Here is a 72,089-nt window from a genome sequence, read left to right as displayed (position 1 = left end):
CAGCCTTCTTTTTCAGGAATACCTTGGTGCAAGCCAAGGGAAAGGATGAAGAATTTACAATTGCATTTGTTAACCTGCCCATGACTTTTCACTTTATTTTTTCATGGGCATATGATACATATCCTCAGGCACCTTACAGTCTGATGAGTACATGGAGGTAGTGAAGGAGCCTTACTAGGTAGCAATATGAATCATGTTTAGTAGAGACAGCACCGGCCTCATACTTGCCTATAAATACTTGTTTCCTCCTCAAGCGTGTGGGTGTGGGGATGGGGAGAGTGGGGTGCTTTTCAAAGCTTTCTCTCTGGGCATTTTGTACTGAAAGAAGAAAAACTAATGTTCTAAAGGTCAAACTCCTGGGAGTCCAATGAGATATAGCTAAGTGTGTGTTTAGTTCCCTGTATCTGCATTTTCTATCTCTCCAATGGCAATCTCCCTTTCTTTTATTTTCCTTTGTCTCTTATTTTAGAACTGTGTCTGAAATGATATATCAAAGAGTCCCTTATCTTAAAAGAGGGAGCTTACAAGCTAAGAAGAAACCTGTGTTTTTTAGAACTAATAAAACAGCTGTGGGGTTGCTCTAGTTTCTTGGCCGAAAAGGAACTAGAATGGATTGTCAAAAAGGTTATCAATTTCAATCTTAGTGGTAGAAAAATGTTTGCTAAATTCTTTTCCCTGGAGGTTGGAAGGTGTTTAGATCTTCCCCATTTGATAATCTTGATTAAAGAGGAGTGTTTCTTTCAACACTGGGAGTCGTTTAAGCTTTAAATGATAAAGCCTATTAAATGTTATGTGTTTATATATTTTTATTAGCTAACCAAGGTTAAACGATATAATTTCCTCTAGGAAATTGTGTTTAACCTGATGTAGTTCATCTTCATTCTTGAGTTCCAGTTATTAGGAATACTAGAAACAATTTACAGTGCCACTCATGGCTGCAGAACTAGCAAACAGACATTGCTGAGGAAGCACGTTTTTCATTTTAATATTAATACCAGTGCTTCTTACCCAGATATAAAGATGTTCAGCTCTACGATCTTCATATACAGCCACTTTTATCAGATACACTTGTCAAATTCCCCCAAGTGTCTGGAACACTTGTAGCAAGGTTGACATATTATTTAGTTATCTCCTCCAGCCTTGCCCTCACATACAGGCAGCTTGGATTAGGTAGCTGATAATAATCTTGTTTATTTTAACAACCAATCCTTTTAAGACCTCTCATTCTCTTATTTGTTGGCAATATTTCACAACGCCAAATCCCATGAGCCATTCAGGCCTTGGAAAGTTTCACTGTTAACAGTTCTGTAACTGAAAGCTATTCTTTCTCTGTGAAAGAGTGAGGCACTCTGGATTACTAACAATGGGATGAGGCATATCTGATTTTTAGTAGATTGACATTCTTGGCTGCAAGAATTTAGCAGTCTTCAGAGAGTTTGGGGGACAGGGAGCATTGTGCTGGTTACTACTTGTATGTTGACTTAAGTATTCAAATTTTAATAGCGCACTTAAACTATTACAAACAAACAATCCTTCTTCCCCTCTGCCCTAATAACGTAATGGTCAGTGTAGAGAGTACTTCCACCATCAGGTGATGCTGTTTTTTTTGTTTTGATATTTCTTTGATCTGATGGGGATGGCAGTGGTAGGAAGGTTTAGTCCTCCGTGTGTGTGCTGGAGTTGTTACTTGCAGAGTTTATCACATTAATCCTTTCCAAATATTACTGCTTTCTGTATGGAATTGCTGTAGGCAAATGGGATTATCAGAAGTGTTCAATGTAAGTAGAATTAGGCTACTGCAAAGCACTTTTTTGAAAATTCCATATAGTTGTCAAAGTGGTGTGGCACTATACAGGTGTAAGGGGACTGTTGCCCCCTTACTAACATTCAGTGGGGGTGTTTTAGTTGCTAGCTCCCAGTACTAAAAAGGGGGAAGGGTCGATGGGGAATCAGGACCCTGAGACTGACAGCCCCCAAGAACAATGGGGAGAGGCCAATGCTCCAGGTCAGCCTGAATGACAGGACGAGCAGGCTAATCAGGGGGCCAGGGATGTCCCGTCCTCCGTGTGAGCTGGATTTGCCTGGGTCAGACAGAGTGGTGCCGAGCTAAGGAGAAAGCAGGGGCCCAAGCTAAGCCAGGGAGCAGAGCTGTGCCAGATGCAGAGGGACCAGAAAAGCAGCCCAGAGAGAGCAGACCCTGTCCTGGGAGCAGAGCGGCAGCCCCAAAGCCAGAGGCACAGCCCAGAGAGAGCAGACTTGCCCTGGGAGCAGAGCTGCAGCAACCAGAGCCAGAGGGGCCAGAAAAGCAGCCCAGGAAGCAGGTCAGTGCTGGGAGCAGAGTCACAGAAGCAGCCTGCAGAGCAGACCTGTCCTGGGAGCAGAGCTGCAGCAACCAGAGCCAGAGCAGCCAGAGAAGCAGCCCAGGGAGCTGGAGGCAGAGCAGCAGCCGTGCAGAGACAGAGTGGTGCAGCTGGGGCTGGAGCAGTCCGGAGCCGGGTGCGGTGAGCAGCGGGGGAGACCGAGGGGGACCCTGGGCAGTGGGCCCAGCACAGGGAGACGCCTCAGTCAAGAGGCTCTGCAGGCCAGGCTTGGATCATAACCCCGACAGGGCGGGGGCGACACTGGGAATAAGGGTCCTACCACTTAGAGCCTGAGAGCGTGTGGCCACCGCCAGAGCAAGTGTCCAACCCACAGCATCCCGACAGCACAGCCACGGCGTGAGAAGAAGGCCTGGGACGTAACAAGGAACAGACTGTGAACTGCCCTGACATTCCAGAGACACTGTTTGTGATGTTCCCTGCCACAGAGCGGGGTGATGTTTCCTTTAACCTTTCCCATTATTCCTTATTCTTTTTAAAATTAATTGCTGATTAAATAACTTGCATTTGCTTTAACTTGTATGTAAGGGTCAGTGGGTCAGAGAAGTGCCCAGTGCAGAGAGAGTACCCCGGAGTGGGAACACCCTAGCCCCTGTCCTAGGTGACCACAGCAGGGTTGGGGGTCGAGCTCCCCAGGAATCCTGGTCCCAGCCTTGTTGGACGAGGACTCTGGCAGACAGGAGAGTGGAAGGGGAGTCCTCAAGGGCAGGGAGGCCACTGGGTAAAGGAAGTGGGAGTGAGGAGTCAGATCCTTTCATTAGCCCACTTCACCGGGGTAATACAGAAGCCAGGAAAGTTCCCCACAATAGCAGGACTATTCCGCCGCTCACACAGGCATGAGTGGATGGGAGGTAGACAACCTCTCTGCTAAGATGTGACCCACCCTATGAGAATGTTTGTAATATGTGACCTAAGGTACTCAACGTTCACCCTTTGATTTAGAAATCCATTCTGAAATTTAGAAGTTTTATTGTAAAACGTTACTGTAAAAGATTTTAAAACAGACTAGCAATAACAAAATAAAGTGTATGGTCAAACCCGATTGACTAGACCAACCATATTTCTCATGCTTGTAAAATGACAAAAAGATAACTGTATCCCTTGGGCTTTGTGGAAAAATAAAGGCAAACTTCTTTAAAGATAACATCATCAACCAAAAAAATTAGTTAACCTAGTTTCAGTAGTCTCAAAAGGCAAGAGACCTGCATGCAGAAGGTTATATATGAAAGTCTTAATACTGTAAAACGTCCAAAAGTCTAAACCAGTGGTTTTCAATCTGTGGTCCGTGGATTGCTGGGGGTTCACAGACTATGTCTAAGATTTCCAAAGGGGTCCACATCTCTATTTGAAATTTTTCAGAGGTCCACAGATGAAAAAAGGTTGAAAACTACTGCTCTAAGCTACCTAAGATACATTTTGGAAAACCTGATTTTTACCATTAACAATAATTGTGATATTGAATTGTGCTCAAGGCAAAGTAACTCTGAATTGAAAAAGAAAAATCATATATTAATCATTAATAATGGATTATTCATTATATTGAAATATGTCTTGGTAAAAGAGGCCTTATTGAAAAGCAAAGGAAATGAAGGACTAGATTTACAAAACCTCCAGAGAAGGAGGTGGTCCCCTTATGCCCAATAACCCAGTGATTAGGACACTCACCTGCAATTTAGGAGACTCATGTATGAATCCCTGCTCTGGAGCGAGGCCTTGAACCCTGCCCATCCAGGCAAAATCCCTAACCACCAGGGCTGTTGGGTATAAGGGTAGCATTGCCACTTCTTCCTCTATTGGTTTTGTGAATAGTGCCTAAGCCCCTAGTCAGAATATTTTTTTGGTCCAAAACTATTTGGCAAATTCACATCAAATACACAAATAGCTTTGGATGACCTGAAACTTCATTTTTCAGCAGATAAGCTATTTGTCCATAATTTTTGCCTGGCTCTACACTCTCCCTTCTTTTCTCATTCTGCAACAGGGTTTTACAACTCTTCCATTAATTTTCCCATCTTCTGATAACACAGGAAGCAATTAAATGGGATCAGAACTCAGCTTGAGAACAGCTTCCCCATGTAAACAAATTTCCTTTATTAAACTTGGTTAAAAAAAACAACAACCTGGAAAAATGTTTAGCAGTACCCCAGGGGAGATGCCTTTTGTTGGATTTGTGTTTGCAAAATAAAACTGCATGTTCTCCAATTTTATATTTGAGAAAAATAGATCTAATCATTCCCCTTTTTGTCGCTTGGATAATTTACTCTTGGGGAAATTCTGCGAACTGCAGCGCATCAGAAAAATGCCCCTTCCCACAGATTCCCTTTGCTTCCTTGCAGAAAATGGTTTCTGTGGGGGAAGCAAAGAGAAGTTTCACCAGTACTCGCTCACCCCTCCCCGGCAGCTTGGCAGCTCAGACGCATCTGTTCAGGCATCCGGGGAAGAGTAAATCACTGGAGGAAGGGGGGGTTTGGGGATGCCCTGGCCCCCAATGACATTAGTCCCAGCTGTGGGAGAGGGGGGGAGAAGAAAGATGGAGACAGTCCCCCCACCCCCTTCCCCTTCGCTAAATGGAGCAGCTGGGGCTGGGTCAGATCAAGCCCCCAAAACTTCCCCTCGCTACAGGAAGTTCTGAATGGGGGGGGATTGTTTTGGTAATTTATTTCAAAATACTTGTCAGCAAATAATTGAAAATGGTGTGATTATGTTGTGTTATTTTGATAAATAATATATGCAGAATTTTGCAGAATTTTAAAATATTGTGCACAGAATATTTATTTTTTGGCACAGAATTCCCTCAGGAGTAATAATTGTAATCAGGGGAGATATTATTATCGTACTAGTATTAGTTTAAAGAGGATCTCCAAACCTCAGACTGTATTGTTATGTATTTCATTCAAACTTGAAAATTATGCAGGTATCCTTGAAAGATGTTGCTAGAAAATATTATTCTAAAACCTCTATAAAAGCATCAGTATTCTACAGTTACTGCCTAAAATGCTGAAATATCCATTTGCACTTACAATTATAGTAACTGCACATGCAACTACAATAACTGGGTGCATAAATATGGAGAATTGCCTGATCCTGCCAATCTCATCCCATTGAAAATGTGACTCTCTACACACCTAGCGGCCAAGTAGAAAGAGAAAATAAGAGAAAAAAAATAGATATCTAACTTAAGGTACAATAAGAATGGTCACAAGTATTTTCCCCAACCTAGGGACAAATTCAAATCTTGATACAGAAGTTGAGCCCACTAGGCTATCTTACAAGATCTGATCCAGATCCCACTGAAGTTATTAGGATGTTTCCAACTGACTTCAATAGGATGTAGCTTGACCCTTTACACACAATACAACTTCATTGATTCAATGAGGCTATATAGAACGGAACCAGAATTTGACCCATTTATTTTAATAAGAGAGATGGGTCTCTATCAAAGGATAGAATTTGATCCAGTGGAACAGATTTTACTCAGCTATACAGGCATTAATTCAGAGTAATTCCACTGAAACCACTAGAAATACTCCATATTTACTGAGCAAAAATTGTCCCAACAACATGTTTACTTTCAAGTGTGGATATGCAATGAGCCGTTCTATTCGTGTAGAGATAGATAGTTCTTCAACAGCCCTCAAGATATTGTAGAGTGAAGGTTAAAATTAGTCTTCATTTTAAAAAGGAAAATGATACTGTCCAGGTGGAATTTTTTTTCAGCTCCAATCCAATTCCCAAGAGTCATGTCTTTTCATCACTCACAACCCATAGAAATGCCCATGGAAGCGAAGATGGCTATCTTGTCTGAATACTATAAAAGTTCCTAGGGGAAAAACAGCATACAATCTTGATACCTTTTTAAAAGAGCTGTTCATAGGAGATTTGACAAGACAATTCTTGCTTTTTTCTCCCGTTCACACACAATTCTCATTCGTTTTACTTTTTGACAAAGGAGATAAAAGGGGAGGCCAGTATCTTTATTAAATAATATGAAAGTTCAGTACAAATATTATTTAATCAATTTAAAAAGGTAATGGCTCATGCATAATAGTACAAGAGCCATCCTGTCACACAGACTGAAGAAACATAGCCGATAATTGTGCTTTAGGGAAGTAGAGGCACTGAGGAAAGCTGAGTCCCTTAAAATTATGTAGTCTGTCAGAATCAAGCAAAATCTTTCGACTTGGTCAATTCTTTAGCCCAATTTGAAGTGCTCAGATTTTATGGAATCACTGATACTTTCATCTGATGGTTAACAGCTTCATATGTTTCTTCTGATTTCCTTCTTGTTAATGGCTGGATGGGGAGCACTTTCCTTATGAATTAAGGACAGAGGCAAGAATGTCCTTTAAGACTCTTGATTTATTTATTTTCCTTAGGCCTCCTACTAACTCAGATTGTAAATCAGTAATCTGATTTATAGGATTGCCACAGATTCAGAGGGAAGGAGAAGATAATAAGGTATTATTACATTTTCTTCATTGCAAACTGATATTCTGTCTTTCCATTTTTTTTTGTTTGTGCTGTAGGAAGAAAGCTCTCTGATATTACAGTTTTAAGTCAATCAAAACTCTATTCAGCTGCAACTGAACCTTTAAAAGTCTTCCTAGCCAGCATATTGTTTTATCTATGTATTTATTGTGAGAAGTCACTGGATTTTGAGATACACATACGCAAAGTAAAGTTTCATGGGTAGATCGAGAATGAGTTGGTTTAGTTCTGAATTTATCATCCTTGGGAAACAAAAATGTAATATTTATTTTATTTCTGTCACTAAGCTCCATAATGCCCATTGCTGGAGCATGATGTTAAAATTGTTAACAATGGGGAAAGAGAGGGAGTGCAGTATATTAACACATAGAAGCACAAAAAAGTCTGAAGTAGAAAAAGCCCAAGCAATAAAGAAATATGCAGAAAGAAGCAACAAAAATATATGTGCATTGTAGTTCTTCTAATGGAAAAAATCTAGTCACTAATCTTAATTACATTTCTCAAAAAGACTGTTAGGGAAAAACAAAGTGCATAAAATAAGGCAGAGTATCAGGTTCCTCAGAGGAATAAAGGTGGGCTATCCATGCTTCGTCCAAATTTTCTCCTCAGTATCATATGTTTTTAATGATTTACTACTAATTTGTGCGTGTGGTTTCAAAAAGCTTATAGGCCATGCATATTAAAGGATAATACTAGAGAAGAGTTAAAATACTGATGGTTACTTTACAAAGTGTGAGAGCAGTGGTGTGATTCATGTCAGTGTCCTAGCCAGCAGGAGTCTGAAGAACTGGGTTCTATTTCTGACTCTGCTGCTAACCAGCTGTATGACCTTGAGACAAATTATTCTACTGTGCCTGTGTGTCCCCTCCCATTCTGGGCATGTCTACAAGGTGAGTGAGTGAGTGAGCCTCCCAGCCCAGGTAGAGAAACCTAAGCTAGAACTCTAAAATTAGCAGTGTGAACATTGTGGCTCATGCATTCAAGCCCACCCCATGTCCCAGACTTCAGAGCCTGAGCACAATATCCACACTGCTATTTTTAGTGCACTAGCTCAAACCCTGCTAGGTCAACTCCATCTACCCAGGCTGGCAGGCTCACTCCCAGTTACAGTGTAGACATACCCTCTTTGTCTACTTAGACTGTACATTTGACCAGGCAGACCTGTCTCTTCTGATGTGTTTGCATGGTGCTTAGAATATGAGTTGGATCCTCCAGATACTATAATAATGAAAGTTCATAATAATTTAAGAACTTAAACTACAAATTATTTGTATTGCTATAAAATGCTTCCATTTATATTAGGGCTGTCGAGTGATTAAAAAAATTAATTGCGATTAATTGCACTGTTAAACAATAATAGAATTAGAATACCATTTATTTAAATATTTTGGATGTTTTCCACATTTTCAAATATATTGATTTCAATTATAAGACAGAATACAAAGTGTACAGTGCTCACATCTAACGTCTGAAGAACAGTGTGGGGGGGAATAAACATGGGGAAATAGTTTTACTTTGTGTAATGACCCATCCACTCCCAGTCTCTATTCAAGCCTAAGTTAATTGTATCCAGTTTGCAAATTAATTCCAATTCAGCAGTCTCTTGTTGGAGTCTGTTTTTGAAGAATTGTCACTTTTAGGTCTCTAATCGAGTGACCAGAGAGATTGAAGTGTTCTCTGACTGGTTTTTGAATGTTATAATTCTTCACGTCTGATTTATATCCATTTATTCTTTTACGTAGAGACTGTCCAGTTTGACCAATGTACATGGCAGAGGGGCATTGCTGGCACATGATGGCATAGATCACATTGGTGGATGTGCAGGTGAACGAGCCTCTGATAGTGTGGCTGATGTGACTAGGCCCTGTGATGGTGTCCCCTGAATAGATACGTGGACACAGTTGCAAACTTGATATAGATACGTGGACACAGTTGCAAACTTGATACAGTTATCCCCCCCTACACACACACACACACACACACACACACTCCCCCCCTACACACACACACACACACACACTGTTCCTCAGACGTTCTTGTCAACTGCTGGAAATGGCCCACCTTGATTATCACTACAAAAGGTTTTCTCCCCCCCGCCCCGCTCTCCTGCTGGTATTAGCTCATCTTAAGTGATCACACCTTACAGTGTGTATGGTAACACCCATTGTTTCATGTTCCCTGTTTATATAAATCTCCTAGCTGTATTTTCCACTGAATGCATCCGATCAAGTGAGCTGTAGCTCACGAAAGCTTATGCTCAAATAAATTTGTTAGTCTCTAAGGTGCCACAAGTACTCCTTTCCTGTTTAGTTTTGATTTGTTTGGAGTGTTTTTTCTTGTACTTTGAGGGGGGGGAACCACACACCATTCTAAATAATGTTTTCAGTGGAAGTAATTAGCATGTCTTCACAACCTTAACTATATCTTAAAGGAGTTTTCTGACTGGGAATAATAAATAATTCATCAGTTCCTACTAACTGAGTAATTATAGGAACATAAATCAGGACAAGGCTATTGTCTGCCAGATAATATGGGAGAGGAATGTTTTTTGTTTGTTTGTTTTATGGATATCATCTGTTATTTTTGACCTTGCTGACTCATGGAGAATTGTGTCCTCATGTCCAGAGAGGGACCACTGGCAATAGACAAGGGATGTTATAACACATGTTCTATAATTGATAAAGTAATGAGCGCTTGATAGATGTTTAAGTCAATAAGAACCATTTATTGTCACAGATGGTTTTGGTAATAATGAATTAGTCACAAATGTCTTTAGCTTATTAATTAGGTGAACTGAGATATCTAGGATAGAACTCAGATCAGTCATGGAAAAAAATTTCTTTGTCTCAAGCCCTATAAAAGGAAAACATTTTGGGGAGTTAAATCAGCAGTGAATTAAGCTGCTGTCACTTTTCCAGTCTCCAGATTGGTATGAATGGTCTTTTAGTATTGTGCGGTATTAATCTTTGAGTAATAAGCTTTGATTAAATTCCACTTGAGTCTGTTCTCTGACATCTCATCTGTTATTATTGTTGTTAAATTTGAACACATATCAGATACCACAACTTCAATCCCAGTGACCTGCCCAGATTGAAACTTGAACCTCAAAGAGCATTACAAAAGTCTGCCTCCTTATTTTCTACAGACATTGAGATATTGCAAACTGTTTCCACTAACTTAGAAGGAGAAATATTTTCTAGCTATGCACATAAGGGTCTGATACAAATTCCACTGACATCACCAATAGCTTTTTCATTGACTTTATTTGGCTTTAGTTCATGTCCTAAATATTGGTCAAAGCAGCTACTAAACATGAGACTGAAGACTCCTCAACTTTGAGTTCAGATAGATAGATCCAACTTGTTTACTTTTCAGTATGCCCACTGCTCCCCTCACGTTCAGTACTGTCATTAACATTCCTCCCCACTTCATAGGGCTGCTGATGACTAGTATACGAGATGAGACCACCCTTGATGCACCCAGCCATCTTATCAAATAATCCTTAATTTACAACCTTGGGTATGAAAGTAGGAGGCCAGAAAGTCAGCTGGTAGAAATTGGCATAGCACCATTGATTTCAAGGTGAACGGTGTAACTGAACTGTGGACCCAGGAGCCCAGAAGGGCTGAGATGATGTGGAAGCCATGTGTCTTCAATAATATGTTGGTTACTCTGCAGGATTCTCTGCATGCTGTGCACCAAGGTCAATGACACCTTGCCATTCACTTGCTCATATTGATGACTACTGAAAAGTAAACTTTCAGTAATACAACCACAAAGAATGAACCTATGCCTGTGAAACTGGTATGTAATAATAGGATCCCTAAAAAAAATTAATAAATAAGACTGTTCCCAAAAAGAAAAGGAGTACTTGTGGCACCTTAGAGACTAACCATAGCCCATTGCAGAAAGACTTCTACTATAAATAAACAGATTCATTCACCAGCTTTCTCCTGGAAAAATTAGGATGTAACAGTGTGACCTCTCAGAATAGAATATGTTCCCACTAACCCAATGAAAATGTCTCTTGCCGACCCTTCAGCTTACCTAGGGATGGGAACTGGACAAATGCCATGTGCCTTCTGTCGTGTCACTTCCCTTATTGGGTCATTTCAAATGAACCCAAGTCAAACAACTTCCACCATGAATAGTAATTTCAAAAAGTTATCCAGAAAGAGCAGACAGACTGTGGACAAAATATAATTAGTCACTGTTTGTTCACCAGTGAAGCTCAAATTCCAGAGTCTGTTTCAGAGTCACTTTTGTGTCTCAAGTCAAACATTTCCCTCTTGTCTCAGGGCACCTCAAGTAACCGTGAAATTCGCATCAGAAACTAAGTCAAGCCCAACCACCAAAAGACGATGGCTCCAGCAAGTAAAAGGCCTACAGTAAAAGCCTGAGATTAGACCACAATATTCCCAAAAAATGTAGCAGACTTGCAACAGTGTCAGTTGAAGGAACTATCAGCAGGTCATATCAATCAGATTATGGACTAGGTGAGAGTTCCTCTAAAGGTTTCCTTAAGGTATCTATATTGCAGAAAATATAACTCTTGGCCTCAGTCTTTGTTCTTCTGTATGCCCACATTAAATCCTTGGATGGAAGATGGTCGGGGGTAACTTTCAGACATCTTATCTCAAAATTTTCCCCCTGGTTTCTTTAATTTCTGGACCATCATTAATGAGCAAATATAATATAATATATATTGCTCATCTCTATGGGGGATGAGTACCATGAAATGCTTATAAATTCATCAGATTCAAATTGTGGTTGCAGCACATACCTGTATTGTGGATGTCACTAAAACAAGAGAGACAATAATCATATTTTAAAATATGATTAAGAACACATAATAATCCCTTGCCACAAGCCACTACTGTGTCATAGCACAGGTGATTTATCACATTTGTAAAGCATGTATGTGGATAGGTATCTCACTTTAGAAATATGCATAAAAAAATTTAGAAAATGATGTAACCTCTATGTGACACATGGCCAAAAAGGATTAAGCATACTGCAGGCAAATTCAGCCTCTAGGGACATATTATTAGATACTTTTTGTGTGTTTATATATATATTGTTAGAGGTTAACAATGTAACCAAAGGGTTCCTGTCTATGCGGTCAGGTTTCAGAGTGGTAGCCATGTTAGTCTGTATCAGCAAAAAGAACGAGGAGTGCTTGTGGCACCTTAGAGACTAAAATTTATTTCAGCATAACCTTTCATGGGCTAAAGCCCACTTCATCAGATGCATGCAGTGGAAAATACAGTAGATAGACAAACAGACACACAATGAAAAAATGGTGGTTGCCATACCAACTCTAACGAGAGTAATCGATTAAGGTGGGCTATTATCAGCAGGAGAAAAAAAACAAACTTTTGTAGTGATAATCAGGATGGCTCATTTCAAACAGTTGACAAGAAGGTGTGAGTAACAGTAGGGAAAATCAGCATGGGGAAATAGTTTTTAGTTTGTGTAATGACTCATCCACTCCCAGTCTTTATTAAGGCCTAATTTAATGGTGTCCAGTTTGCAAATTAATTCCAGTTCTGCAGTTTCTCATTGGAGTCTCTTTTTGAAATTTTTATATTGAATAATTGTGACTTCTAGGTCTGAAATTGAGTGTCCAGGGAGATTGAAGTGTTCTCCAACTGGTTTTTGAATGTTATCATTCTTGAAGTCTGTTTTGTGTCCATTTATTCTTTTGCGTAGAGACTGTCCAGTTTGGCCAATGCACATGGCAGAGGGGCATTGCTGGTGTGCTGTATTCTGTTACTTTAGAGATCAAAAGGAGAGCCTAACGTTTAAATGAACTGTAAATATAGTGGTATCACTGTATTCATCTTTCTTTGAAATGTATAGCAAATCACCTGTGAATGGTGGAAAACAGGCAATTGTCTTATGTTAATCCCTATAGCTAATTACTGGTGATTCTTTGGAAATAGGTCTACCTCAAAATCTCCATGACTGCCTATGGTTCACCTAAGGATGCTGAGCTGTCAAGAGAAGGCCTGGATCACCCTGGATATGAACGTTGGACTGAACCTATGGACTAATTCTAAGAACTCTTTGCAACTCCAAAGCTCACCATCTGTACTCTGAAACGGATCTCAGAACTGGAGATCTCAGTCTTATACCTTAAGTTTCCCCTGCATAAAGCGTCAAGCAGATCTGAGATAAAAATGTTCAGGACCCAAGACACCTTTATACAGTTCCAGACCTTCTCTTGAAATTCTTTGAAAAAATCCCACACTGGTCGACATTTGTTATGCAAGTATATACAGATTAGATTTTCTGGTGGGAAAATGGTCTTTCAGCAGAAAGATACAAATGATTTAAATAATAATATTGCTAGACTGAAAGACAATTGGGATACTCCGTCAGTTACTGGGAAGCCTGTTGTAAACTCTAATCCCATGAATGATGGGGGCAATAAAGAGCTTCTTTTCCTTGCTTCATACTGGAACACTGGATCAGTTCTGAATAATGAGAATACCTTCCATTGACTCACAGACTATTTCATGCTGTACCAGCTATTCCTTAGAGACATCCTAGCCAAACACTGATCAGGTCCATCTGAGCACTGTGTGAATGCTTACCAAGAAATAAAACAATAAATAACAACCCCATTTAACTTGTGAGATCAGACAAGATCAGAGTCTGAGGTGGTACAGAAAAAAAAACCTATAAAGTGTTTAATTTTATAATTGGATAATAAGAATAACTAAAGCGGGATTTTCAGAAAGAAAACATCAACATTTTCATGCTTAAAACAGAGCAGATTATATAAAAATCAGAAGAAAGGGGAAGAAGTTAAGCTTCAGAGAAATACATCAAAGTGACAAATTGGTGCATCTAAAATAGGAAAACTTCTGGAGTGTAAAGTAAACCCATCTCGTATGTTATAGGAATGTTTAAAAAAAAAGTTATTTAAAGCTTTTTTACTTAGAGAGTTTCTATACCTAAAAGCAATGAAGTTTGTACAAGCACAAAAAGTCTGTATGATAAGCTGTTCAGAATTTGTAGGGTGAACTTTGAGAGGCAAATACTGATCTAAAAAACTATAGAAAATGATTAGCTAAGTAACTCCCCTGCACGTACCTCTCCACTCATCCAACCAGATCTCTTTTTTCTAGCGGCCATAGTGCTCACAGCCCCAATTCTGATGGAAGAGATACAGCAAGTTATACAGTCTCTTAATGACAGAACACCCAGTAATGGTGATTTAACAGCAGAGCATATTGTTTTAAAAGTGCTTTCAGGATTTATTTGTTCCAGTGCTTGTAGACATTTGCATCAGTGCAGTGAGAAAAATGCTATTGGAATATCAATCATAACATCAATTTTATTACATAAGAAATGTAGGAATAATTTAAAAGAACAGGAGTACTTGTGGCACCTTAGAGACTAACAAATTTATTAGAGCATAAGCTTTCGTGAGCTACAGCTCACTTCATCAGATGCATGAAAAGCTTATGCTCAAATAAATTTGTTAGTCTCTAAGGTGCCACAAGTACTCTGTTTCCTTTTGCGAATACAGACTAACAGGGCTGCTACTCTGAAACCTGTAAGTAGTTAAGATGAGCTATTATCAGCAGGAGAAAAAAAAACTTTTGTAGTGATAATCAAGATGGCCCATTTAGACAGTTGACAGAAGGTATGAGGATACTTAACTTAGGGAAATAGATTCAATATGTGTCATGACCCAGCCACTCCCAGTCTCTATTCAAACCTAAGTTAATGGTATCTAGTTTGTATATTAATTCAAGCTCAGCAGTTTCTCATTGGAGTCTGTTTTTCAAGCTTTTCTGTTGCAAAATAAATTGGTTAGTCTCTAAGGTGCTACAAGTACTCCTTTTCTTTTTGCGGATACAGACTAACACGGCTTCTACTCTGAAACAGGAATAATTAAGACACTATTTGAAATAGAAGGCCTATAAAATAGAGCAAACTGTATTTTGTCATTAATATTATTTAATTGATTAACAATATTTAACTTTCTTATTTTATCAATCCAGTTTTTCTGGTTAATGGTGTAATTATGTTGCAGCCATCTTGCATATAACAGACAAGTATTTGATCTTGATGACATATGTGATAATTTTTTCTGGACGTAAAAGGCCAGACTACACCAAGACGTACATTGCATTTTTTCCTAAACATTTAGTACCTTATGGCACTCTATTAGATCACTATAAGTAACAAAGATTGAACTCTTTATAATTAGATGGATACATAAGAGACTGTATATTTAACTTCTGGCTTTTGCTTTGCATTTGTGTGTGCTTTGTCTACAAAAAATAAGATAAGTTTGCATGCCTCATATGGTCATGAAATTGCCAAGCAAGTGCATAAATTTCCAAATATATAGTGAGCCCCCAAACTATGGACAATGCTGCTATTGCTGTAGCAATAACGCCTCCATGGACAGTTTTCAGACACAAAGAAAGTTATAATGAATGCTTGCTAGGTTGCACGCCCAAATCAAACTCCTTTTACCCGTGTTTCAGGGTAGCTGGCCCACTTGAAGGGGTCAGGACCCAGCCGACTTCTGACAAGCTCCACAAGGGGGATATAAGGCGACTCATGTTCACTTAAGAGTAGGTAACTCACTGAGTCACTAGGAGGCAGTTAATGAGGCAGGAAACACCTGGGCAGGATACAAGGTTTAGGACCTCAGTTAGATAGCGAGTGCCTCAGGGGAAAAGTTGCTGCCTGAGAAGCCAGCACTCCTAGAGGAAGACGCGAGGAAAGCCTGCAGAGGAGGAGAGGAAGTTCATGGAGCAGCAAGGGACTGAGAAGGAGCCAAACAAGGGCCCTGAGCTGGAATCCAAAGGAGTGGATGGGCTGGGGTTCCCCTACCTGCTCTAGTCAAAGAGTTTGGAGAAGAGGTCCTAACCCCAGGAGATGTAGGACTTTCTAGCCCCCTCTTGAGCCAATAACTTTCAACGCCCTATTATCTGGAAGCGGAAAGAGACTAAAGGACCCAGCCAGAGGGCCAGATGACAAGCCTGATGAACACAAAATTGAGTGTGGTGGCATATGAGGGACAAATTCAGCTGGTGTAGCACCCCTTTGTGGCAGGATGGGGAGCTAACAGATAAAGCCCCCATATTATACCATACTGTACAAATTGTGAAAACCAAAGGTTACAATAGGTATGTCTCTTGCTCTTTACACAGCAAGTATAATATGAAGGCACTATGGCTTTTGGAACCCATCATTAGCATCTGTATACAACATGCAAGGCCTAGCTACATAAGTACAGTGCTGTTCTGACAGATTCTTGAGGTACACAAATATGAATTGTATTCCACTCTATTTCTTCCAGAGAAGAGAGACTTAAGTATGAGCGCAGTCAGTTAGTGGATAAAAATGGGAAAGAGAATAAATGAGGCTCTCCTCTGATTATCGGAGGGCCTTGTGAATAACTGTGGCAGGGTGCAATCACTGAAGCATGCCTTCTTATGGCACAGGCTGGCTCTGCAGACACACCACTCCGCTCCCTCTTGCTTCTCTCGCACAACTTGTTCATAGCCTGAAGTACTGAAAGTAACGTTTCCCTTTCTGAATGCATCCAATGAAGTGAGCTGTAGCTCACGAAAGCTTATGCTCAGATAAATTGGTTAGTCTCTAAGGTGCCACAAGTACGCCTTTTCTTTTTGCGAATACAGACTAACATGGCTGCTACTCTGAAACATTTCCCTTTCTGGGGTCCGTGTATTAAGTCTTCATAAAAAGAGGCTGAAACCCTTCCCTCCTAAGAGATTTCACAGCCTTTTTTCCTGGGGCTACTTCTTCCCCCTGCTTCCTGGTTTCAGTAAAGGTTTAAGCTGGCTTCGCCAGCCCCTCAGCACCCAGATTCTAGCCCTGCTTCACAGAACTTGCCTGCTTCCTCCCTCAGAGTAATCTCACAGCTGGGTTTTTATCCTGTTCTGAAGGTAGCTCCCTGATCCGCATCCACCAGTTTGTCTTCTGTAGCCTTAAACACCTGTTCCTTAAAAGGGCCATGTCATGGAACTGGGTTGACTGGTCCTGAGCCCCTTATTCCATAAAAGGGAGTAAGTTTTGAGCACTCTTTATTTTTCTGCTTTGCAGGGACACTTGTTAGTTTGACTTGAAACTTAATCCTTTGTCTCAGTTAGGAATTCAAAGAAACAAGTGAAATAGAAATCTTGCTCAGAGAAGCACAGAACGAACGTTCCACATGGAATCAATCTGTAGCCAGGTGATCTATTTTAGTCCCTCAAGTGACAACTACTAGAAAATCGTCTCTTTATATTAATGCCTTGTACCAATCAGCAGTAAATGGGACTAAACCAGATTAAGACAAAAAAAATTCTAATCATCCAAGATGCCCATTAAATTAGACAAAAAAAGAAAGGAAATAGCCGGAGCCATCTTTGACAAAGAGAAGGTAAATTGTGTGTGTTGCTTTTAATGTATGCATAGAGCAACTTAACTCTTCTATTGTCTTGATCCAGGGAAGGTTCTATTTTGGCTCACCAGATACAGTTCCAGGCAGGAATTTTAGCAGGGTCTTTGATTAATTCTCACTATCAATTTGCAGGACAAACCAGAGACTGCAAGCTTTTCCTTCTGATGCAGACCTTGCTGCAACGATCAATGCCTTTGTCAGCTCAGCCCTATACTTTACATGGTTGCACTTTACATGGACCTGCATCTTGGGGCCGCTCAGCTCAAGCTACTGTAGTTTGGGATGCAGTTTCCTGTTTTTGAGTGGTGTCACACACAGAAAAAATCATGCCAATGCTCAGAGTTTCACTGGCTTTCAGTATGTTTTCAGGGGTAGGTTAAATCCAACACCTTGAACTCCAAGGACCGGAGGTGTGAAAACCTGGCCCCATTGAAGTCAATGGCAAAACTCCTATTGACTTTGAGCCAGGATTTCACCCCAGATTTTCAAAAGAATTCAACTTCCATTTTGCACCTTAATAAAAAGTGATATTTTAAAAAATGCTTAGCTCTCAGAAGCTTCCACTGTGATGCTTATGGTTATATTTTCTAATGAGCTCAACATCTGTGTACTGCCCACTTATATTTTGATGCTGAGCTTTTTTGAAATCCTGGCCCTAAATCCCCATATGATTTTGAACCTAGGTACTTGAGGGACCACCTCTCTTCCCATGCCGTACTGTGTTAGAGCTTGTCTTCACTACCAGGGCAAGTTGACCTAAGTTACGCTACTCCAGCTACGTGAATAATGTAGCTGAAGTTGACATAGTTTAGGTGGGCTTACCCCAGTGTCTTCACTGTGCTGCATTGCAGTTGACCTCCCTTACTCTTCTCGGGGAGCTGGAGTACTGGGGTCAACCAGAGAGCACTCTGCTGTCGATTCAGTGGGTCTTCACTAGACCCACTTGTGACTGGTTGGGTCACAGAGACCCCCTTGGGACTGCCACCTGTTGTGCTGAGACTACCTCTGAGACAGTTTTCCCTGCCACCTTGGGACTTCAGAACCCTGCCTTGTTGAGCCAGACATGCTAGACCTGCTGCAAACACAGACCCAGGTCTGAACCACGTCCCCCAAAGCTGCAGGCTTGAACTGAAAACCACTTAGCAGGTACTCCTGTCTCCAGCACCCAGATACCCACTTCCCAGTGGGGTCCAACCCCAAATAAATCCGTTTTACTCTGTATAAAGCTTATACAGGGTAAACTCATAAATTGTCCTCTGTAACACCGATAGACAGAACAAAATAAGTTACCAAGCAAAATGAAACAAAACACGCAAGTCTAAGCCTAATACATTAAGAAACTGCATACAAGTAAATCTCACCCTTAGATATGTTCCAATAAGCTTCTTTCACAGATGGAACTCCTTCCTAGTCTAGGTCAAGCAATCACTCACACCCCCATAGTTACTGTCCTTTGTTCCAGTTTCTTTCAGGCATCTCTTGGGGGTGGAGAGGCCATCTCGTGATCCAGCTGAAGACAAAATGGAGAGGCTTCCAGGGCCTTTTATATTCTCTCTTTTGGGCAGAAACCCCTTTGCTCTTCTGTGCAAAGTCACAGCAACAAGATGGATTTTATAGCCACCTGGACAAGTCACGTCTGTGAATGTTTCAGCTTTTTGCAGGCCGATGCCATTGTTTACATGTTAGTTTGAACATTCCCAGGAAGGCTCAGATGTGGATTGGCATCTCCACAAAGTCCATTGTCAGTTAAGGGTTTCTTGATTGGGCACTTACTGAGAATAGTCCTTTCTCAAGACGCTGACCAAATGTTTCACTGAGGCTACTTAGAATCAAACACATTGAGCTACAAGTGCATAGCCCATATTCATAACTTCAAATACAAAAATGATGCACACATACAGACAGTATAAGCATAACCAGCAAACTACAACCTTTCCATAGACATCCCACTTGACCTCCTCTGGTACAAGGCCTTAGGACTCTAGTTGCAACAATGATCTATATGGTCACAGTTCATGTCAATAACATTACACCACTAAATGGACGCCCACGGCATCAATTACGGCAGCACTGATCTCCCTGGTAATGAAGACAAGCCCATAGATGAGCTCAGTAGAGGTGCCTGAGGTAGAGGTCCCTTGACATTATGAGAGGACCCTACTAGCAAGTGTCCTGCATGAGGGTCCCTTGATCCTGGAATTTACTTTCTTCTTTGGTCTATCAGAACTTGGGTATATTAATCTTCCAGGCATGTTGCAAAGCCCATCATTTCTGAAAGGCATTGGAAGAGCATGGAGGTTGATAGAGAAGGCTTGGTGATTGAAGATGGGCTTTTCTGTGCATAAGTAGTAGTTAATGATAAGTCTGTGCAGATTGTCTTCAGTTCTTTGTGGGAGAACCTATTGTTCAGAGACTGCCATTGGAAATTTTATTAGACTTTACTAAATGGGTGCTTTGAGTTATGGAAGGTGCCAACTGTCTCCAGTGAAATCCAGTGAAATCTGGGATTTTCAGAAGTACAAAATCAGAAATAGGCACCTAATTCCCATTGAATTTCAGCAGGAATTAGGCAACTAACTGCCCTTTGTGCCTTTGAAAATCTCTCTCAGACACCCCCATACACACACACACACACTTATTGCCCCCAAAAGAGAGAGAAGGAAAGTTAACACTGCAGTTCATACCACACTAATAGTAAAAAGATGCTCTGAGGTTTGAAAGCACAAGATATTCTGACTTGGAGCAGAAAAAGGAGAAAATGGGTCAACTCAGTTTTGGTAATGTAAATCAGCTGCTGAGACCTAAACCAACAACACTCAGTGCCATGTGATTATTCTTCCTACACCTTGAGCAGTTAGCTATAATGTTCATTTCCATGCAGGCCATTATTATGCAGAGGTATCAGCTTCCTTTTAGTTCTAAGGCATTATTTTATACTACCGATGCATTGTAAATTTCAGTGTATTCCTGGCATGTTAGCTGCATCTCTGAAAGCAATTACTTCTCTGACTTCATTTCTCAACCCACACATTAGTCTATCTCTCCAAGCTTCAGACAGAAAATCTCCCAATAAATAATGTGTTTTAATCCAAATTTATGATTCTGTAGTCTTCCTTTCTTGATAATTCTGCCTGTGAAACTGAAACCTGTCAGCAATAATCACAAGCATGGGAGAAAAATGTGGAAACAAAATGTATTTCCACATCCTTTCTTTGGAATTGTTTGCGTTCCCCCAAAGATGCAAGTCTTATTTCCAATAATAATAAGGAATACTGCAACCCATGTGTCTCCTGAAACATAATCAGCATTTCAATGTTTCCATATAAAACTAGAAATCCTCTCTTCCTCCAAATGAAATACATTAGTCCAACCTAAGGTTGTTTTCTTCTTAACTTTAAACCTCTAATATACCCGAACACTGTGCAATCACATCTACAAATATCCTATTTTTCTTGTGCAAACTACAATTCAGTATGACTAGGACACTACTTTTATTATAAACATTTTGTAGTATCTGATATTTATTTTTTTAACCAAAACAGAAATGAGATGTCATTCCAACAAGTGAAGTCTGGGAAAATATAGTTAGAAACGGATATATGTGGTCATAAAAGAAATAAAGACATGAAAGTAATATGAAAATAAATATCTGAGATAGGAACCTGTAGAGAAGGAATCAGTAGCTACTGCATTATATGCCTTCTATAGCTCATGGCTTAAAGATACTTAAATAAGAATGAGACACCAGATGATGGGCACTTCAGACCACCCGAGCCCTTTCCTGTTTTAAAAAAAAGAGTTTCCTGGATTCAGCTGGACAAAGTGAGACAACCCACTTACCTAATATGAGCAGACATTTCAAGTTCAAGTGCAGGAGGTTGAAGGTAGGCCAGAAAACAACAATTCTGTTTTTTGAAAAAAATGAAGTTTTTAAATTTGTTGCAAAGGCACAACACCAGTGAGACCTTAACAAAAAATTGTGAACATGAGAGAGACACTCTAGAATACCCAAATTCCAGTCCCTGTTGTCAATCAGTCAGAGCAGAGATTTGATTCTTCGTCTCCCCCATTCCCCGCATCTACTCTAGCCACTAAGCTATTGGCTACTCTGGGGCTGTGGTGGAGGTATCTTTCTGTGTGTGTGAGAGACATGTTAATTCCATCCTAGGCCTCAGATATTTTGTCGAAATCAATATGTTTCTATGAAAATGAAATGGCAGAAAATAGTTTGGACAAATAACTGTCAACCTGCTTTAGGTAAGGGACACATACAAACTGACTGGAGGACTAGTGACTTAAACTGACTCTTTAGATACATGCTTATAAAAGGGTATCAGTTTGTTTATGTGGAAGGAGGCAGCCCTGAGGTGAGGATCTATTCATAGAGATAGATATTTATGTCAGTGACCTAGTGTGAGAGAGCTGAAGCAAAGACACGACCCTCAATCCTTTATTCCAAGAGTTTGAATTAGCAGGGGAAGACTGCTAATAAATTATACAAACAAAAGCAAATTACAAAATACTAAAGTTACTTAAGGAATCTCAATTTACCATCCACCACTTGCTGGGAGTGGGATTAGACTAGCTGGTCTGTATTAAAAGTTACAGACTCTGTAAAAGGGCCTAGATTGGGGTTGGCAACCTATGGCACATGTGCCAAAGACGATATGCAAACCAATTTTTAATGGCACAATGCTGTCTGCTGGACCCCAGCAGACAACAGCGTGCCATTAAAAATCCTGCCTGGCCCGCTCTTTTCTGCCCCCCGCTCTCTCCTTGCAGGGCAGGCAGGCTTCCCCTTCCCCGCATCTCTTCCCCCTGCATGCTGGGTTCCTGCCCCTCCTTCTCTCCCTCCCTGCGGCGGATCAGCTGAAGGCCCTTGCTATGGAGGCGAAGAGGGAAAAGCGGAGCTGCAGCGTGCTCTCTGCTCCAGGGACCTTGGGAAGGTGGGTGGAATCAGGGCATATCCCCTCCAGCCCCTGCTGTGAGCCGCTCAGGGCAGGGGGTTGGGAGCACCCCCACAAACCCAGCCTACACCCCTCTGCCCTGATTCCTGCACCCTCCTCACACACGGGGTCCCAGCTGCAGGCCCTGCTCAGACTGCTACTGGCTTAGGTGAACGGAACCCCAGGCCAGCAGCAGGCTGAGCGGGCCGGCGGCGTAAGATCAGCATTTTAATTTAATTTTAAATGAAGCTTCTTAAACATTTTGAAAATGTTGTTTACATACAACATTAGTTTAGTTATAGAATATATAGACTTAGAGAGAGAGACCTTCTAAAAAACGTTAAAATTTATTATTGGCACCCGAAACCTTAAATTAAAGTGAATAAATGAAGACTCGGCAACCACGTCTAAAAGGTTGCCGACCCCTGGCCTACATGGAAGTGCCTCTCCAAGGAGCTTTCAGAATGTTTTGTGGATTTGGTTCCCATTTAGCTTTAATCCATCCTCAATGATCACACTTAATGGGAGGAGACTCAATGTAGATAAAGGTAAAATATGATCATTCTTTGAAACAAATATGCATCACGCTCTCAAAAAATTGTAACGGTTACAGCTTGTATTGTACATTAAATTCCCTCAACCATACAGTGTAGCTGAGGTGATCAAAACTGTACACATTATTTCATTTTCAGGGTCAGTAACACTTTACATAGAGGGTCTAATCCAGCAACATGCTGCACACCCTCAAATTTTGGTGAGGGCAATGGAAATTGAGGACACAGTACTTTCCAAAATGAGCCCATAGCTATTGTTACCTCACTATTTAAAAACAATACATCTGTAAAATATCTCCCACAATAACAGCTGTGTCTCCTTGTGAACACATGTCCAATTTGTTAACTACAGTTAACCCAAAATAACTCTTTGAAAAAAGGCTCTGTGTCCTGGATCCCCTGGGTGTTTTAAGCTTACAGAGCCTGAATGGAGTCCAGCTGCTACCCCAAACTCGGAGTCCTGACTCACACTCCCATGGTGCAGACCTTCTATTGGGCACCCCCTTCCGAGAGTTGGAACCCACTGTCCAGCTTCCTGGCACCTGTGTTCAATAGGGACCCTTCAGACTCCCACCTCCACTTAAACATACCCTCTCCCAGAGTCCCACCACAAGGGGTAAAACTTCTGGTTTACAGTTTAACTATCTGAGCCACACAGCAGTTGTGTGTGAAGCAGGTACTGCACAGAATGACACTTTGCTCAGAGTCTAACACATTTGCTCTATATCTTAATTGCTTAAAGCACTGGAGAGTACAGATTATTTTAAACATTACACACATGCCACTTTCTATCTCACCCTTCTTTTGGGAATCCTTAGGAACCATCCATGTCCAGAAAGGTAGGTAGAGCATTCCCTACCTCACGCAAGCGGTCACACTTTGATATGGTCCTTGCATCATGGACTGGAGAAAATAGTACCTGGGCAGAACACCTTCTGCCCTGTTAAACTTCTTTACCCCTCTTTTTCATGTTATATTCTTGCCAGCTTCCCCAGATGAGCACAAATCTCTGCCACGCGATTTCATTGCTAAGGCAACTCATCCCTGCTAACCACTTCTCCTGGGTAGGGACCTCACTTTTATCTAGAGTGAATAGATTGCTAATGGTTGAGTACTTAGTCAAATACCATCTGTTGTCAGCCCTGTATCTCTGTGCGTTGGGTCTTCAGTGTAACATGGAGGCAAACAGACCACAGTGAAGGCAAAAAGCTGCACCTTCAAAATGGAGTTTCCAGCCTGACACTGAGAGGCTCATAATCTCATACAGAATTCCTAAATTGTGCATACAGAGCCCCAATTCATCATAGTTTGGAGCAGCAAAATAAAGCATAATGAATGGAAATTATTATTAATATTTGTTAAGTGCTAGCAATCTCCAAAGCAGAGTACAAAATGCAGAAAGTCTCTGCCCTTAAGGGTTTACAATCTAATCCCCCAGTTTTGCAAACACTTATGCATCTGCTTAGCTCTCTGAACATGAGTAGTCCCATTTACTTAATGAGATTGTTCATGTGTTAAATTAAACAAGTACATAGGTGTTTGAAGGATTAGGGCCTAAAAGAGGGAAATGGATGAAATCAGAACTTTGGGAAGACAAGGTGAAAGATTAGAAAATTAATATTAGTCTTTAGTGCAAAGCTTTTAACAAGAAGGCCAGTCAGATAACTAACTGATTGATCCATTAAAGCAAGTAATGGAGGCCCGATCACTAATGGTGTTTAAGGATAGGTATGATAAAAAGGCTTGTCTACTTACAGCACTTAGCAAGGTGATAAATGCCTTCCGTATAGAGTGATGGATTCTGGTGCATGTAGACAATTGAACTCGATGACCTATGAATTTCGTAATGGAGGAAGGAGAGATACAGTTATCCAGCTGTCCCTGAACACATGCCTAAAATAAAAATAACCAATAAAAATAACCAATAAAGTCTAATAGTTTTGGAGTTGTATCTAGAATATATACTATTGAAAATGGCCTGTTCAGTTTTCTGGGGCTTCTGCTAAGAACGAGTATCCCAGTTCTAATACACAGGAGCTGCAATCTGTTTGTTTAGTGCTGAAATGCATGTTACTATTTGTTGGCAGTACAGTGCCTTTAGTTGTAGAACTGCCCTTCTGAAGTACTGAATCGTTTTGTTTTATACCAATTAGAGTGTTCTGTATCTCACACAGATACGCTGCAGCCTTGATAGATACTCTACAGTCGGAACTTTAAGAATAGCAGGAGGAAAGAAAAGAGAAAAAGGCATGAGGTGAGTTGCCTGCTGATGAAACCACGTCCCACAGCCTCTTTTCTACATCTTTTTCTAGCATTAAGTAAAATTCTATTGTATTAAACTGCAATGTCTCTTTTCCCAGTGAGCTTACTACAGCTGAACTGAGCAGTACAATGTACCTCTGAAAACCAAAGTCACCACCAATTAAAGAATCCTTGATTAATCTACACGACCATGGTACTTGATTAGCTAGTTTTTGAAGGCTGAAGCTAAGCAAATCTTTTTAGTACCTTATATTTCCCTAACAGTAGCTTTTATTATGTGTCATGAAACAGATGTAGAATATCAGGGTCAATTTGGTTTTAAATCCCTTGAAGAGAGAGTAGTAAAATTTAATCATTCTTTCTGTGTTAGAAATTGTATCCAAACACAAAGAGACAGAACATTGCCCACAGAACCAGAATTATGTTTTTTTTCCCCTGTGCAATTATAACAGGTGATTTCCAAATCAGTACCCATTTCACAAAATGCATCCCTAGACTTTCTCTTTTCTTTCTCACATATCTAATTGCAAATTTATATACCACTCATCACTCCAAACATCAAGAAGAATCTTGCTTTAAATGAATTCCTTACTTCAACAGAGCAACACTAGAGGCTAATCTCTTATGAACATATCTGGTTGAGAAGGAGCAGAATACAGACTTGTTTGCTTCAGCTGCAGCAGCGTGCTAATGCTCTACAGACACGCATGTTAGGAAGACAAGATACCTGCCTGGATGATTTTATGAGCTGACTATGCAATATGCAAAGACTTGAATGATGGAATATAGTGAAAGACAATGTGAAGGAATAGTGAAGATGGGTATCCATCATGTTAACACCACAGGTTCCCCACCACCACCACCCCACTTATTTTATTTACAGTAATTCATTCAATTGTTTATCTTTCATTATCTGATCTATCTTTATTTCTCTTTCTCTCAATTAAAACTGATCAAATACGACAAACAAAATTGTCAAAAATAGAAAAACAATCAGATTAATTGAATGTTATCTTTCTTTGTATGAGGAGGACTCAGATTCCTAGGCCTATAGAATTAAATGTGTTTAAATGGAGGACTTGGTGATGCAAGTATTGTGAACCCAGATCAAAGTGGAAGGGAATCCAGGATAAAGGGTTGTAGCAAGGCATAGCAGCTCGTGTGGGAGAAGGACAGGGGCGGGGGGGGGAATTAGTTGCATATCTTAGAAAAAGGGGAATGAAGAAGACAAGAAGGGAAAGATAGACTTCGAAGTTGAAGGCCAGGACAAGGGACCTAAATCTGATGCAGAGGAGAGGGGAAGCCAGCGAAAGAGTCTGAAGAGAAACTGGAGGTGGTCATTGATGTTCACAGAGTAAATGAGCTTATGGCAGCATTTGGATGTGTGGAAGGTGAGAGTTTTGGAGTATGGGGGAAGAGGAGACTGCAGTAGTCAAAATAAATCACAATCAGGACCTACATACAGATGTGAGCATGGGCGGCGGGCAAAGCTTCTCCTGGGGGAAGCTAGCTCCCCATCCCACCTCTTCTGCCTGCGGCCCCACCCACACTCCACCCCTGTTCCACCTCAGGTCCTGCCCCCGCCCACTCAGCCCCTTCCCTGCTCGCCACATGCATCCCTCCTCTCCTTCTCCCCTCCTCCCCGCTCGGTCCCCTGCCGCCCCTCACTGCATGTGTCCCTCATCACCTCCCCGCTCAGGAGGGATGCAGCGAGCTGCAGTGGAAGGGCTGAGCAGGGAGGGGGCTGAGTGGAGAAGAGAGGAGGAACAGGCCCTCCAGAGAGGGGGTTGGAGTGCTAGAGAGGAGCAACCAGGCAGCTGAGCTTTTATATGGGCCATGCAGGTTCCTGGGTGGCTGAGGAGGTGATATCTGCTACTCAGCTTCCTGGGTTCACCAGTAATCTCCCTGGGGAGTCCAAGGGACACAGGAAGCTGAGTAGCAGATACCGCCTCCTCAGCCGCTTGGGAACCTGCATGGTGCATAATAAATAAGCAAAAACTTCCGGTGGAAGCTCACTCCCAGCAGAGAGGAGAAGAGGTGGGGTAACTCTGCCATCGGACACCTGGGCCATGGTCGCCCCGCCTCTTCCCCTCTCTATTATACCCACCACCCATGGATGTTAGCAATGAAAATGGAGAGGAACAGATAGAATGTAAATGTCATAAAGCAAAGACCACTAAGACTTTTTACCACATTTCCCTATCAAGTGATTTCAGTTACAAACTCATGATATGCACGGAGAAAGTGGCTGGTTAAGTTCTCACCCCACATGCATAAGTCTGACATTCTAAGTTCTAGAAAAGTCTCTCCAGGAGAGCACTGTGAAGTAACATCCCTTAGGGCAAATGACAATATTTAAATTAGACAAGAGAGAGATAGCAAATACTTATTGTGACCCTATATACCCTGGCCTAATGCCTACTGTTTTTCTTGGAACTGTTGACTTCGAAAGCAGATTCTCCAAGTTCGCCTTTGAACAGATTGTCTTTAAAAAAAATGTCATGAATTGCTTTAAGGTACATTGTTACAAGGTATGTTACGTTGGCATGTAAGGCATTCTGGTGGTTCATACAAACCAGTGCAACTAAATGTTGACACTGACCTGCTTTAAGTGATGGGGCTTATTATTTTTTTAATATGGAAGCTACAAACTGAAGAAAGTAAAAAATCTGTTATAAAATTTTCTGCAGCCTTACCAGGAAGAGGGGCCCTAAAGGTATAAGCATATAAGTCTTTAACACAATAACAGCTATTTCATTTTTGTGATAATATTGGTGCTCATTTTCCTTAATAGAAAGTATTACAAGAATAGCAGAAAAATCATCCCTTGGTATCTAGTCATGGTCTATTGCTAAAATCTCCATTCTTTGGCTGCATTCTTCAGACCCACCTTTAACATCTTCATTTACTCCAATAAATATGTATTTGTTTCCCTTCTTTCATTCAATATGGTGAGATGTGTGCAGTTTCCTGTACCAGTCATCAGTTCCTCTTTGTAGGTTGGTTGACAGGGTGAAAGATTGTGTTCCTGCCTTCAGATATGTATCTTTATACAAAGTCAACTATTATCTAATGTGGTTTTATACACATGCACGATTTCACAGGTATATGGCCAAGCACTGCTGTATAATGTATCTTTCCCCCATCCCTTCACAGGCTCTCCACAACCCTACTGGGGACCTGAGATACCCTGGAAGAGGTAGTAATCAATCTCAGTTTCACTTCCTTCTTCACCTTCATATTCGATCATTTGTCTGGATTGGATTCACTTCAAATCTAATCAATATCTCTTTTTCATTAACAATAGGATTGCTGTTAAGTTCATATCAGTCGCCTTTCCCCAAATGAAGCTACACAAATCCTTCCATGGTGTTTTCAGTCCCTGCCAATGATATGGAAGGTGCCTGGGATGCTTATACTGAAATGCAGAGTACTATTTCTAGGCCGTTTGGGCTAGCTCTATGCATGTGTGTCTAATGATGGGATTAAGCTCTGGGAATTTTATGGCCCACACTGCAGTCTGAACCACAAGACCAAGAAAAGAGCACTTTGAAGTAACTAGATAGCTCTGTTCCACTTTCAATTCTATCTGAAAGCCTCAGGCTGCATGAGTAGAGTTAAGGTTATCATTGTCTCCAGGATTTATTTTGTTTTTGGCAAATGCTCTGATTAGATTCGGGAACAATATCTGTATCAGTGGAAGAACAGACCCTGCAGATTTCTTACTTAAAAGTCCTAGCAAATTTAACAACCCGTGAAGCTGATCCAACCAAGACTGGAATATTATGTTTTGTATCTTTAAGGAGATATTTGCAGAGGCACCAAGTTGTGTCTCAGGAGCAAAAGACTCTAGATGCACAGGTACCTGCAATTTTCTCATATTGTTTACTAATAAGGGTTGGAATTTTCAAAGTAGCCGAAAAGAGTTTGGTGCCCAGCATCCACTGAATTTCAATGAGAGTTGGGGGCCCAACTCCCTGGGCACTCTTGAAAATCTCAGCCAAAGAGTAAATCGTTCAGATATACTCAGCTCTGTCCTTAGTGATTGTTTCAGAGTCATGGAGCACTGGTGGCTGCAGCACATACACAGACAGCAGCCCACAGCTACTCAAGCCTGTTAGATTTCCGTGGTAGCCGGGTTAGTCTGTATCAGAAAAAAAAAAAAACGAGCCCTTGTGGCACCTGAGAGACTAACACATTTATTTGGGCATAAGCTTCTGTGGGCTAGAACCCACTTCATCAGATGTATGAAGTAAAAGATACAGGAGCAGGTATAAATGCATGAAAGGATGGGGGGTTGCTGTACCAAGTGTTAGGTCAGTCTAACAAGATAAATCAATTAACAGCAGGATACCAAGGGAGGAGAAGTAACTTTTGAAGTGGTAAGAGAGTGGCCCATTACAGAGAGTTGACAAGAAGGTGTGAGTAACAGTAGGGAGAAATTAGTATTGGGGAAATTAATTTTAGGTTTTGTAATGACCCAACCACTCCCAGTCTTTATGCAGGCCTAATCTGATGGTATCTAGTTTGCAAATTAAGTCCAGTTCTGCAGCTTCACGTTGGAGTCTGTTTTTGAAGTTTTTTTGTTGAAGAATTGCCACTTTGAGGTCTGTTATTGAGTGACCAGAGAGATTGAAGTGTTCTCCTACTGGTTTTTGAATCTTATGATTCCTGATGTCAGATTTGTGTCCATTTATTCTTTTGTGTAGAGACTGTCCAGTTAGGCCAACGTACATGGCAGAGGGGCATTGCTGGCAAATGATGGCATATATCACATTGGTAGATGTGCAGGTGAACAAGCTCCAGATGGTGTGGCTGATGTGATTAGGTCCTATAGTGGTGTCCCTTGAATAGATATGTGGATAGAGTTGGCACCTGGGTTTGTAGCAGGGTTTGGTCCCTGGGTTGGTGTTTTTGTTGTGTGGTGTGTAGTTGCTGGTGAGTATTTGCTTCAGCTTGGGGGGCTGTCTGTAAGTGAGGACTGGCCTGTCTCCCAAGATCTGTGAGAGTGAGGGGTCATCCTTCAGGATAGGTTGTACATCTTTGATGATGCACTGGAGAGGTTTTAGTTGGGGGCTGTATGTGACGGCTAGCGGCGTTCTGTTACTTTCTTTGTTGGGCCTGTCTTGTAGTAGGTGACTTCTCGGTACCCTTCTGGCTCTGTCAATCTGTTTCTTCACTTCACCAGGTGGGTATTGCAGTTTTAAGAACACTTGATAGAGATTCTGTAGGTGTTTGTCTCTGTCTGAGGGATTGAAGCAAATGCGGTTGTATCTTAGAGCTTGGCTATAGACAATAAATCTTGTGATGTGGTCTGGATGAAAGCTGGATGCATGTAGGTAAGTATAGCGATCAGTGTGTTTCCGGTATAGAGTGATGTTTATGTGACCATCACTTATTAGCACCGTAGTGTCTAGGAAGTGGATCTCTTGTGTGGACTAGTCCAGGCTGAGGTTAATGGTAGGGTGGAAATTGTGGAAATCTTGGTGGAATTCCTCAAGGGCCTCCTTCACATGGGTCCAGATGATGAAGATGTCATCAATGTAGCGCAAGTAGAGTAGGGGCGTAAGAGGATGAGAGATGAGGAAGCATTGTTCTAAGTCAGCCATAAAAATGTTGGCATATTGAGGGGCCGGGCGGGTACCCATAGCAGTCCCGCTGACTTGAAGGTATAAATTGTCCCCAAATCTGAAATAGTTGTGGGTGAGGACAAAGTCACAAAGTTCAGCCACCAGGTTTTCTGTGATGGTATCAGGGATGCTATTCCTGATGGTTTGTAGTCCATCTTTGTGTGGAATGTTGGTGTAGAGGGCCTCTACATCCATAGTGGCCAGGATGGTGTTTTCTGGAAGATCATCAAAGGATTGTAGTTTCCTCAGGAAGTCAGTGGTGTCTCGAAGATAGCTGGGAGTGCTGGTAGTGTAGGGCCTGAGGAGAGAGTCTACATAGCCCGATAAGCCTGCTGTCAGGTTGCCAATGCCTGAGATGATGGGGCGTCCAGGATCCCAGGTTTATGGATTTTGGGTAGCATGTAGAATACCCCTGGTAGGGGCTCTGGGGGTGTGTCAGTGTAGATTTGTTCCTGTGCTTCTTTAAGGATTTTCTTACCCTGTTAAAGAACATGATGGGGAGGGAGGGAAGGAGAGATTATAAATGCTAAAACCTCACGGCTAAGATGAGGCATTAAGTATAGATCATTGCAAACCTCTCCCACCATCATGATGTGGCAGAATTTTGAAGAAGATATGAGTAACACTTCATAATCTTTGTGGGAGCTTCTGTAGCAGATAAAAGAAGAGGATTGCAAAGTAGCAATCCTACTTTGTAGAATGGGTGAAGGAGCTGTTGAGGTATGTAGAACACCATAGCCCAGCGAACAAAGGAAGACACATTTACTCTGAATGAAGACTTAATAATATTTAGGAATTATTGTAACCCTGAAAAGAATATTTGAATGGCACTAACTGTGGTCTCATCCTCACTTGGAAGCATGTGGGATTGACAAATATATATCAGAACTGAGATAAAGTACAAAAATATGAGTAACACTGAAAATAATATGGCAGGAGCCAAAATTGTGTTGGGTGTGACTCACAAAAAAGCAGAAAGAAAGGATACTAATGGAAGCTGATTGAGGCTTGCAAAATGCTATGGGCACTTGCAGGATTTCAGACACCACAAAAAAGCAAATAAAGATCATGCCTGGGCAAAACACTGTAAAGTTTATACAGAACAACAGCACTCCCAGTGCCCAGCCATGTGATGGCCTATACAAAACAACCACAAATATACTCTTGCTAAATGCTTATGCTCAAGCTGTACTAATACAAAGTACAGCTCAGTGTTTAGAGTTACATGTCACAGATGTACATAGCAACAAACCTACTTTAGAGAAAAAGCATACTGTTTGTTACATATGTATATGTGTGGGAAGGGTTGTTAAAGGAAACAAGAAAAAACATTGTTTGCTACCTCTCTCAAATTGTATATGCAAGAGTTTTGGAGTATCTCCCAGCATTATCAGGCTCTAAATGCAATAAAGATAAAGTAGGAATGTGCATCCAACTCAGCCAGCGAACTCTCATGTAATTTGCCTCAATTAATAAAAAATTATAGCTGAAGCATCCGCATCATGGCCATCATGATACTGCTGCAAAGAATAGTCCATGGTTATTCACATATGTTAAAGTACACAATAGATATTAAAAGTTAATACTCTTTGTATGTGGCAGTTCCTAAAGGATGTAAACAAGATCAGGTACCTATGGTTGCAGATGCAGTACAAATACACAGGTGTACAGTTCTTGCCCCCAAAGAGTTTATGATGTAACGTTAGAGCTTATAATCTAAATTACTATCAAGTAAATATGATGGAATTAATTTCTGTATAAGAGTTAACTATATGGACAAGTTAAAAAAAACAGATTCCTCTACAAATTGCAAGTGTTTATATTTTTAACGTGAATCCATTCTACAAAGTTAGGTTAACATTATCTATGTTCTGAAATAATAATTGCACATTTTTTATTTAGATGGCTAAGCAATACCTCAGTGATTCTCTGATGTAATCATAAACATAATAATGAGTTAAATACCAGATAAATCAGTTCCAAAAATACCTTTCTAAATTAAAAGTTGGTCATTTTCGAAATAAGCTCTTTTCCGTGTTTATGAGACATAACTGATCAACTCTGCTTCTTTTTGATTACTGTTATCACTACCAACACAGGTTTCTCATCACTTGAAAACATGTTCACAAAGTGGGGCTTGAGGACTCAGGACAGAAATACAATACAGGACCTTTCACCTCAAGATCACAAGTTTGAGTTGGCACAAATCATAAAGTCATCAGTTCATGGTCTAAGTAAAAGAAGTTGTTCTGGGGCCAGGGTGAGATAAGGTGAGAACTCTAGTTCTCAGTGGTGTCTGCTGATATTTAATTGCCGTTAAAAATAATTTTAAATGACTCAGAAACATCCAGTTGCACAAGAATTGGCCCACACAAGTGCATGAACTTATTACTGTTACCCCTTTGCCTCTTGGTTACAATCATTGGTTGCGTCCTGTAAGGCTGCTTTGTGGAAATTATGTTTCTTAATGTGCTTGCACTATATCTAGAGCAATGAGGCCTGGATCCTGATTGAGGCCCTGATTCAGCAAAGTAGTTAAGCAGGTGTGGAACTTTAGGCATATGAATAGTCCTCTGGACTTCAGTGAGACTATTGATATGCTTAAACTTTAGGCACATTCTTCAGTATCTGGCTGACTCAAGGCCTGAGGACTTTGACTGCTCCCCCTAAATCACTCTTGATGATAATGGTCATCACCAAAACTACCATCCCCACTGACATTTTTGTTGGCAGTTTTAGCAGAGAGGTCAAAAACTAGGGGATACATTTTCAAAGGCACAAATGGCACTTGAAAATCAATGAGGATAGGTGCCTAACTGCCATTTGTGCCTTTGGAAATCTACCCCTAAAAGGACATTGAGAATAAACTCCCCTCCCAAGTCACCCTAGAGATGTGGGGCCTCCACGTTAGGTCTGTGCAATCACAGCAGTGCAGGGAAGCTTACACTACTGCTACTTTCCATGCTGTTCTTGTTATGTGCATAAGAAAGAATTTCAGACCCAAAGGCTATTAATCCAGCATCTTTCACGAGCACTAAATTAATTTAAAATATAGTTAAGAGAGAAAGAGAGAAAGAGCATGATCCCATAGTGTAAATTCTAATATCTTTGGGAAATTAATTTAACAACCAAGAAAAGTATACCTAACATAAAACTGAATTATTGTATTATTCTCTATGGATATGCAGCTTGTTAATCAAAGGTGTAAAAATTCCCCAGATTTACAGGTTCTGTGTTAATGTCAGCCACAACTTGCTATCTCTGCTACAGCTGCTGTCTGAAATCCACTTTGGAAGATGGACTTGTAAATTCTAATCATGAGGCTGAATGCCCCTCTGAGACAAATTGTACACCCACTCAGTGCATTAGGAAGGGAGGACACACATACACATTTCTGGAAAAAAGAAAGGTACAAATAAAGAAGCACTCCCATCTGTGAATGTGTTTGTGAGAGTAAAGTGGATGTGCTGGCTGTAACAAACACAGGACCCACTCTTTGGGTTCTCATGGTGCATTTGGTATTATATCTACTGTATGGTGACCTTTTCCTTTCACTTGTTTTAACATTTTGCTCTCATTGTTTGCTCCTGTTGGTGATGATATCCAGAAGTGAACTTTGCCATCTCTGGTGTCATTAGGGCAATTAAAAAAAGGTGCTATCTAAATGTTGCTGATCAGTTAGCTCATTAATCAACAATATTATTCACTTAAAAATAGAGAATGAAACCAAAATGTGTGGGACTTTCCCATGTTCTCTCATTTCATACTATGGTGGTATTTTTTTTTTAATTTCATATTTGAAAGATAGTGTAAATTCCAGCATAGATTCTTTTTTATTAAACTGTAATGTTTTATCATTGGCAATGTTGATGTACTGTAGAAGTGGGTGTGCATGCTATATTACTGACTAGAATCAGAATCACAAAATTACTGACTTTTTGGAAACACAGTATTTATAGATCAATACACTTTAGGGCCAGAAAGGACCGTTGTGATTGATTAGTCTGACCTTCTGTGTACCACAGGATTTCCCTGAATTAATTCTTGTTTGAAGTAAAGCATATCTTTTAGAAAAACATCAAATCAAGATTTAAAGATTTCCAGTCATGGAGAATCCACCACAGCCCTTCTTAAGTTGTTCCAATTATTAATCTACCTCACTGTTAAAAATGTGCACCTTATTTCTCGTCTAAATTTGTCTATTAGTATTCATATTTTCATATTGCCTAGAAGCTCCAGTCATGGACCAGGACTCCATTGTGTTTTGTGCTGTACAAACATCTAGCTTCATCTTCCAGCCATTGGATCTTTTTATACCCCTGTCTGCTAGACTGAAGAATTGTACATTATCAAATGTTTGTTTCCCATATAAGTATTTATAGACTGTGATCAAGTCATCTCTTAACTTTCTCTTCGTAACGCTAAATAGATTGAGCATATCTTGAGTGCATATCTATAAGGCATGTTTGTTAATCATTTAATCATTCTCATGGCTCTTCTCTAACCCCTTTCCAATTTATCAACATCCTCCTTGAATTGTGGACACCAGAACTGGATATTGTATTCCAGTAGTGATCACACCAGTGCCAAATACAGAGGTAAAATAACCTCCTTACTTCTGTGAGATAGTCCCCTGTTCATGATCTGCATTAGCCTTTTTGGCCACACCATCACCGCAGGAGCTCGTGATCAGCTGATTATCCACCATGACCCCCAAGTCTTTTTCAGAGTCACTGCTTCCCAGGATTGGGTCCCCCATCCTGTAGTATAGCCTATGTTCTATATTCCTAGATATATGACTTTACATTTGGCTGTACTGAAATGTGTATCATTTGCCAGCTTACCTAGCAATTCAGTTAGACCACCACATGATGGACACAGAAGCCCCCATTCCAGGAACCATTATATTTAACTTTCAGCACATGAGCATCCCCATTGACTTGAGAACTATTAATGTGTTTAAAATTAAGCATGTGCTTAAATGCTTTGTTGAATCATCTCTTAAATATGTCAGCTCTGCCAAGTCTTACTGACACACATGAACTCTCAAATGTTGTATAGCAGAGTGTATGTGCAGGGGTGGGTGGCCAAAAGTAGTATCACAAAAACATAACAAGAGGCACTCAAACAATCTTTGTCCAGAGGAGTTAAAAGAATTAAACCAGATCTGCTTTCCCCTGAGAAAAAAGAAGACTGCACGCTGCTGTCATGTATTGAATCACCAATTCCTCTTCTCATAGAGGAAATTCAATCAGTGAAAGTAATACTTACTTCAATCACAGACTCATAAAAAGACATTAAAGAACAAATAATCCATGCTGGGAAAAGAGGTTGAAGTTGTTAATGTTAGAATATTCAGGGTTAAAAGATGAACAGGGTATACAGAATATAAACTCAACATTTTAGATACAAAACAAATCTGCCAACAGAAGACTTGGAGGACTTGGAGAACTGAAATAGGATAAACAATATCAGAATATTCATTCTCCCTGAAGAGAGATGGCACTGACCCAGTTTCTTTCGGTGAACAATTATTCTGGCATTTCTTTCATATTGTTTTAAAACACTATTTCAGGTAAAGCTTATGCCTTGGTTTTCATTGAAGTCATTCAGCGGCATATTAGAAATAGAACAAGCACACTAGAAAATACTGCAGCGCCAAAGCTTGCACCGGCCAGAATTAATACACCTTTAAAACTCTCAGTGATACATAAGCTATATGTGTAAAGGTTTGTAGGATCAGGGCCACAAATAGTATGGAAAATAAGATAGTCTGCAGGCTACAATTCTGCAAAGTTCTTGAGCATATGCATAACTTCAAGCAGGTGAGAAGTCCCAATTAGATCAGGTGACTACTCCTGTGCTTATAGTTAGGCACATGCTTACTTACCTTGCTGAACTGGGATCTAAAACTGTTCAGCTGACAGGAAAATAGGTTTTGGAAGTGTTAGTTTTCCCAGGAACATCTGGAGAGAAAAAGGTATTAATATTAACAAGGAAAAATCTCAGGGATAAAATCAAATCTGTTAAGATTAATTTCAAATCTTACCATGAATTAGTGAGAGATGTTTTGCTATTTTAATTGTCTTCATGGACTTTTTAAAAATAACAATAAGTTTAATAAAATCAAATTTATACAGAAGGAAGGTGAGTTGGACTAAACAAGGCTTTAGCCATATGGATTCATCTGCTTTAATCACATGTGCTCCCATCTCAGATGACTCTTTAAATGTGTATTCCAGCTAGGAGGAAGAAAGATCCAGGGGACGGGGTATTCGTCTGGGACTCAGGAAACCCAGGTTCAACTTCTTGTTCTGGTATAGGCTTCCTGTGTGACCTTCAGCAAAGATACTTCATGGCTCAATGGGAGCTAATTGTCTGAATAACTTGGAGGACCTGAGCCTTATTCCTTCTTTGCCTTGCTTTCCATCTGTAAAGTAAGTATAATAGTATTTCCCTACCTCACAGGAGTGTGGATAAGATAAATGCATTCATAAAAAATTGCGAGGGGCTCAGATTTACAGTAATGGGGGCCATACACATACTTTAGATGGATAAATCTAGCTGAAACTGCCAGGACTTACTGCTAACAATTGGAAAGAACGTCTATGTGTGTAAGACCATGAATAGGATGTCAAAAGTGAGATAATCACACCCTAAAAACCATGACTGACACGTGTGACATCTTGGATTCATTGACACTAATCAGCCAGATAGGAAATAGTGTAACATTCCTTACTCACTTAAACCTAATTTATGCAAGAAATCCCTTCACATCAGACTCTTAATTAATATGCATATTCCACATTCACTATCAGGTAATCAGAAGACAATAAGTATGGCTTGTAGAAAACATTTATTCGTCAAAATTTATCCTGGCTGGAATAGGGGTCCTTTCAGAAAAGAGGTGGAAATCTTTTCAAGAAATATAACCAAATGTAACCTAAACAGAATAATTTTCATTGTACAATTACAATACTATTTCTCAGTGTTTTAGAAACAGAAGAGATGTTTTTTTAAAAGCACCTAAGCTATTTAGGAGTACAAATCCCATCAACTTCCAAAGCTTGTGCTTCCACATCTCTTAGGTGGTTTTCCCCCAAGGTACTAATGAACAAGCTTATGTAGGACTTGATCTAGCCAATAGGAACAAAGACACTTACTTCAAGTAAAGCAGAAACCATGTCTCTAGTTTCAACATATATGAAAATGGTCCCTCTGTTTCTAACATATACCAAATCCCTTATGTAAGATGAGGGGCGTACACAAGGGGGGAAGCAGAGGCATGCCCCCGTCAATTAATCGTCAGGTGCATAGAACTCCTCCAGCCCTCCGGCTGCAGTAGCGGGGAAAGCGAGCTCCTTCAGGCCCCAGGGCTGCGGGGAGGAGAGCGAGCTCTTGCTGGAGTCAGGGTGGAGGGAGAAAGGGAGGGAAAAGCGTGCTCCTGCGGGATTGGGGGGGCACAGAACATTTTCCCCCCAAAGGGGTCAAAGTTAAATTTCTGCACACGCCCCTGTGTAAGATACACATTCTTTAACAATATGGAACTAAAAACTCACTGTTGCACATACAATTTGCACCTGCAAAATGTTCACCTGCAAAATTAACTGAAGGTGCAGATCACAGCGTCAGCACATTTCACTATCTGACTTACACTTTCCATCAGGTGTTTAGAAGTGCAAGTACCAAGATATGGACTTGCAATTCAATATTTGCAGTGTTATTGCAGCCATGTTGAGGTAATATCTTTTATTGGACCAATTTCTGTTGGTGCAAGAGACAAACTTTCAAGCTGCAGAGAGCTCTTCTTCAGGTAAAAAGATTACCACTTTCACCAACAGAAGTTGGTCCAATAAAGGATATTACCTCTTGCAATTCAATTAGAGATAAAAAATGTGACTGAAGATTTTGCAAGGTGCTACAGCATAAAGGGGTCAATGAACTACCCAATCAGGGCAGCAAGTCAGCGATGCAGGGTAATCCCAAGGGAGCCATTTCTGGCATGGTGGAACACGCACCTATCCATTAAAGGGTGATGCCACATTTTACATAGATATTCTTGGAAGCCTTTTTGCTGAGACCTTTTTTTGTGAATTGTGATGATATCCTCTGTGATGTGTGCATCTGCCCACAGAATTCACACCCTAATTTAGACTCACAGACTTTCAGACCAGAAGGAACTATTCTGGTCATCTAGTGTGACCTACTCATTGCAGAATCTTACCCATCCTCTCCTGTAATAGATGCCTAACCTCTGGCTGAGTTACTGAAGTCCTCAAATTATGATTTAAAGACTTCCATTTAATTTAATTTATATTTAAATGGGTCAGTATCAGGTGGAAACATCTTTCACTTACTTACGTCAGAGCCAATCTAGATTTGATATAATGATTTAGGATAAACAGCAGTTGGGAGAACAGGATATCGGGGAAAATTATTTTCACCCAAACGCTAGAGATTTTCTATCAAGAATAATTTTTTTCAGTGATTGACTTTGGAGGCCTAGGACAGCCTATGGAAATGAAATGCTCTGCTACCAATGAAAGAGGTGACAGTTCCATCTCCCAGCCCCATTAGTAGTCCTCTGCCTTCTGTGGAAGGTGTCATGCCCATTCATTATTCAGTGATGTGATACCAATAGTATAACAAGGGACACCCTGAAGAGACTCCCCCACCCCCTCAGCCAGTATGAATTGCCATGTAGCAGGGCTTTGTGGGGATGGGTGAGTAAAGGGGAATGCATTCCTTTTTTAAAATACCATTAATTAGGTGCAATCTGATACATTCCAAAGGCAAAAATATATGTCAGAAGACTTCCCATGAGCTGCAAGAACAAGTTATCTTAGAGAAATGATTTTGCAGTATCCAAAGAGAGAATTAGTATTATAGGCCTGGTCCAATAGTAGCTGAAGTCAGTGAGAGTCTTTCCATTAACTTCAATGGGCATTGAATCAGGACCTGTCAGAGGAAGAGAAATCATTTCAGCTGTCCCTTCAGTGGCAGAATTTATTAATGCACTTTCATGATCAGGAGCCTCCTCCGTCACCTCACTGCATAAAATCAAACACCAGAAACCCTGACTGGCTTCAACAGCAAATATATTGATATGTCCAGTGATGATACCACAACATGAGAAATGTTGATTGCTGGATATTTAGAGTGTACCCACTTTTAACAAAAGAAAGCAATATTTTGTTATCAGCAAATCTTTGGTTTATATTTCTGTAACTCATTCATTTACACTGCCCTGGAATTTATCATGAAAACAAACAAAAAAATACAGGCTTAACATGCAAGGAAAAAAGCCTAAGATATCAATTATTTTAATTGAGTTTAGAATTTAAGGAAAGTCCTGGAGTATGAAATCCTGTATTTATCAACAGATCGTGTATAGGATGGGTAGCGGCTTCCAATATTCACTTACTAGTGTTACCTCAACTCGGATTTGGAAGGAGCAGTCTTAGGGATGTAGTCCAATGGAATCTGTGACCTCTTGGCTGAAACTAGGAGTAAAGATTATGATTAGAGCCAGTTATGGTGAAGCTCTTTGTCATGTGAATATTAGTCTTATTTCACAGGCCATCAGGTAGGCTTCAAAAGCTAATAGTTAATGCTAATAATCCTAGGCAACTAGCAAACTGAGGCAAAGCTGAATTGTTCTATATCCCGTTGTCCTGAAGCCTCCTGTGTTCCACATTGTACAGATTTGAAATGAAATGGTAACTGCATCATACATAGGTTGATGAGCATATCACTGATTTATGTTACAAATGTAAAAATAATAATAAGAGGGAAGTAAACATATTTGTCAAAAATTGTAAATCCTTCTCTAAATTTTTCTGTATGTCTTTGAAAATAAAATAATTCATGATGCCGGTGCTGGAAATCATCTCTCTCATTCTACTAAAAGGTTTATAGAAAGGATGAGCAGAAGCTCTAATACTATTCTTGGCGATAATAACCACCATTCTCCATGTATTTTGAATCAGATTTAATCTGAATTAAATAAAAATAAAAATTATCTATCATTGTACCCTAATGACTGTAATTTTCTCTCAAGCTGTTACTTACAGACGCAGTATGTTGCACCTATGAAATAGTCTTTTCCTGCTTTTTCTGCATCTGGAAGCCAAGGGTTTGTTGTGCATGTTTCTAATCACAAAATAAAAATGTATGTACTTCAGTAGAGAAGACTAATACGAAGGACAAGATCGGCCAACTCTTCTAGTTATGTCGGAGGACCTCTCAATTTATATCTATCCCTCTGACTTGGCTGCCAATATCTTCATCTAGCAACATGTTATCACCCAGTCTTCTCTTATCCAGAACTACTTAACTCCGTCAGGATATCTGTGCAGAATATTTAACTCACCACATAGCTGTTAGTCTGCTTATTTAGTGTTGTGGCCAAAATAGCTCCATTATGACTACAAGTAGCTAAACTCTTCAGTGCCAGATGGCATACAAATTGGTCCCATCACAGAGATACAGATGTCACAGTGCCCACAGTTTGTTAGTATTATGAATGTACCCCCTTGCTGAGAACTCGGTGTGATAGGGTTCTCTTACTTACCCCCTAATATGTGTCTAAACACAGTCATATCAAAATGTACTAATTAGCAGAAAAATTACCATTGCTTCATTGTCAGCAAATAAATGCTCAACTTGAGAGACAGTGACAAAACTGACTGGGGGATATGCTGGAAGTAGATGCTCACTGGAAATTAAATTAGCTCTTTGAGTGCAACTTCAGTGACTGTTAGATGAATTCCCCAGGAATGCCTTTGAATAGCTCTTCTTCCCTCTCCGTAGGAGCATCAGGATATTCATGCCAAATGGACCAGGATAAATGACAACATAACCTATTCCATATAATCCCCTGCTGTGCAGGATTTATCATTTCGTTAAATATAAAACTACAGTGAGTGGTTACTGGAGGGAATTTCAAAACTAATGCAAGTTAACAGGAACACAATATTAAAATATAACTGTAGCCAGTCTTTATCTACAAGAAACAGATAAATATAATTTTGTATTAGAGTACATTTGGATAGAAAAAGATTGGTTTAGAAATCTAAAAATTAAAATTAAAAAGAATCTGCTCTGGTTAACAGGTTATTTAGAAATTTCTGCCTTATCTCTAACTGCAGAATTTTTTCACAAATTGAAATAGGCAAATCACATTCTTCTAGGTTCCTCAGCTAGCCATGATCTATCTCTCTATCTATCTACACATAGAGAGAAATAGAATATTATTAAATCCCCTGAAAGTCCTGTTGCCATCATATGCCTTTTGAAAGATTGGAAATTTTGGAATACTGGTATACATAAAGAAGTAACTTAATATGATTTTGAGTCCTAAGGCACCTTATAGACTAACAGACGTATTGGAGCATAAGCTTTCGTGGGTGCATACCCACTTCGTCGGATGCACATGCAACTGACGAAGTGGATATTCACCCAGCATCCGATGAAGTGGGTATTCACCACGAAAGCTTATGCTCCAATACGTCTGTTAGTCTATAAGGTGCCACAGGACTCTTTGCCGCTTTTACAGATCCACACTAACACAGCTACCCCTCTGATACGTAATATGGTTTTGTAAGCGAAGGTCCTGTGTAAAGTGCTGTGCTGTCCCTATGGTGCTTTACAAATGCTAAATAATAATGAAAGTCTATTTGGCCACTGAATAGTATTCCAGCTAGAGTCACTTAAGTCCCATCACTTGACACATTTAAATCTAGAGTGGACAAAAGCATTAGAAAATGCCTACTATGGAAAAAATCCTGAGTGGACTTGATAATGTTTTTTGATCTCCAGTGTCCGTCATCCTTGGCGTTGATGATCCCTCCCCATCTCAGCACCTAACCACTGTGAGATTCCTCTCCAGACAGCTCAGATCCTTTAAAAGTACTCATCAGGGAAGACATCACCATTTCCTCTGACTGGTATGGCAAAAGACATTGAGAATGTTTGACCAAATCTAATAGGAACAGACATGCTAACTCTCACAAATTTATCACAAGAGATGCAATTTCTAAGTAAAATTAAGCCTCACTCATGATCTCATGATAGAACCACCCCAAATGTCAGGATTTTTTTTCCTGACGCAGCATTTCAGAGTTCATGAGATCACGAGTGAGGCTTAATTTTACTTAGAAATTGCTGTCAGCCCCTGGTAACTGGGGTTCCCGCTCTCAGCCCCAGTTCCATGGCTCCCCTCTCTCAGCCCCAGCCACAGGAGGACAGTTGATCCACTGTCAGCCCCCCGGGCTCCTGTTGTGACTCTCAGGGGGCTGGGGTTCCTCTGCCAGTGTAGGAAGTGGGAGAGGGATCCCACTGCAGCCCTGCCCCCAGGTCTGGGGAGGGTGAAGAACCCTAAGGAGCAGAGATGAGGCTGGGAGGGATGAACTATGGCCTGGGGGCTGCAGGGGGGCTGAAGTGAGGAGGGTGGAGGTTGTTGGGGGGGACTGTATTGATGGTGGGTTCTGAGCAGATGGGTGGTGAGAGCTGGGAGGGTGAACTGAAGGCAGTGGGAGCAGGGCCGGCCCACAACATTTTGGCACCTGAAGCGGGGAGCTCAAAGGACGCCCCCATGCTCCCTCGCTTGGGCCAAAACTTTGAAAGGTCTCAGTTCTGCCTTCTTCCTTTTCTACTCCTCTCATGGTACTGCTCTGTTACCTATCCCAATAAAGGAGAACTAACAACTTAAAATGCCTTGTTCAAAAATTTTAAGTAACACTTAACTTTCAAACACCTGAACAGCAAATGTAACTTTTCTTGTCTGCATAGTAAACACTGGCATTTTTATCTGTTTGAATAATCAAAGTGGTACTTTCCATGCCTTCTCGGTTGCAAAGATTTGAACTGCTTCCTGAAGGTCCACAGTCTGGGCCAGCTCATGCTCTATTGAGATGGTTGCAAGGCTGACCAGCCTCTCCTGTGTCATTGTGAAACATAGATGTGTTTTTATTAACTTCAGCTTGGAGAAGCTATGTTCTCCACTGGCAACTGTTACAGGAAGTGTTAGAAGTATGCACAGAGCACAAAAGCATTTGGAAAGAGGGTGGTCATCTTATTTGTGCACATATATTCCAGAACATCCTCTGGAGTTGATCCTGCTGAAATGTATCTTGAAAGGGCTTCCAGTTCATCACCTAAATCACTCGCATTAATATCGCGCATGTCATCATGTGTCAACACTGTCTCTAGTGCCCGGCTGTCAAGGTTCCTTCCCCACTCTGAACTCTAGGGTACAGATGTGGGGACCTGCATGAAAAAGCCCCTAAGCTTATTTTTACTAGCTTAGGTTAAAACTTCCCCAAGGTACAAACTATTTTACCTTTTGTCCCTGGACTTTATTGCTGCCACCACCAAGCGTCTAACAAATATAACCGGGAAAAAGCCTGCTTGGAAACGTCTTTCCTCCCAAAATCCCCCCCAAGCCCTACACCTGCTTTCCTGGGGAAAGCTTGATAAAAATCCTCACCAATTTGCATAGATGAACACAGACCCAAACCCTTGGATCTTAAGAACAATGAAAAAGCAATCAGGTTCTTAAAAGAAGAATTTTAATTAAAGAAAAAATAAAAGAATCACCTCTGTAAAATCAGGATGGTAGACACCTTACAGGGTAATCAGATTCAAAACATAGAGAATCCCTCTAGGCTAAACCTTAAGTTACAAAAATACACAAAAACCAGAATATACATTCCATTCAGCACAACTTATTTTATCAGCCATTTAAACAAAACAGAATCTAATGCATATCTAACTAGATTGCTTATTAACCCTTTACAGGAGTTCTGGCCTGCATTCCTGCTCTGATCCCGGCAAAAGAAAAAAAACACAGACAGAGAGAGACCTTTGTTTCAACCCCTCCCCCAGCTTTGAAAGTATCTTGTCTCCTCATTGGTCATTTTGGTCAGGTGCCAGCGAGGTTATCTTTAGCTTCTTAACCCTTTACAAGTGAAAGGGTTTTTTTCTCTGGCCAGGAGGGATTTAAAGGTGGTTAGCCTTCCCTTTATATTTATGACACCAGCATTGCTGGTGTAGGTCTTCTTCAGGTATAGTGAGGAGTTTTGGAATATCATACAACATCCCAAATATATTGCTGTGTCAGTTCTTCAACTGACTGTATTGCACAATCTAGCACCTGATTAAATAATTCAACTTTGAATTGTTGTTTGGGGTTTCTTATGGGATTATCCCATGCCTCATAATCAAAATGTCATCTTCTTTGGTGACTCTTGTATTCTTGAATGGGTGAGAAAATAGCTTCAGTGTGAAGTTCCTCTGCCAACTTCTGTGCACTCTTCAGAACATTTTGAAATCCCTCATCTGACCAGTAAGACTGTAGGTATGACTTTGCTTTGCTTTCCAGTTGTTCCATTGCTCCAGGTATTTCAAGGTCAAAATCTTGGAGTTTCTTGCTTACAACATTTATTTCAAACAGTATGTCATGCCACAACACTAAGCCACACAAAAATTTGAAGTTCTGTATGTTTCTGGTGATTCCATTTCCCTCTGCCACTGTTCTCCCACAAACAGATCCTAGCATTATCCTCCCTAATAGCAACGATGGCATCATCTATCTTCCCAATTTGGGATTTGATAGGCTTTATTTCCTCCGCTCAACTTTCCCATCATATGTCACTCAGTGGTTTTAGTGTCAGAGAGGATATTGCCAGATGTTGCTTCAAAATTTGCCATCAATGAGTTGATGCAGAAAAAAATACATAGATGTTTTGAATTACATAAAAAAATTCAGCAGCCTCACTAGAAGCTGATGCTGCATCACTGACCACCAAGTTCAATGACTGAGAACTGCATGGGACAAAAAGAGCTCGAGGGTTTAAGTCTTGGATCTGTGTCTGCATTCCTCTGTTCTTTCCTCTCATGTTGGCACCATTATCGTAGCCCTGACCTCTCATGTCAGCTATCACAATTCCCGTATCTTCCAGCTTTTTAAGAAGCACATTTGTCATACCAGTTCCTGTAGTATCATCAATGTCAATACATTCTAGAAAATGCTCTCTGACAGTCACCATTGCAGGGACATTTTCACTAGGTTCTGTTGTTGTTACAAAATGCACCACTAAAGTCATTTGTTCCTTATGGCTGATGTCAGGTGTGCAGCCGAGAATAACAGAGTAATATCTTGCTGACTTCAGATCTGTCACAATCTTCTATTTGACTTTTGTTGCCAGTAACTGTATGATCTCATTTTAAATTGTTTTTCCAAGGTAGTGGTGTGTGTACATTTCTTGGGTGGTGACTCTTCTTGGATGCTCCTGGAGTACAGCATCAAACTCAGCCATCAGCTCCACAATTTTAAGGAAGTTTCCATTGTTTGGCACATACAGCTGATCTGAAGGGCCATGCAGTGCTAGGTTTTGGGTAGCAAGCATTCTCACAATGGCAGTGAACCTTTTCAGACCATTTTGCCAGTATAAAGACTCTGATGCAATCTTCTCTTGATGCTGATCATCTATGGTGGCCTTTAACCTTAGTCTCATCTCAAGCTCTTTCCACCTATGGAATGCTCTCTGGTGATTTAATGCCTTCTCATGGCATGCCAGATTTCTAGCCAGATTTTTCCTGTCCTTTGTTTCTGTAGACCCCAATGTGGCTGGAACATTAGACTGGAAGAGTTTGCAACAAAAACAGTATGCAGCATTCTGGGTTTTTGAGTACATAAGCCATATCCTCTCCACTTTGTCACCATTGGGGATTTCATGCCAGTAATGTGTGGGATGGTGTCACAAATATAAAGGGAAGGGTAAACACCTTAAAAATCCCTCCTGGCCAGAGGAAAAACCCTTTCACCTGTAAAGGGTTAAGAAGCTAGGATAACCTCGCTGGCACCTGACCAAAATGACCAATGAGGAGACAAGATACTTTCAAAGCTGGAGAGGGGGAGAAACAAAAGCTTTCTCTGTCTGTGTGATGCTTTTGCCAAGAATGGAAAAGGAATGGGGTCTTAGAACTTAGTAAGTAATCTAGCTAGATATGCGTTAGATTCTGTTTTGTTTAAATGGCTGATAAAATAGCTGTGCAGAATGGAATGTATATTCCTGTTTTGTGTCTTTTTGTAACTTAAGGTTTTGCCTAGCGGGATTCTCTATATTTTGAATCTGATTACCCTGTAAGGTATTTACCATCCTGATTTTACAGAGGTGATTCTTTTATTTTTTTTTCTTCAATTAAAATTCTTCTTTTAAGAACCTGATTGCTTTTTTTATTGTTCTTAAGATCCAAGGGTTTGGGTCTGTGTTCACCTATGGAAATTGGTGAGGATTTTTATCAAGCCTTCCCCAGGAAAGCAGGTGTAGGGCTTGGGGGGGATTTTGGGAGGAAAGACATTTCCAAGCAGGCTTTTTCCCAGTTATATTTGTTAGATGCTTGGTGGTGGCAGCAATAAAGTCCAGGGACAAAAGGTAAAATAGTTTGTACCTTGGGGAAGTTTTAACCTAAGCTGGTAAAAATAAGCTTAGGAGGTTTTCCTGCAGGTCCCCAATCTGTTCCCTAGAGTTCAGAGTGGGGAACTGTCATAAATATAAAGGGAAGGGTAAACCCCTTTGAAATCCCTCCTGGCCAGGGGAAAGCTCCTCTCACCTGTAAAGGGTTAAGAAGCTAAAGGTAACCTCACTGGCACCTGACCAAAATGACCAATGAGGAGACAAGATACTTTCAAAAGCTGGGAGGAGGGAGAGAAACAAAGGGTCTGTGTGTCTGTCTATATTCTGTCTTTGCTGGGGATAGAGCAGGAATGGAGTCTTAGAACTTTTAGTAAGTAATCTAGCTAGGTACATGTTAGATTATGATTTCTTTAAATGGCTGAGAAAAGAACTGTGCTGAATAGAATAACTATTTCTGTCTGTGTATCTTTTTTGTAACTTAAGGTTTTGCGTAGAGGGGTTCTCTATGTTTTGAATCTAACTACCCTGTAAGGTATCTACCATCCTGATTTTACAGAGGGGATTTCTTTATTTCTATTTACTTCTATTTTTATTAAAAGTCTTATGTAAGAAAACTGAATGCTTTTTCATTGTTCTCAGATCCAAGGGTTTGGGTCTGTGGTCACCTATGCAAATTGGTGAGGCTTTTTATCCAACATTTCCCAGGAAAGGGGGGGTGCAAGTGTTGGGAGGATTGTTCATTGTTCTTAAGATCCAAGGGTCTGGGTCTGCAGTCACCTAGGCAAATTGGTGAGGCTTTTTACCAGCCCTTGTCCAGGAAGTGGGGTGCAAGGTTTTGGGAAGTATTTTGGGGGGAAAGACATGTCCAAACAGCTCTTCCCCAGTAACCAGTATTAGTTTGGTGGTGGTAGCGGCCAATCCAAGGACAAAGGGTATACTTTGTACCTTGGGGAAGTTTTGACCTAAGCTGGTAAAGAGAAGCTTAGGAGGTTTTTCATGCAGGTCCCCACATCTGTACCCTAGAGTTCAGAGTAGGGGAGGAACCTTGACAGGAAGGAACCTTGACAGATGGAAACTTCTATTTTCATTGTCTTTGGGGAACATGAAGTTTTTCACTTGCTGTGGCCCATGCAGTACGAGGAAGTCCCTCAGGCTTCTGCTCAAGTGGTTCCACAGTCCTGGATCATCTAGACTAAAGGAACTAAACTCAGCAGCAGCTGTTTCTTGAGCCTCTGTTATACCAATAAAATAAAAACTAGCAGGATCTTATTAAAGATCCTTATTAAAGAGCGCTGGCTAGGATGATTTAGTTGGGGATTGGTCCTGCTTTGAGCAGGGGATCGGACTAGATGACCTCCTGAGGTCCCTTCCAACCCTGATATTCTACGATTCTGTGATAAAGGGGATAAGACAAAATGTCACATTTATTGTGAATACAAAAAGAATCATAGTAGGCAGTCAGTTATAGCTATAACATTTCATTCAGTTTCACATCCATTCATACGTTCATTCATACACACACACAGGTTCTGCAGCTACTGTATAGTTACCCGTCCTGAATGTAGCTTGAGTTCGTGGCTTGGTTTGATAGCTTGTGGCGGCTAACTGGCCAGGAAAGCCGGGCACAAGGAAAAGCTGGGTCTCTGTTACCCTTCAAAGTCTTCCATATCCCCCATCCTTTTTGTAAGCTTTAGTTTGAATCCAGAGTCTTGCTGTGTCATGCTGCCTCTGGGTCCGGTGTGGTTGATCACCTGTCAATTGCAGACATGACTTTCAGCCTAGGACCTGGCTTTGATGTTTCTTCAATTGTACTTTTGTTCTTTTCTTTTGAGGGTGGACTCCTCTTACTTTGTCAGGGCTGTTGTCTGCATCGTTAGCCATTGGGTGTTTGCACTTTATTTCATCAGGACAGGCTGGGGCTGGATGTTGATTCCATTATCCATACATACCTCATTCACACATCTAAACTACACTAATAAGATTACAGCAGGGTTTTGCAAAAATGAAGGTTGCAGCAAGCTTTTACAAAATGAAGTGAGCATTTTAAAATGGAGCTTGGGACAAGTTAAAATGGAGTTTGAGTTACAATATGGACAAGTGTAAGGAATGGCAAACAGTGAACAGAAGTTACAATAGAGACAAGTATAATGAAAAACAGTGAGCAAAAGTTACAATGTTGAAACAGTGTAAGTTTCAGCCATTTAAGCAGCAATTGGATTGAAAGTGAAACTCAATTAGCCAGTTATTGGGGTAACTGGTTTTATGAATGAATGTTGTTTCATTCATAAAACTTTGCTTATGAAGTTATATTAATAAAGTGAACAATTAAAAACAATTTCTTTGATCAGTTCTACACCTCCACCACACTCTTCTCTGATCTACACTTTTCTTCAGGAATGTGCATGGTTACATCCATTTGAGATGGAGATATGGATGCTGCAGTAGCTGCCAGGTCACCTGCACTCTGACTAACTGGAAGATCAGGCATCTCCTCACCACTCACGTCCTCACTGGGGCCAGAAGGTTCACTGTGAACATTTGTGTCTATGTATCTCAGGAGAGCTCCCTTCCTGCTTAGATAGAAAAGCTTCCTTTGCTTTCTTTCTTTTTCTGAATGCTGCCCTAGAGGGCCGTTTTCTTCTTTCACTCATGACTGCTGTTCTGTGCCAGCTAGAGTGTCTCTTGACACTCAATTGAAGGGGACAAATAAGCAGGCTGGTAGCAGGGCCTGAGTGAGGGAAGATATCAGTGTCTTAAGGGCCTAACTGGCTCCTACTACTTCAGTTGACTGACTGTTCTCAAATGGGTTCAGGGAAGCAGCAGGAAATGGGAAGCTCCCTGAGAAGCTGGTGTTAATCAGTCCAGGCTCCTGGGGGTGCTAGAGAGGTACATATGAGGCTCCTCCTTCTCTCTCTCCTTGCAGCTCCTGCTGCTTTCTGTTATTCCCTCTCACCTCTTCTCCTGCCTGCCTGTTATGTCTCTTGTGCCCTCCTCCAGCACAGCACTCCACCATCTCTGTGCATCTAGAGCAGAGGGAATACATATGCACCAGCAGCAGACACAATTTTCTACACTCTGGGTCCCCCCCCCCCCCCAACCCCCCACAGTCTGGCACCTGAGGCAGCCACCTCAGTTCGCCTCATGGTAAGGCCAGCCCTGAATGGGGGTTGATGGGATATGGGGGCTGAACTGATGGGGTGGTGATGATGGGGGCTGGGGGACTGAACTAAGCAGGAGCTGAAAACTGAGGTGGGTTGGGTGGGGACAGAACTGATGGGGGCTTAGGGGGCAGGATTAATTGCTGGGCAAGAGAGGGGTAGATGTGGGGGTGAGAGCTCCTGCAGCAGGCACCAAAATCACCTTATCCGGTTCATGTGGGAGAGTGGACAACACTAACTGTCATATGCACACACCCTGGGGATGGGCAGGGGGAGTTCAAACATCAAGAGACTGATCTAAAACGCACAATAAAATCTTTTAAAATCTCATTATTTTGGGGCCAATCTCATGATTTTGGGGTGTCCGACCCATGATTTTTGATCTCTTGATGTTGGCAATGCTTGAGGAATTACTCTTTATTACTGTCAAAGCATATGCAAATCATAGTCAGATTTTAACACACTATGTAAATCTCCATCAAACTGTGAAGAAGGAGAGAGGATTATATTTAAAACCATCCCATTTACTGCAAAACACAAAACCTTTTGCTAGGACATGATCTAGTAGTAAAGAAGGCTATTGACATTACTAGCACATAATGCCATCAAAAGTTAGCTACTCTGTACCAATTGTCTGCACATTGTATTCAGTTCAAACTATCTATCTGCTATTTGCATGAGGAATGGGGACTAAGAAGCAGGGACATGTTGTTAAACTGATACTCAGATTGGATAATGTAACATGATATGTTAGCACCTTGCTATCACTTTCAGTTAACTTTCTAGTTACATGTTTAGCTGTTACATTACTGAGATTAAGGGCCAGATTATGCCTGATCTGGACCGGGGGTTGGAGGTGGTCACAGAAGGAGAGAGCTGCTCCCTACTCTTCCCACACCCTGCACAGTTTAGATCCTTAAAAAGTTTAGGGACGCAGATTGCTGCAGAGTAGCACCACCAGTGCCAGCATCTTGTTCAAAATAGGAGTTTGAGGAATGGGTTATCACACTATGGCCTCATGCCCCCATATCTGTACCGTTGAGCAAAGTTGGCGCCATCAGGCGAGAAGCACTCACTGCATCAAAGAGCTGTGTAGTGTCTCAGTCTCCTGAAGACAAAATATCCTTATGAGGCGTAATACCTCAAGGAGCCCCTCATGGGCAGTACAGATCAGTACCCATTACCACAGCCTCTTTTATAATACAAACACCACATTTAGGGCTTGTTGTGGCTTTTTGCTATAGCTTTGCACTGGGAATAGTGCAGGGCTGAGTTGCTTCAGGCTCACTGGATGAGCTGTGGAGAGGGCCATCTGCAATAGCCTTTTAAAGGATACATAATGCTTCCCACCCCATCCATGCGATCAGTCAGATCTGCTAACCACCAGCTAGTAGGAGGACAGAGTCCCAGCTCTGCCTATGCTGCACCACTTGCTGCCCCATTTCAGGCTACTTGCTGGCAGGGATGGAGAACAGTACTTTGGATTCAGCTCCTGCACTCAACCCTTACGTAAGCTGTGCAAGTGGAGACGAAAGGAGAGTCTTTATTCCCATCTTTACACTGTGTGGTTGCACGGGAGCTGGACACTGTCTAGCCCATAATTTTACAGATGAAATAAAATATTATTTCCACTTATGCTTCTTATTTGTTTAGGATCCATTGTCTGAATTTGTCATGCTCTTTTTGCTTGGACTTTTTTCCCTGCAGTTCTAAAGCTGAACTTATGCTCCAGAATCAGGACCAACATCCTGATCATATTGAAGTTAATGGGAGAGGCACCCAATTTCTTTTGCTTGAAAATAACCTGAATTTTTCCAGAGTAAAATACATCCAGTTCCACCTCTTCTTCAGAGAAAATGTATTATTCGCTCTTCTGGATTGACATCTGAAGCAGAAAGTATTTTGTTTCCTAAATAAGAAATATCTTGCTTCTGTCAGGTTGCCTTATAAAATTCTCTCACTATTATTCATGCCTGTCAACACACCTCCCATTCTTCCTTCCACGTTCTCCTTGTGGAAGTCAATCTCTATGCCTATTCAGGCCTTCACCTTTCTGTTGAGACTGCCAATAAAGGTGTCAGCTGTGGCAGTGTTTCTGATGCTCTGGGCAGAAGTCCAATAAGAACTAGAATGAGATCATCTGTTTCTTTTATGTCGGCATCGATCACCCCTGATGGTGACAATTTCTGATCCTGACCAGACTTCTGCATGACTCAATAGTTTGAGTTCACAGAAGTTTGTTCCAAACCTTCCACTCTACTTTGGTTTGCTTGGTTCATGCCTCACAAATTTCACTTTGTCTTGGGTTCAAGCAAGTCCGAATCCTCAAAGCAAAACTGGGACCAAACCACAAAATCCTAATTAGTTCTCTCTTAAACACCTTGTAAAGCCATCCCATATTACTCCACACATGAACCAATGCCATTTTGCCAAAAGGTCTGGAAATCTTTGCAAACATGTTAGTGAAATTAGGTCAAATTTTGGGTTTGTATCAAAATAATTACATTTTCACATAGCTCTAGTTTTTATTGATCTTGATTGGATCCAGGCCAGTACAGTCTGTATCTCATTACTAGTCCCTTTATCCATTCTTCACTCCATAATATACCACTTTAAATAAACATCACCACCTAATAATGGTTATCTTAAAGAGTGACATCTGTTGTGGGGCTTGACCCAGGCCAGATTATCTGGCCACTATATTAGCCAAGTAGAGAGTCTCCCCTTGCATAGGTTCACAAAAAGAAAAGGAGTACTTGTGGCACCTTAGAGACTAACCAATTTATTTGAGCATGAGCTTTCGTGAGCCACAGCTCACTTCATCGGATGCATACCGTGGAAACTGCAGCAGACTTTATATACACACAGAGATCATGAAACAATACCTCCTCCCACCCCACTGCCCTGCTGGTAATAGCTTATCTAAAGTGATCATCAAGTTGGGCCATTTCCAGCACAAATCCAGGTTTTCTCACCCTCCACCCCCCCCACACACACAAACTCACTCTCCTGCTGGTAATAGCCCATCCAAAGTGACAACTCTCTACACAATGTGCATGATAATCAAGGTGGGCCATTTCCTGCACAAATCCAGGTTCTCTCACCCCCCTCCAAAAAACACACACACACAAACTCACTATCCTGCTGGTAATAGCTCATCCAAAGTGACCACTCTCCCTACAATGTGCATGATAATCAAGGTGGGCCATTTCCAGCACAAATCCAGGTTTTCTCACCCCCCCACCCCCATACACGCACAAACTCACTCTCCTGCTGGTAATAGCTCATCCAAAGTGACCAGAAGAGTTCCCAGAAGTTACCTACTACAGGACAGGCCTAACAAAGAAAATAACAGAACGCCACTAGCCGTCACCTTCAGCCCCCAACTAAAACCCCTCCAACGCATTATTAAGGATCTACAACCTATGCTAAAGAATGACCCAACACTCTCACAAATCTTGGGAGACAGGCCAGTCCTTGCCTACAGACAGCCCCGCAACCTGAAGCAAATACTCACCAACAACCACATACCACACAACAGAACCACTAACCCAGGAACTTATCCTTGCAACAAAGCCCGTTGCCAACTGTGCCCACATATCTATTCAGGGGACACCATCACAGGGCCTAATAACATCAGCCACACTATCAGAGGCTCGTTCACCTGCACATCCACCAATGTGATATATGCCATCATGTGCCAGCAATGCCCCTCTGCCATTTACATTGGTCAAACTGGACAGTCTCTACGTAAAAGAATAAATGGACACAAATCAGATGTCAAGAATTATAACATTCATAAACCAGTCAGAGAACACTTCAATCTCTCTGGTCACGCAATCACAGACATGAAGGTCGCTATCTTAAAACAAAAAAACTTCAAATCCAGACTCCAGCGAGAAACTGCTGAATTTGAATTCATTTGCAAATTGGATACTATTAATTTAGGCTTAAAAAGAGACTGGGAGTGGCTAAGTCATTATGCAAGGTAGCCTATTTCCCCTTGTTTTTTCCTACCCCCCCCCCCAGACGTTCTGGTTAAACTTGGATTTAAACTTGGAGAGTGGTCAGTTTGGATGATCTATTGCCAGCAGGATAGTGAGTTTGTGTGTGTGTGTGTCTCCCCGGGAAAAAGGGTGGGTGGGTGAGAAAGCCTGGATTTGTGCTGGACATGGCCCACCTTGATTACCATGCACATTGTAGGGAGAGTGGTCACTTTGGATGAGCTATTACCAGCAGGATAGTGAGTTTGTGTGTGTGTGTTTTTTGGAGGGGGGTGAGGGGGTGAGAGAACCTGGATTTGTGCAGGAAATGGCCCACCTTGATTATCATGCACATTGTGTAGAGAGTTGTCACTTTGGATGGGCTATTACCAGCAGGAGAGTGAGTTTGTGTGTGGGGAGGTGGAGGGTGAGAAAACCTGGATTTGTGCTGGAAATGGCCCAACTTGATGATCACTTTAGATAAGCTATTACCAGCAGGACAGTGGGGTGGGAGGAGGTATTGTTTCATGATCTCTGTGTGTATATAAAGTCTGCTGCAGTTTCCACAGTATGCATCCGATGAAGTGAGCTGTGGCTCACGAAAGCTCATGCTCAAATAAATTGGTTAGTCTCTAAGGTGCCGCAAGTACTCCTTTTCTTTTTGCGAATACAGACTAACACGGCTGTTACTCTGAAACCTTGCATGGGTTGTTTCCTTTCCACATAAAGAGAGGGGTCAGCCATCCACATGACATGGTCCTCTTCCATACCAGACCCTCTACAACCCTTTTGGTAAAGAGGTCAAATGATCGGAAGGGGACCCGAAGCTGATGCAGAGGTATAGGGTCATTCACCCAGCCCAGCACTCCTGTGGCCCTCTGAAATCTCTTGGGTTTGGCAGGCAGAACTATTGCTGATTCAGTGAGAGGGGAAGATAAAGCCTGTCCCTGAGAGAGTGATTTATTGATTATTATTATTTTATTTGAATTGCAGTAGTGACTAGTAATCCCAGTCATGGCCCATGACCCCATTGTGCTAAACACCAAACCAACAGAGAACAAAGAGACAGTCCATGCCTCAAAGAGCTTAGAATCTAAGTAGAACTAAGAAATTAAAATTAAGGTTTGTGGAAAATTCCCTGAGAGGAAATGTGACTGTGACGGGGTATATAAATCCTGCACCAGCATGGAAAGGGCTAAGGAGCTGCTTTTGGCTGACGTGCCCCCACTACACCTGCAAGTCAGACGAGGAATAGGGGAGGCATTAGAAGGAGGACATACCACTCAGCAGTGGGCAGTCCAGGAAGGGGGCAGGTTGCTAAGCTTCCCAGCAAGAGGCCTGATAGTCAGCAGAGCCTCTGCCCTCACAGAAAGGGAACACAGATCCCTCTGCTAAAAGAAGGAAGAGATTGTACCCTATATCTTGTGCTGGAGACCTGGTGGACTCTGGGATGGACTATGGCTTATCCAGTGCCCCTCTGAAAAAAGAAAGATCAATATTCTATCTAAAACTGCCAACACATTTTATTTTTTCTACTTTCCTCCTTTGTTTAATTTCTTTTGTTGACTTTGAATTGTGTGTTTGTTTCATGTTTTCATAGATTCAAGGCCAGAAGGAACCATTGTAATCATCTAGTCCGACCTCCTGTATAACACAGGCCATTGAACTTCCCCAAAAATAATTCCCAGAACATAGCTTTTAGAAAAAAAAATCCCACCTTGATTTAAAAATTGTCAGTGATGGAGAATCCACTATGATCATTGATACGTAGTTCCAATGGTTAATTATTCTCACTGTCAAAAATGTATGCCTTATTTCCAGTCTAAATTTGTCTAGCTTCAACTTCCAGCCATTGGATTTGTTATACCCTTCTCTGCTAGACTGAAGAGCCTATTATTAAATATTTGCTCCCCCCATGTATATTCTTATTGACTGTAATCAAGTCACCCCTTAACCTTCTCTTTGTTAAGCTAAATAAATAGAGTGAACGAGCTCAGTCTGTGATGCGGTATACAAATGTCACACTGGAGGAGAAGGGGTTAAGGATCATCTCTTGCTCAAATGGTCTTCCTCTGCTTCACCTGTAAAGCCTTCACAAGCTGGAGGCAGAGTTTAAGAGGGGAAGCAGAGCAGCTCAGAGGGAGACAGACCGTGGAAGGGAGCAGACCTGTGCTCTTGGGAAGGAGCACCACCGGAGCTTGTGGCCTGAGACCTGACAATACTGAACTGACCAGGCCTGTGAAGGAAGGAATGGTGATTGCTTTTGAAGGTCAGAAACTTTATTTTGTGTTCAGTTCCTTAACTTACCCCATGTGGAAGAAGGGGTCTCTGGCACGTAGCACCCCAAGGTGTAGGACTTAGCTGCCCACCATTGGGGCCTGAATCAGAAACCAAGTGGAGCAGGTGGGCCCCAGCTCCCCTGGCAGTTCCTAAAGAGGGCACAATGATAGCCTATCCCTCAGAGGGGAACCTAGTTGGGGAAGGCCCAGAAAGCACAATGGTCTAGGCCAGGGATCAGCAACCTTTGGCACGCAGCCCGTCAGGGATATCTGCTGGCAGGCCCGGACAGTGTGTTTACCTGCAGCGTCCATAGGTTCAGTCGATTGTAACTCCCACTGGCTGCGATTTGCTGTTCCAGGCCAATGGGAGCTGTGGGAAGCAGCGCAGGCCCACCAATGGATTTCCCTGAGGGGCTGCGTGCCAAAGGTTGCCGATCCCTGGTCTACACCCCAAGTTTCCAACCCAAAGGGAAAGTCCTTGAAGTCCTTGCAGGCACCTGAAGATTTCCCTGTTATTGGACTTTTTTGTGTGAACCCCAAAACGGGTGAACCAGAAGGTATTACCTGGCCAGAGGGCCAAGTCACAAAAAAGGAACATGCTATAGAGTGGAACTGTTGTGAAAATGAGGGAAAACCAGCAGGGAGATAACTTGCCACCCCCTCCCTGACCACTAAACAGCACTGGTGGTGATTATTCCCCTCACACTATCCCTATAAGGCAGGTTTTCTAATTCCTTAATCATGTTCATGGTTCTTCTCTGAACCCTCTCCAGTTTATTAACACCCTTCTTGGATTGTGGGCACCAGAACTGGACACACTATGCGAGCAGTGGTCACAATGTCAAATGCAGAGGCACAATAACCTCTCGACTCCTACTCGAGATTCCCCGTGGTATCGCGTGGAGACTCTGAAAAGGGGAGAAACAACCAGAAGGCCTTTGTTGAGAGCCTGCCACTGCACAACAGACATTGTCTGCTCCTGCTAGAACCGGGATCTCAAACTCAAATCATCACGAGGGCCACATGAGGACGAGTACATTGGCCTGAGGGCTGCATCACTGACACCTTTTCATATAAAGATACAAAAGCCCCCTGAACCCCGCCCTCCACTCCACCCCTTCCATGAGGCCCTGCCCCTGTCACGCCTCTTCCTACCGCTTCCCTGCCCCCATTCCAACCCCTTCCCCAAATCCCGGCCATGGCCCGCCTCTTCTCCATCTCCTCCCCTGAGTGCGTGGCTCTCCGCTCCTCCCCTCTCCCTTCTGGAAAGCTCTAAGCGCCACCAAACATCTGTTTGGTGGTGCGAAGTGCCTGGAGGTAGGCGGAGGAGCGGGGATGTGGCGCGCTGTGGGGGCGGGGGGTGAGGGGAGCTTGACAGCCACAGGAAATAACTCCGGGGAGGCGGGGGGAGCTTGGTGAGCCGCAGAAAATACCTCAGTGGGCTGCGTGCAGCCCACAGGCCACGTGTTTGAGACCCCTGTGCTAGAAGAACTGAACTTGTGTGAGTGTACTTTCCACGTAATGGCCAAAGGGAGTCCTCTGATGGGGATGAGTATTTGGCAGGGACCCTCAGTGGTTTTATCATTCAGCAGAGCTCCTCCCATACGTATTTCTGTTAGAGGGGATAATCCAGACTCAGTTCCTAATGCTGATCAGGGGAGCACTATGTCAGTTAAGCTTCAGCGCTCATTCAGAAAATTGGAGTCCATCAGACTTCACCCACACTTCTCTACATTGTGAAAGGATAATTTAATCTCTACAATCTCAAGTTCACAGCTTTGAGTCCAGAAAGGCTCTTACATTAAGGAGGACAATACTAAGAAGGCTAAATGAAACCAGAATTCCCCTAACAACTGGTCTATACCAGGTGAACTGAATCCTTGCTTCTGCACAGCAACGTGATTTGATGCCAGTGCAGACAGTGGCATAGAGAAGTGAGTTAAAACCCATTGGCCTAATGTGATCCCCACCAGTCACCAAGTCAATATTCTTTGTTATGCTTCATTCACTTTACTCTCTTACTGAAACCAAGAAGAGGCCTTTGTTTTCAAGTTTCTACCTTGAAATCAATAGTGGTCTTTTTTAAAAAAAGATTCAGAACATGCAAGTGTTTCTTTTCAGGTACTGGAGTGATTAAATGCTTGAATTTAGGAAAAAAATTAATATTGGGATTAGGAGGACAGACTACGAGCAACTTGTGAATAACTGTACAAAAACTAAAGCCAAATAGCATTTGGATTAATGACACAGTCTTATTATGCAGTTTTATTGTTTCTAATTTTAGTGACTAATGTTAAACATATTTAATTATACAAGTTACAGTCAGGAACATATTTTGGAAAGGATAGTATAAAGTAGATATACCTGGCTATCTATAACAAATCCTGTCAACAATACTTAAGCATAAGATTGTCTCAAAGGTCTGGCATTGCTTGTATTAATTTGAAAGCAACATTGGATGCTGGATCAGTATGCTATCTTTATCTGAGCGTCACATTCTAGGGTGCAATCCAGACCAGTGAGGGGTTGTGTCACCACCTCCCCTATAACCTTGGGTGCCTCACAATGCTTTGCTGTTGTTGCTCCCAACCTGGGCTGCTCACAACCAGCCATCCAGCATGGAGGTCACGCCCTGAGCGTCTGAGGGCTAGCCAGCCCTGGTTCAGCAGCTCTGACTCCAGAAGCCTGTCTACAACCCCACTCTGGCTTTCACAAGCCTTGGTTACTACATGAAGGGTGATCCCAACACATTCCCAGTCCCGGATTTCCCCCAAACATGTGTTCTGCAATGTCCTGCTCTCTCTTGGACAGTTCAGATATTATGGTTCATTGCTTCTGTAAGGAGTCAATATTCAACAGTTTGTTGCTGTAACCAGAGTTACTAAACAGTTCAGTTTAGTTTAGATTAAAAATAAAACAAGTTTATTAGCAAAAGAAAGGATTATAAGTGAATTCAAGCATAAGTGAGAAAGTTTGAAATTGTTACAGCAAACATAAGTGAAAAGATGCATCTAGGAGTCTAAAACTTATTCTAGCAAATTTTGGCTCAAGGCTTTGTTAAAAATGGCCTCTCACCCACAGTCACCCAACAAGGTGGTGACAGATCTTTTCCTTGGTGAGGATCTCTTCCAGCTGTGCAAAGGTGCTGGTGAAAGTGATAACTTAGGGTTTTCTGCCCCTTTCTTTTATAGTCCAGTGAACCTTTGAAGAGGATTCTTCTGATGGTTACCGCTCAAAGCAAAATGTATCCAAACAGTGAGGAAGACAACATGGAATCTGGTGGGGAAGGAAGCTCCATGATCTTTCTTCCCCCATTTGTTTTCTAAAATACTAACTGTTCTGTTTCCTGCCATCTCCTCTGCCTGTGGTTTTGAGAACCCTGTTTACTACTTATATGTAAATTGAGGTAAACACACATTCCTTTGTTTGGAATGGACTTGTTTAACAACTTTTGTCTAAGCAGAACTGTCTGGTTTTTAACATGCTAATAACATCACATAACTCAATTCATAACTTTATATGTAATTTTACTACATACATTTCACTGATATTATTGACCAATGAGTTAGTAGTTTTCAAATGACACCTCGCAGGGCATATTTTGTACAAAGATTATTACAGTGGTATGTGGGATGTGAATAGAGGGTTGCTTTCAGTCACACCAAAACCAAAACATAATATTAAATGCTCTAAAACTAAAGAATATTGCAGTGAACAGATTACAAACTCTAGAAATATAGTAATGTAGAAAGACAAGGTGGTGAAGTAATATCTTTTATTGGACCAACTTCTGTTGATGAGAAAAACAGGGTTTGGGGCTACACAGAGCTCTTGTTCAGGTCAGATGGCAAAATTCAATATCTTTCATTATTGTGTGGGACCAACTCGTCAACAACAACCTGCAGACATATAGTAATGCACTCTGTTAGGGTATTTAGCAAAAGGAAAAGGGATATTTATTAATGGACCAGATCATCAGACAAAAGCAATGAAGCTGTGCTGAATTACAATAGCTAAGGATTTGGCCCATTACAGTATCTAAGGATTATATAGCATATAAGGCCAGAAGGAACGCTTGCATCATCTAACTTGACTGCCGCATATCGCAGATCATTAAATGGTACCCAGTTACTGCTGTATTGAACCCAACAAATTTGTGTTTGGCTAAAGCACATCTTCCAGAAAGGTACCCAGTCTTGACTTGAAGAGATGGAGAATCTACCACTTTCCCTTCCTAATTTGTTCCAGCAGTTAACTACCCTCACTATTAAAAATGTCTGCTGAATTTCTAATTTGTTAAGCTTCAACTTCCAGCCTTTGGTTCTTGTGTGGCTTTTTCCACTAGACTAAAGAGCCCTTTGATAAATGGTATTTTTCCCCATGAAGGTACTTATATCTTTAACTAAGTCATCTCTCAGCCTTCTTTCAGTAAGCTAAATATATTGAGCTCTTTAAGTCTTTAATTGTCAGGCATTTTCTACACCCCTTGAATCACTGTTGTGGATCTTTTCTACACTCTCTCCAATTTTTAACATATTTTAAAGTGTGCAGAAGTGTATGCAGTACTCCTGTATTAGTCCCACCAGTGCCAAATACAGAGCTAAAAACATCTCCCTTCTCCTACTCACTGTTTCTCTGTTTATCCATCTAAGGATCACAGTGACACTTTTTGCCACAACATCCCATTGGGAGCTCATGTTTAGTTTTTTGTCCACTATAAACCTTCACTTCTTTTTGGAGGCACACCTTTCTCAGCTATAGTCCCCCATTCTGTATATTTGGCTTACATTCTGTGAGAGCCTAATTATATAACCTTGGATTTGTCTGTATTCAAATTAGTTTTGTTTGAATGGGCTCAGCTAGCCAAGCAATCCAGATGACTCCAGATGACTGCCCTGTCCTGATTATTTACGGTTCTGCCCATCTTTGTGTTGTCTGCAAATGTTATCAGCAGTGAGTTTATCCTTACTTCCAGATCATTGATGAAGAAGAGCATCAAATCTAGTACTGATCCCTGTGGAATGCCACTAGAATCCTAATAGATTTTTTTTTTTGTTAAACTACGATTATTATGGATATGAAGGAAAAAACCTGAGTTCACAGAGTAAAAGTTCAGGCTTGTAAATAAGGTGGATAGTTAATTGAGTGAGTGATTTTGAAGGAGCTCCTCACTTCTCTCATTCATTTCAGATGTAAGAGCTTGAATCCTGTGCTCACTGAGTCAGTGGCAAAACTCCCATTGACTTTAATGGTGCAGAGGCTAAGAGAAACAATATTCAAATCACAGAAGCCCATATTAAGGCATTCATTTAGTAGAACTCTGTATTAAAAAGAGAACCCTATCTACAAACATACACACTTTTTAATGATGCTGGCTTGAAATCAGTCCTTTCAGCATTTAACATTAGTTAAAATAGTTACATTCTCTTTGTTTTCTGCAAATTAAAGATAAAGTAGGTTTTCCAAAAGAGGCTTCAAAAATATAATTTATAGTGGCATAGTGTAAACAGTAATCCTACTGTGCCTATATACTGCAGTGCACAGCACAGAGGCAGAGAACTTTCTTATAGGGAGATACAGACTTCTAATGATTGACTTCATTATGTTGCCCATGCATGATTTCCTCTTACATTACAGCTAGCTCTACGATCCAAGAACTTTAGAGAAAGTAATTAAAAGGTTGTTTGTATGCATTACACTATTTATGCAGAAAGACAGGGTCTGTTACATTATACTGTTAATGCCATAGGAAATAAATTAGTATAAGGTGCTATATTTTATTTCCTGAGTTTGTGAATAGGTTTGGGAAAGCTCTCAAGTATTTTTCAACTAAATATGAGGCTTACTAGTTCATCTTTAGAAATCAATAACTAAATGGATAACTGAGATCAGATGTCCAAAGATGTAAGATGCACCTTGCTAGTGTAACACCAACAGACCCTGGCTGTCAGCAAGAAGGATTGAACCTGGGACCTCTGGAGCTTAGTGCATGAGCCTCTACCACATGAGCTAAAAGCCAACTAGCTGTTAGCTAAAGCCATAGAACAGACTCATTAATCTCTCTAAGTGGTCTCAGTGCCATTAGATGGGACAGAACACCACACCCAGGAAGTGTATAGGTTACATACTTCTCCTAGGTGAGGAAGCACATCCTGAGCTTCAGAGACTTCCCAGCTGAAATCCTGGACGAGCCCCCACTTGTAACACCAAGCGACCCTGGTTGTCATCGGGCGGGATTGAATATGGGGCCTCAGGAACTTAGTGCATAAGTCTCTACTGCATGAGCTAAAAGCCAACTGGCTCTTAGCTAAGGCTGTAGAGCAGACTCATTAGTATCTCTCTCTCTCTAAGTGGTTTTGGTGCCACTAAATGGGATAGAACACCACACCCGGAAGATGTGTGGGTTACAGTAGCACATTATATACGAGACTGGAGTTACTTGGAGCTGTTCCAAATATATTGGATGACTTATTGCATATGATACTGGATCATAGAAAGGCCTGCAATTCCAGCTTTTATCTCCAGTGACTGATATATTGTTTACTTTTAAAAAATACTAACAGTCTCCTTTCTTCAAAGACCTGATTCATACTCAATGCATTCAGTGCTCCTGCTAATGCCACAGAGAGCCTAGTTCACCATTGCCCTGCATCTTGTGTCATAATTTACTCCAGTGAAAAGTGAGTGTAAAATGCTTCCATTTGCTGCTTGATACCACTTTGCACTGGTTAAAAGATGGTCAGTTGTGTCCCAGGAGTTTTGCCTGTAACTGACCTGCAGGACTGGATCCTAAATCTTCAGACAGTAGGTCCATCAGTGAGGTGAAACAAGCATAACTAGCCAAACAGATATAAGAAGCAGAGAAAGAACTACTCATGGTAGCTGAAATTCATATAGTACCTTTTCTTCTAAAGGATCCAAAGCCTGGGAGATAGTTTGAAATGGATATGAAGGTTGTTTTTTTTTAAAAAAAAAAGCAGCCATAACAGATAGAAAAACAAACATTTTAAAGTGACGCTAAAATAGTTTTCTGCCAGCAGTGTGAATGGGATGATGGAAGAAGTTCATTAAGAACCCATGACTTTCAAAAAACAGCCGAAAGTGTAATAAATGAACTGGTGACAAAAAGCTGCTGTGAGTGATGGCATTATTCCAAGTGCATTTGCAATCTGCCAATAAATACTTAATTTGCTGCTTGCTAGTATAACCCTTTATAAGGTCCAAAATGAGGTCAGAACAATATGAACAAAAATTGCTTCTTAATAGCTGCATAATGAGGCTTACAGACCTTTTTACACTGAGATAAACGTTTCATTTCCATATAGTTCTTCTTTCTCCCTGCAATATTGTTGGCATCCTTTCATCTGCGAGAGATGGTGGGAATTGCAGGCTGTGATGTAGATGGTTTGCAATGTCTCATGTGACTGAACAGTCCAATCTGAGATTTGCATGATCTTTGGCAGTTATTGCAAAAGTATGTATCTTGCTTGGGAGCTGCTTCCTTCCTACAGGCTCTTTTCTTTTCAAGGTGTAGGAGCCAGCTTCTGTCATGGACTTTGATACCCTGATGAAGACGATGGTGCCACTTGTTATGATCAGTTGCCAAGATTTCCCATTGGTCAGGATCAATTCCAAATTCCTTCATTCCAAATTCCCTGCAATAAACTACATAAATATCACTACTTTAATTTCTGTGCATTCCTGCAGAATATCAGTGTACCATTACTCACTCTCACCTGTGCATTTTTGGCAGATTATGTTGATTCTTTTTAAATTAAGATGTTTATTTAATACAATTTAATGTACCTAAATTTGGGGATAAATTAGTGATTACTAAATTAGTGATTCATTAAGATTTGCATTCAGTAAAGCCCTTAATCTCTCTGCCTTAATTAATTTTCCACTTCATTTATCACCCATCTACCATCCTCTCAGTAATAAATACTGTACTCCATGATTTCAAATGTTTAAAGGGCCATGCAACTTTAGGGTCACATTTCCATAAACAGTAAGTGAAACAGTGTAGACCAATGCCTGAGCAATGATGGCAAAAAACTTTATGCCTAAGTGATGGCTGCCATCTTCACAGACACTAGAGACTGAATTGGAGACATCTAGAGCTGAAGCATAAGAATCAGTTCCTCAAGCTAAAAAGCCGTGTTCTGTAACTGAGAACTGTAATAGACTCACATCCTCTACATCAAGGAACATGTAACACACCCAGATTAGAAGGCTATACCTGTATTAGTGAGAGAGAAATTCAGCAGCAGCTCAGAATAAAAGGTATCATGCACACTCTTAGCACCCACCACCATGGGCCAGCAGGTACACAGAGGTGAGACCCTGGACATTCTCCATAAAAACTGGCTATGTTCCTCCCACCAAGCCATGCCTCATTTGGGGTGATGCTGGTGAACCCTCTTGTGCTCAGGGACCACTACCTGAATCTGCCTCCTGTGTAGATGCATGAGATGGGAAAGAAAGGGCTTCCTGAATCCTCACCTGGCTATGCATGAGCAACCAAACTGGCCTTTTAATACTAATAAATGCTACATTCACTGAGAAATGCAAAGTAAACTACTGTGGGCTGGTAATTCCTAGTATCTGCTTCACCAATCAGCTGGAATACCTGGGAGCCTTCTGAAATTGTCTTTTGAGGTTATGAGTTCTGAAAGGCATTTAGGAAGTCCTAGACTATCAGCTTGCTAGAACTCGTATGTTTCTAAGAGGATATGACTTTTCTCCTCAGCAGAAATCTTTAGTTTTCTAAATTTTGCTACATAAATACTACACAAGAATGGCCATACTGGGTCAGACCAATGGTCCATCTAGTCTAGTATCCTATCTAGTATCCTATCTTCTGACAGTGGCCAATGCCATCTGCCCCAGAGGGAATGAACAGAACAGTAATCATCAAGTGATCCATGTCCTGTCGCCCATTCCCAGCTTCTGGCAAACAGAGGCTAGGGACACCACCTTGCCCATCCTGGCTTATAGCCATTGATGGAGCTATCCTCCATGAATGTATCTAGTTCTTTTTTGAACCCTGTTATAGTCTTGGCCTTCACAACATCTTCTAGCAAAAAGTTCCACATGTTGACTATGCGTTGTATGAAAAAATACTTTCTTTTGTTTGTTTTAAACTGGCTACCTATTAATTTCATTTGGTGACCCCAGTTCTTGTGTTATGAGGAGTAAATAACACTTCCTTATTTACTTTCTCCATACCAGTCATGATTTTATAGACCTCATTCATATCCCCCCTTATTCGTCTCTTTTCCAAGCTGAAAAGTCCCAGTCTTATTAATCTCTCCTCATATAGAAGCCATTCCATATCCCTAATCATTTTTGTTGACCTTTTCTGAACCTTTTCCAATTCCAATTTTAACTGTTCTGCCAGGTGGAGCCAGCAGCAACAAGGGTCGGATTCAGTATCTAGGGGTTCCTTTTCAACAATATAACACAAAACCAGCTCGAGCCCCCACCCAGTGACCTGGAACAATTACACATCACCCACTGGGTGCCTCTAAGAGGTAATACCTCCCCTCTCGCAAGCACAGAGTCTGAGTGTAGCAAAAACTTTTAATAAAAGGAGGGAAGTAACTCAGCATTAATTTGGGAAAACACCGCAACTAGGGTTCATAAACACAAACCATGAGCAAAAGACCCAGCCCCAAGTAAACTGGACAGCATCCTTTTCAGGGTCTTAAGTCTAGCAACCCAAAAGTCCCTTTAATGTGCCCATCCCTTCTCTGTACCCCACTCACAGTTGCTGTCCTTGGCTAGTGCAGTCCCAGAGTTCAGAGGTTCATCAGCAGAGTTCACCTCCCACCCTATGTGGAAGGCACAGAGGGTAGGGAGGCACCTTACATGCTGCACTGCTTGGGCACTCGCTCGGGCACTCGCTCGTTGCCCCAGTGGCCAATTGCCACACCTCTGCAAGGCTCTGCTCTGGCCCTCTCCACCAGCTTCTCTGCTGGCTGCTTGCCACACCTCTCTGCCAACCACTCTGCTGGCCTCTCTGCAAGCCACCCAGCTGGCCACTCACAAAGATGTATTCAGGGCCCCACCCACATTTAACACAACTCTCAATGATTTCAGCTGTTAGTGGGGGAGCCTCACTTCTGGTGCACACTGGGCAGTCTCTTGCAATAAAGATACTGTCCCAAAGTAAGTCTAATACTTAGACCTAAGTATCAGTGATTTCAGCTCTGCAGCATGTAACAAGACTCTCAACTGAGTCTAAATTAGCTCTTTTATTATACCATGGAGATAGGAAGGGTCAAATGTTGTCTAGGACACTTAAACCAGGTACAAGTACCTATCCCCACCCTCTCTCAGCTCTCCAGGCTCTGGAATCCATACCCCCTGCCTAGCAAGTTCTGTTCAGTTGCGGGTTAGTCCCTCCATTGGGGTATGCCAGGTACAGTTCTGCTGCCAGCGGTTCATACAACAAAGATAACAACCCTTTATTACTGCTGCCCGAATAACAAGGAGACTGAGGACCCAACACCAGCCACAAGTGGTCATTTGGGCAAGCAATCCCATCATGCTGAGCACCTAGGCAGGGTGGGTGTGTCCATGCAAATGAGATCATCTTCTGAAGTCTTTTTCCACAGCTCACCCCTAGATGTCAGGAGAGAGATCATCCAAACTCTGCTTACACAATATATCTTTTTTTGAGATGGGGCGACCGCGTCTGCACACTGTATTCAAGATGTGGGTATACTAGGGATTTATATAGAGGCAATATGATATATTCTGTCTTATTATCTATCCTTTTCTTACTGATTCCCAAAATTCTGTTCGCTTTTTTAGACTGCCGCTGCACATTGAGTGGATGTTTTCAGAGAACTATCCACAATGACTCCAAGATTCTTTCTTGAGTGGTAACAGCTAGTTTAGACCCCATAATTTTATATGTATAGTTGGGATTATGTTTTCCAGTGTGCATTACTTTGCATTTATTAACATTGAATTTCATCTGCCATTTTGTTGCCCAGTCACCCAGTTTTGAGAGATCCTTTTGTAGTTCTTCATGTCTGCCTGGGACTTCACTATCTTGAGTAGTTTTGTATCATCTGCAAATTTTTCCATCTCACTGTTTACCCATTTTTCCAGATCATTTATGAATATGTTGAACAGGGTTGATCCCAGTATGAACCTCTGGGGAACATCACTATATACCTCTCTCCATTCTGAAAACTGACCATTTATTCCTACCTTTTGTTTCCTATCTTTTAACCAGTTCTCAGTCCAAGAGAGGACCTTCCCTCTTAGCCTATGACAGCTTACTTTGCTTAAGAGCCTCTGGTAAGGGACCTTGTCAAAGGCATTCTGAAAATTTAAGTACACTATATCCACTGGATCCCCCTTGTCCACATGCCTGCTGACCCCCTCAAAGAATTCTAATAGATTGGTCAGGCATGATTTCCCTTTACAAAAATCATGTTGACTCTTCCCCAACAAATTCTGTTCATCGATGTGTCTGACAATTTTGTTCTTTCCTATAGTTTCAACCAGTTTGTCCAGTACTGAAGTCAGGCTTACCAGTCTGTAATTGGGGATCACCTCTGGAGCCCTTTTTAAAAATCGGCTTCACATTAGCTATCTTACTGAGATATACACAAGACTGAATGGGTTAGAGACCAGCTCTTATTATAACATTTTGAAAAAATGATGGGAGCAAGTGAATCACCAGCTGTCACCTGGCTTTAAAATATGGAACCAAATTGACATAACTCTCTGCTGGACCTGTGTCAGTTTAAACCATTGGAGGTTATGGCCCATAAAGTTCTTCAAAACAAAGGTATGATTTTCAAAACAAGAGAAGATTAAAAATTAGGCAATATGAATGCAAAAGCTATTGAAAGCTAGTTCTCTGAAAACATCTGCTCAATATGCAACAGCAGTCAAAAAAACTAACAGAATTTTAGGATCTATTAGAAAAGGGGTAGAAAATAAGACAGAAAATAACATACAGTCACTATGTAAATCCATGATATGACCACACCTTGAATACTGCAGGCAGCTCTGGTTGCCCCATCTCAAACAAAAAAAAAATTAGAACTGGAAAAGGTGCAGAGAAGGGCAACAAAACTGATTAAGGGTATAGAACAGCTTCCATATAAGGAGAGATAAAAAGAGTGGAACTGATCAGCTTAGAAAATGATGACTAATGGGGGATATGATAGAGGTCTATAAAATCATTAACTGTGTGCAGAAAGTGAATAGGGAAGTGCTATCTATCCCTTCACATAACACAAGAACCAGGAGTTATGCAATCAAATTAATAGAGAGCAGGTTTAAAACAAATATAAGGACATACTACTTCACACAATGCACAGTCAATCTGTGGAACTCAATCGCATGGGATGTCCTGAAGGTTAAAAGTATAATTGGGTTAAAAAATAATTAGGTAAGTTTCTAGATGATAATCGGTTCATCAATAGCTATTACCCAAGATGGCCCGGGATGAAACCCCATGCTCTGGCTGTCCCTAGACCTTTGACAGGGGATGGATCTCCCAATAATTGCCCTGTTCTGTTTGTTCCTTCTTAAGCATCTGACTCTGGCCACTGTCAGAAGACAGGGTACTGGGCTATGTGGACCATTGGCCTGATTCAATATGTCCATTCTTATTTTCTTATTAACAGAATTAGATATTTTTATATTTGTAGACTACAAATGCTGTTGCAAAGTTATTTAGAAATTGGGAGGCATTTTTGTATCTCCTTTGCCTAACTGATGGGCTATAAATCATCTCAATACTGGACACACCACTTTAAGGGGTTTTTTTCACCTTAGGGTTTTTTTTCACCTTAGCACTTAGGGTTTTTTTTTTTCACCTAAGATAAAGCCTGAGATTTTATTAAAGAAAAGAGAATCATTCAATACCATACTCTCTGCTACTGCAGGGTCAATTCTAGTCACCAACAATTCCTATATTACTTTCATGGAGAGTAACAGAAAAATTACAAAGCAGAAATTTATAACAGTTTCAAGCCCTGATTGCCCTGTAATAGGATTTCTATCACTATATTTGTGCAACAACAACAGCAGAAGTCCTAGAAAAGACCGTGATTATTATACAGCATGAGATGGCTTTGTTTTGGGAACAGCCGTTTATAAAGAATACTTTTGGTCTTACCAGTGGTGTAATGGAAATGAGTTGTGCTGCCTCATGGGAAGCTTATATGGTGAAGAGCCCCTCAGAGACGGCACGTAAAAGTGGGGAGAGGGGAATGTCTCGCTACTAGAAAATTAAATAGCAGCCCTCCTTGGACGATCCTGGAAATTGAATTGGGGCTGCTGCCAAGTTTAGAAGCTTGCTACCAAACAAACAATCTCTGAATTTTTAAGGAAGCCCAACCTCTGTGTCCTGTGGTGGATGAAGAGAGAGAATCCCTCAGATATTAGGGCTTCTGAGAGTTATTACCTTTCCTTACAAACACCTAAGAGGACAACCCCTTTCTTTCATCTTAGAAATTGCACCCTTATGATCACTTTGCAGACTGAGCATGGTGAAATTAGCTTGGCTTGAAAGCATGAAATCTGCATGCACCAATGCTCAAGGTTCTGCCTTCAGAAGATAGAAGCTACTGCCAAGAAAGTCAGGTTATTTATGCACTAACATCTTATTTTTATCTGTATATCAAGTATTTATAGTTAATTTGCTGAAGCATATAAAAGAGCGGCAGCAAAGGTTTTTTTATCAGTGATGTGGCAAATCATTCAGATGTCAATTAGAAGTCTGTACATTGGTACACTTAACATTAGAAAAATCCATTCTAAGGGCACGTCTTCACTGGCAACATTAAAGCACTGCCATGGCGGCGCTTTAACATGGCATGTGTAGTCGTGGCACAGTGCTGGGAAAAAGCTCTCCCAGTGCTCTAAAAAACCCACCTCCATTAGGGGCATAGCTCCCATCACTGGTGCACCGTCTACACTGGTATGTTACAGCACTGAAACTTGCAGCGCTCATGGCGGTGTTTTTTCACACCCCTGAGGAAGAAAGTTGCAGCATTGTAAAGTGCCAGGGTAGACAAGCCCTAAAAGAATGCATGTGTGATACTCAGGTCCTCGGGGGAACACCCTGCATCCCCATGTTCATCCTTATAAAATGATTGTGTGGTATCCAATGCAAAGTTTGTCATGCCAGGTGTCTTTGGAAAGCTCATGTTGCACTGAGCATTATTGTTACAGTAATGTTATAGGTTGTAATTTCATGTATATAGTTATGAGTCTGAGAATGTGTCCTCATGGCTTAAAACAAACCTAGGAAAAACTCTCCAGGAGCAGAGAGGCAGTTCACACTTCATCAGGGCATGTATGGGACAAACCCCGCCCAGCCTCACAGCAACAAAGAATCTGTTGGACTCTTGAATGAGTCACCCCCCTTCCCTTGGTCAGTTCCTGCCTTCCCTTGGTCAGTTTGGGACTGTGATGAGGTAACACTCACCTGACTCTGGGGGGGGGGGGCAAAGCTAAGAGGGATGAAAGAACACGATAAAAAAGAGATACACTTGCCATGCTCTCTCTTCCACCTCCATCTACAGACACCACCACCAAGCAACTGAAGTGCTGATCAAAGGGGAGAGCCTGGCTGAAGGGCAACCAGCCAGCCTCTGGAGAGAAACATCTAAGTTTGTAAGGGCACTGAAAGTGTTAAGGTCAGCTTAGAATGCATTTTGCTTTTATTTCATTTGACCAGATCTAACTTGTTGTGCTTTAACTTATAATCACTTAAAATCTATCTTTTGTAGTTAATAAATTTGTTTGTTTCTTCTACCTGAAGCGGTGCGTTTGGTTTGAAGAGTGTCAGAGACACCTCTTGGGATAACAAGCCTGGTACATATCAATTTCTTTGTTAAATTGACGAACTCATATCAGCTTGCAGCGTCCAGCAGGCATTATTGGACACTACAAGAAGGAGGTTCCTAGGGTTGTGTCTGGGACCAGAGATATTGGCTAGTGTCATTCGGTTGCACAGTCGACGCAGCGGCTGGCCAAAAGTGCTCACTCACATAGCTGGGAGCAGCTTACATGCTAGAGGCTGTGTGTGAACAGCCCAGGAGTGAGGGATCTCATAGCAGAGCAGGGTAAAGCTGGCTCCCAGAGTCGAGGATTGGAGAGACATGGCAGATCACTGGTTCAGATAACATAAGGGGAACGTCACAACATGATGGGATGTTTTATGCATCAAAAGTATACTGATTCCTTTTCAGTACATACTATATATTTCCAGTGTTTCTCAACCTTTTAGATAGCAGGGACCAGCTTGCTGGCTTCCTAAACTGTGTCAGGGAGATCTCTGGGACCAGCGCCGGTCCACGGACCAGTAGTTGAGAAACACCACATTAGACAATATATATGGGCACGACGTAATAATGGAATACACACAATATTAGTATTGTGCACATAACATAACGTCTCAACATTCATATATGATAAGTTGTACCATTGTGAATCATTTTATGCTTTTCCCACAATTCTGTTTACTCCTATTCACCCATGCTAAGTATCTCACAACAATTTGCAAAGCTGAAT

This window comes from Lepidochelys olivacea, assembly GCF_965140295.1.
Source record: "Lepidochelys olivacea isolate rLepOli2 genome assembly, chromosome: 1".
Taxonomy (NCBI): domain Eukaryota; kingdom Metazoa; phylum Chordata; order Testudines; family Cheloniidae; genus Lepidochelys; species Lepidochelys olivacea.
The sequence above is the reverse complement of the archived record's forward strand: the minus strand, read 5'-3'. Positions refer to the sequence as shown.